A 72,089-nucleotide genomic window follows, 5' to 3' on the forward strand; every position below is an offset into this window, starting at 1 on the left:
TCTTCTAAGACTCCAAAGCCTCGTCCTAACCCAGCCCCTGAGCCCTGGACCGAGACCTTAAGCCCTGCAAGCCACCCGAAGCATGCACCCCTTATTGTCACTTCTCGGGTAGGAGTCCTTGCACGCCTTGTGTGCAAGGACTCCTTCTTGCCTTTCTGTAATGCCCTAGATTGTATGTGGATAAAATGAAAAGATGAAGTGTTGCTTGAAGGAAGGGACCGCACTCGCGCCTAGAGAAGCACCGCACCCGCGGTGCATGGACAGAAAATTGGTCATGTTACAGTAGGATCACCGCACCCGCGGTCCAAGATGGAGTGCACCCGCGGTTGATGGACAGAGAGTTGAGAATTAATTACAGAAATGACATCGCACCCGCGCTGCTAACGTAACCGCACCCGCGGTCTTATATGTACCGCACCCGCGGTCGTCGAATTTCAGAAAATGAAAGGCATGCCGTGGGCACAGCGCACCCGCGGTGAAGAGTGACCGCACCCGCGGTGCTGCATGCGAGAAATCCGCCTTTTTTTCTTAAGTTGACACATGGCATGGTATATATATATAATTCAAGCAGGAGTCATTCTCCCTTCACTTCAGCAGCCGAGAATAAGAACAAGAGAGAGTTCCTTCAAGCTTTCTTTGTGGGAAATTTTGAATTGTGAAAGAATTACATGTCCAAATTGTGAACCAAGTGGAGATTCTTGCTCCTTGCATCAAGGGCTTCAAAATGGTATATGTTTTATTAAGTTCAGCATGTTTTGAAGTTGAGCTGTTAAAGGAAATCAGATTTGGTTTCTATTTTCTGTTCTTATGATTGTTGTGAACATATAGTGGAAAAAGAGATAGAAGAAATAATACTATATGTGATTGTTATGAATTTCAAGCATGTATGGAATTGAGATGGTGCAGATTTCAGAATAGTACATGTGATTCAGGAAGATTTTGGATTATGGTTATTGATTACTGTTATAAGAGTTGATCGGTATATCGAGAATCCGCTGTTATGCCATCGAAATTGAATTGAAATGAAATATTGAATCCCATGTGTATTGAGGTATACTAGGGCTTGATAGAATGTACATTGATGAATGCCATTTCAAATTTGTATTGGCGACTTTGACATCGAGACTTCGATATCGACAGAGATTGTGCGACGAAAGGTATACTGCATGTTTTGTTTGGGGAAGACACGACTCAAATAAGATTCAATTTGAGTTTCCCAACAAAACCACATACTAGATTAGTTGCTTGTCTTTTGACATGATTATGATTTGTTTATGGATTGTATTCAAATCTTTTGATATGATTATGAATTTATAGATTTATATTCATGCATTTGGATAGGAGAGTCATTGGCAGATTTGCCAAACTTCTAGACGTTCGGTGTATCGACGCATAGGAGCAGACATCCTCCGATTGTAGACATTCGATACAGATATGACCGAAGTCTAGGAATAAGACGTACAGTTACCCCGATTGGGAGGGTAGGTGACAGACAGTGACGTCTTATTCACATCGAGATCCATAGAGTAGAGTCGATTCGAGTCAAGACATGATTTGATTTGAGTTGCATGTTTAGATAGATCGGTTTCATAGACTATGGAGCCATTGTTATTGCTTTCATGCATGATTTATGATTTCATATCAGCATGTATACATGTTTTATACTGGGATTTGTTCTCACCGGAGTTTCCGGCTGTTGTTATGTCTGTATGTGTACATAACACAGGTGGGGCAGGATCAGGGTCGCGACTGAGATGAAAGATCAAGATAGCGTGGTGACTACGGGCGCAGAAGATCACTAGTGATGTTGTACTAGATTTGTACTACTCGTAGTTTATGGATTGTATTAAACCCTAGTGATGTGTTGGTATTACAACATGACATGTATATTATATGTGTTGTAATTAAATAAAGAAAGATATTATGTTTAGAGTTTATATTTGAATTAATGTTAAAATGTGAAAATTTGACTCATATTTTGAATAAAGATCCAACTAATCCAAAAAAGAATTGAGTTAGAGCCCGGGTCCCCACAACAGGTGGTATCAAGCAGTAGGTTCTGTAGATTGAGATAGAATAGAATGAGCGGGGGTAGATCGAGTCTTCTTCCTTGCTTTTGATGTGCTAGCATGATTTATTGCTTCCCTATTATATGTTGTATTGTATCTGAGTTGATTTACAGCATATAATTGTCAAGACTGAATCAGAACCGATTCTGGATCAGAGGTATATGATCAGAGGAGGGCTGCGACAGATTGTATCCTAATCTGTTTGATAATCAAATATGCCGCCTAGAAGAATACCACAACCAGCTGCAGGTCAAGTGCCGGAACAAGGTAGTACGTCAAGTACTCAGATGGACGTTACTGCGACACCGATGGAGACTTTGTTGAAGAGATTTCAATCATTCCATCCACCTACCTTGAAGGGCACAGAAAATGCAGTAGGATTGTGAAAGCTGGTTGGATGATATAGAGATGTTATTTGAATCACTTGCCTATACAGATGAACGTAGAGTGAAGCTGGTTGGGCATCAATTGCAAGAAGTGGCCAAGAGTTGGTGGCTAACAGCGAAACGAGCCTTAGAACATCGATGTATTGATATTACTTGGAAAGTATTTAAAGATGAATTTTATCAACGTTTCTTTCCAGTGTCGTATCGAAAAGACAAAGGGGCCGAGTTCGCCAACTTGAGACATGGCCAGTGGAACATAGAGGAGTATGTTGCCAAATTCTCGTGCTTACTTCGATTTGCACCTCACGTAGCAGGGAATGATGAGGCAGTTGCCGATCAGTTCATAAATGGCTTGAATTCGGACATCTTTACCCTAGTGAACACGGGGCGACCCAACACTTTTTCTGAGGCGCTGAATCGAGCGAAGGGAGCAGAGGCTGGCTTGATTAGACAGCGAGGAGCTTCCTATAGTGTTCAGGGTCAGAGACCGCCACAGCCTGCCGCACAGTTTCCACCACCTCCTCCTCGATTTGATAGTGGAAGCAGTAGTAGTGGCAAGAAGGATTTTCTGAAGGCAAAGGGCAGACAGTTTAAGAAGTCAGGGAGCAGTTCGTCGAGCTCCAGTGGGTCAAGACAAAGAGGTCCTGGCCAGAGTACAGAGTATACTGGTGTTTATTGCAGTTCTTGTGGTGGTAGGCATGCCACTGAGCAGTGTTAGGGAGTGATGGGCAGATGCAACCTATGTAGGCAATAGGGACACTTTGCCAGAGTCTGTCCTCCAGAGAGGTGCACAGAGATTTCAGGGTGTAGGGTCATCAGCATCAGTGACTCAGCCTGAGAGGCAAGCTTCGTCTGTCCATTCTTTCCAGCCCACGCCTACACAATCTCAGCCTAGAGCCAGAGGTGGCCAGACAGTGAGCCAACCTCCCAGACAACAAGCTCAGGTGTTTGCATTGACGGAAGAGCAAGCCCAAGATGCACCAGATGATGTGATTGCAGGTAACTGTTTTCTTTGCGGTTATCTTGCATATGTATTGATAGATACAAGTGCATCACATAGATTTATATCAGAACGTTTTGGATTGACACATGCATTGCCTGTAGAGTCATTGTCTACTGTAGTGTCTATTTCTTCTCCGTTGGGAAGTGGTCTGATATCTGTGACTTCAGTTAGACATTGTGTACTACAGTTTGAAGGGCAGGAGATCGATTTAGAATGTGTTGTACTTGGTTTATCTGATTTTGATTGTATTGTCGGGATTGACATGTTGACTAAGTACAGAGCCACCGTAGACTGTTTTCACAAGATTGTCAGATTCAGACCTGAAATGACAGAGGAGTGGAAATTCTATGGTAAGGGTTCCAGATCTCGGATTCCCTTAGTATCTGCTCTGACTATGAGTAGATTGTTGCAGAAAGGAGCAGAAGGGTTCCTTTTTTATTCAGTAGATTTACTGAAATCGAGCCCGGCATTGGCAGATTTGCCAGTAGTACGAGAGTTTGTAGATGTATTTTCTAACGAGATTCCAGGGTTACCTCCAGCCCGAAAGGTAGATTTTAGTATTGATCTTATTCCAGGTACCGCTCCTATATCTCGAGCTCCGTATAGTATGGCGCCTATAGAGTTGAAGGAATTGAAAGCACAACTAGAAGATCTTCTAGCCAAGGGATATATATGACCCAGTGTATCTCCTTGGGGTGCACCAGTGCTATTTGTACGAAAGAAAGACGGTTCTATGAGATTGTGTATAGATAACAGGCAACTGAACAAGGCAACGATAAAGAACAAATATCCTTTGCCTCGTATCGACGACTTATTTGATCAGTTGCAGGGATCATCTATTTATTCCAAGATCGATCTGAGATCTGGATATCACCAGCTGCGAGTACGAGCTATTGATAAACCAAAGACAGCATTCCGAACCAGGTATGGACATTACGAATTTATTGTCATGCCTTTTGGTTTAACGAATGCTCCAGCGGTGTTCATGGGACTAATGAACTGTGTCTTTCAGAGGTATTTAGATGAATTTGTGATTGTTTTTATTGATGATATTTTGGTGTTTTCAAAGAATTTGGATGGGCATGCCAATCATTTGAGAATTGTGTTGCAAACACTAAGAAATGAAAGATTATATGCGAAACTGTCAAAGTGTGAGTTTTGGCTGAGGACAGGTTGTCTTCTTGGGTCATATCATATCTGGAGACGGTATTTCTGTAGATCCGAGTAAAGTGGAAGTTGTGATCAGTTGGCCGAGACCGACTTCTGTGCCAGAGATACGCAGTTTCATGGGTCTAGCAGGGTACTATAGACGATTCATTAAAGATTTCTCCAGTATTGCGAAGCCGATTACCCAGTTGACACAGAAGAATGCACCATTTGTGTGGTCTGCGGATTGTGAATCTAGTTTCCTAGAGTTGAAGAAGAGGCTGACCAGTGCACCTGTCTTGATGATTCCTTCGGGTACTGGTGATTTCGTGGTATATTGTGATGCATCTCACAGAGGGCTGGGATGTGTTCTTATGCAGCGTGGTCATGTGATCGCATATGCCTCTAGACAGCTGAAGCCACACGAGATTCGATATCCCATTCATGATCTTGAATTGGCGGCTATTGTTTTTGCCTTGAAGATCTTGCGTCACTATCTTTATGGTGAGAAATTTGAGATTTATTCTGACCATAAAAGCCTGAAGTATTTGTTTTCTCAGTCAGAGTTGAACATGAGGCAGCGTAGATGACTTGATCTACTGAAAGATTTTGATTGCGAGATCAAGTACTATCCAGGGAAGTCAAATGCAGCAGCAGATGCCTTGAGTTGAAAGGTTTGTGCTCTATCCTTATCGACCATAGGTGTGACTAATATGATTGAAGACTGTTGTTTGTCTGGATTAGCATTTGATACAAGTAGTAGACCATTGCTACTTGCTTCGATTCAAGTTGAACCAGATTTGATTTTGCGAATCAAAGAAACGCAGAGAACTGATCAGAATATTCAGAAGTCGATTCAGATGGTTAGATCAGGACATCAGTCAGAATACCAGGTACATGATTTTGTCCTGTATGTGAATAACCGTATTGTAGTGCCAGATGTTTCAGAGTTGAAACAACAGATATTGTCTGCAGCACACTGTAGTCGGTTCAGCATTCACCCCGGTGGCAGAAAGATGTACAACGACTTGAAGACACAGTTCTGGTGGAAACAGATGAAGTCAGACATTGCCGAATTTGTGTCTAAGTGTTTAAATTGCCAACAGGTGAAGGCTGGGAGAAAGAAGCCCGGAGGTTTACTTCAGAGTTTGTCTATTCCTGAATGGAAATGGGATCACATTTCCATGGATTTCGTGACGAAGTTACCTCGATCATCCCGAGGCTGTGACGCGATTTGGGTCATTATTGACATATTAACCAAATCAGCGTGTTTTATTCCATACAGAATGACATACAGACATGATCAGATGGCTGATATATATGTCAGAGAGGTAGTTAGATTACATGGTGTGCCGAAGTCTATCGTATCAGATCGTGATCCACGATTCACTTCTCACTTTTGGCACAGTCTGCAGCAGGCTTTAGGTACGACATTGCACCTAAGTACTGCTTATCATCCCCAGACAGATGGACAGTCAGAGCGGACTATCCAGACTTTAGAGGATATGTTGGGAGCTGTAGTGCTAGACTTTGGCACTAGTTGGCAAGATTCACTACCGTTGTGTGAATTCTCGTACAACAACAGCTATCAAACGAGCATAGAGATGGCCCCGTTTGAAGCATTGTATGGCAAGAAGTGCAGATCTCCTCTATATTGGGATGATATATCTGAAGTACCAGAACTTGGGCCTGATATGATTCGAGAGATGACTGAGAAGGTGAAGATAATCCAGAAGAGAATGAAAACAGCACAGTATAGGCAAGCCAAATATGCCAATATCAGACGTAGACCGCTTGTATTTGAAAAAGGGGACAGAGTATTCCTGGAGATTTCTCCCTTCAGAGGCATTGTCAGATTTGGCAAGCGTGGGAAATTGTCTCCAAGATACATCGGTCCATACGAGATTCTTGAGAAGATTGGCGATCGAGCATATCGACTGGTTCTTCCTCCTTCTTTATCCGAAATACATGACGTTTTTCATGTATCAATGTTACGTAGATACATGCCAGATTATTCTCATGTCATTCGGCCTGACGAAGCTGAGCTGGATCAGACGTTGAGTTACGTTGAACAACCAATACAAATTCTTGATCGGAAAGAGAAACAGCTCAGAACGAAGACTATTCCGCTAGTGAAAGTCCAGTGGAGTCGTCATGGCACTGAAGAAGCGACTTGGGAAACAGAAACAGATATGAGACAGAAATATCCCGAGTTATTCTCATGATGTGAGTATTTATTCAGCTATTGATTTTACTGATGTTTGTACATACTTTGATTAACTGATTTCACGTTCGAGGATGAACTAAAATCTAAGAGGGGGAGAAATGTAAAGCCCTAGATTGTATGTGGATAAAATGAAAAGATGAAGTGTTGCTTGAAGGAAGGGACCGCACCCGCGCCTAGAGAAGCACCGCACCCGCGGTGCATGGAGTGAAAATTGGTCATGTTACAGTAGGATCACCGCACCCGCGGTCCAAGAAGGAGTGCACCCGCAGGTTGATGGACAGAGAGTTGAGAATTAATTACAGAAATGACACAGCACCCGCGGTGCTAACATAACCGCACCCGTGGTAATGTCACCGCACCCGCGGTCTTATATGTACCGCACCCGCGGTCGTCGAATTTCAGAAAATGAAAAGCATGCCGTGGGCACAGCGCACCCACGGTGACGAGTGACCGCACCCGCGGTGCTGCATGCGAGAAATCCACCTTTGTTTCTTAAGTTGACACATGGCATGGTATATATATATAATTCAAGCAGGAGTCATTCTCCCTTCACTTCACCAACCGAGAATAAGAACAAGAGAGAGTTCCTTCAAGCTTTCTTTGTGGGAAATTTTGAATTGTGAAAGAATTACATGTCAAAATTGTGAACCAAGTGGAGATTCTTGCTCCTTGCATCAAGGGCTTCAAAAGGGTATATGTTTTATTAAGTTCAGCATGTTTTGAAGTTGAGCTGTTAAAGGAAATCAGATTTGGTTTCTATTTTCTGTTCTTATGATTGTTGTGAACATATAGTGGAAAAAGAGATAGAAGAAATAATACTATATGTGATTGTTATGAATTTCCAGCATGTATGGAATTGAGATGGTGCAGATTTCAGAATAGTACATGTGATTCATGAAGATTTTGGATTATGGTTATTGATTACTGTTATAAGAGTTGATCAGTATATCGAGAATCCGCTGTTATGCCATCGAAATTGCATTTAAATGAAATATTGAATCCCATGTGTATTGAGGTATACTAGGGCTTGATAGAATGTACATTGATGATGCCATTTCAGATTTGAATTGGCGACTTTGACTTTGAGACTTCGATATCGACAGAGATTGTGCGACGAAAGGTATAATGCATGTTTTGTTTGGGGAAGACACGACTCAAATAAGATTCAATTTGAGTTTCCCAACAAAACCACATACTAGATTAGTTGCTTGTCTTTTGACATGATTATGATTTGTTTATGGATTGTATTCAAATCTTTTGATATGATTATGCATTTATAGATTTATATTCATGCATTTGATATAGGAGAGTCATTGGCAGATTTGCCAAACTTCTAGACGTTCGGTGTATCGACGCATAGGAGCAGACATCCTCCGATTGTAGACATTCAATACAGATATGACCGAAGTCTAGGAATAAGACGTACAGTTACCCCGATTGGGAGGGTAGGTGGCAGACAGTGACGTCTTATTCACACTGGGATCCCTAGAGTAGAGTCGATTCGAGTCAAGACATGATTTGATTTGAGTTGCATGTTTAGATAGATCGGTTTCATAGACTAGGGAGCCATTGTTATTGCTTTCATGCATGATTTATGATTTCGTATCAGCATGTATACATGTTTTATACTGGGATTTGTTCTCACCGGAGTTTCCGGCTGTTGTTATGTCTGTATGTGTACATAACAACAGGTGGGGCAGGATCAGGGTCGCGACTGAGATGAAAGATCAAGATAGCGTGGTGACTACGGGCGCAGAAGATCACTAGTGATGTTGTACTAGATTTGTACTACTCGTAGTTTATGGTTTGTATTAAACCCTAGTGATGTGTTGGTAGTAAAACATGACATGTATATTATATGTGTTGTAATTAAATAAAGAAAGATATTATGTTTAGAGTTTACATTTGAATTAATGTTAAAAAGCGAAAATTTGACTCACATTTTGAATAAAGATCCAATTAATCCCAAAAAGAATTGAGTTAGAGCCTGGGTCCCCACACTTCTGATCTTGGGTCCTAGCTTGGCTAGGACTCTCCCTAGACCCTGAACAGTCCCTGGCCGAGCCCAGCCTTCCCTCATGGAAACCGATCCCATAACCCATGACAGCAACCTACAGACTTTAGTTTTCTTGTTTCTTTTGGTTTCTGCCGATCCTGAGTGCGTGTGTGGGGCTTCGATTTAATTGAAAACTTTGCTTAAACATATTATAGCATCATGGCAGCCCCTTAACATGCAAAGAACAAATTATTTGAATCAAAAGCAATCACACTTCATGCATAAATGCCATATTACGAAAATTCCTGAAAATATTTCATGTTTCTTTATGCATGCACTAATACAAATCATAATATGATATGATGGATGAGAAAATGAAGATTAGGCGTGCCTTTGCGTTATATACGCACGAAAAACCGAAGACGACGAAGAACGGAAGGAACCAAGGCTAGCTTCCATTAAACCTCGAAGAAAAAGCTGCTTCCCTAAGCCGTGCAAGTGTACCGTGAGTTTGCTGTGCCGAGGGAGTGTTTTTTGATTTGGTAGACTTGAGAGGCGTGAGTTTTTGTGCCAAGCCTAGGGTTTTTAGTGGGTTTTAAATACCTATTAATCAATTAGGTAGACATCAGGCCTATTAAGCCCCTAACTAAGCCCACTAGTGTTAATTAGGATTTAAATAAATCATAAAAATGGTTTTGATAAAAATAAGTTCGTGAATTAAATAGCCAGACTGCTTAAATGCTCATATTTTAGTTGAAAATCCAACGCCGATAAAAATTTCGTCCCGGTATATAAAATCATCTCAAAACACTTATTTTCAAAAATACTAAAAAGCATCGACCATATTTTAAATAATAACAAAATAATCATTAAAAAACATTTTGCATTTTTTCCAGCCCTCGGTCCCCGTTCCTCGATCGTCCCTTGAATATTCCTAAAAATACAATTTTATGTATGATGACAATAAAAATCTAATTTAGCATATAAACAAGTATGTCACATAATTAATTAGCCACTAAAATCGGTTAATTACTCAATTTTCATAATTTCCTAGATTCGCATGTAGTTGGATTACGTTGTCTTAATTTTGGACCTTACACGAAAATTCGTGTTTGAAAATTTGCGGAAAAATTTAAAATTTTCTTTTTAAAGTAATTAAAATGCATCATTCATAAAATAAACTGATAAATCAAATTAAATGTTCAAAATAGCAGCGGAAGAAATTATTGTTCGCAAAATAACAAGTTAAAGTAATCCAACAACTGATAAAAATGTTTGAGCATAAAAATGGTGAATGCTGTAAATGAGGTCCTCGGGTTCCACTACTGCCGACCCAAGCTAGCTCACTGGTCCCCGCCCTCGGTCCCGACCTCATCAGTACCTACAACAATCAAGTCTAGTAAGTCTAAAGTCTCAGCATGCATATATCGTAAATAACGAGTAAGTAATAAAATAAAATTGCATGGGGGTAAAAATATCATGTCATGAGGCATAACGTGAAAATAACTTATCATGAGCAATTATAATACGTGCACAACTGACTGAAAATCATAAGTGAAATGCTTGCTCAATAGAGCCCTGTAATGAAATAGCATGTAGTAATTTTCTGTTGAGATTATGTTCTACGCAAGTGGCCCCTTCGCTGAACTGAACTGAACTGACCGGTAAGTGACCACAGGGTGAAGTAATGATCGTCTGATCAGACTAATGCCACTGTATACTGGGTGGAACTGAACTGAACCGGCAAGTGACCATCGGGTGAAGTAATGATCCCATGATAGTGAAATGGCCACAAGCAATATCGCATAAATCTCAAAAATGAACATTTTATATTTTTATGCACGTAATATAATTAAATGGCATAATTAAATATCCTGTATTATTTTACCACATGGATTGGATCGTTCCCAGGCTCGCTGCGACCTAAATTTAACATAAAAAAAATATGCAAATGATTGTCTTGACCAAACTTTGTAATTGAATCCACAAACGAGACAATTACGCCCAACGACTTCGTATTTAATCATGACTCCGTGCCCGCCCGAACCAATGTAGAACCCGTAAGTCAGTAGACGTATAAGCCGTGCATAATTCTAGAATTTTAAATTTAATTGACTTCATTGCATGATTATTTTAAATGCATTTATTTGAAGTTAATTATTTTATTATTTCAGTTCAGTAGTTTGATTTTTAGCATTTCAGTTATTTCAGTGAGGCCGGACCGGAGTTGGAGTTTTGAGATAGAATTTAAGATTCGAGAAATATTTCCAGAAGTTAATTTAGCTAGCAACCAAGTTCATTTAAGTTAGAAAGGGAGGTTTGAGGATTTAATTTAATTATTTGAGGTGATTAAGAAATGAACTCATTTAAGTTATTAAATTAAGGGGTTAGCTCACTAAAATTATTTAAAGGATTAGTAAGGCTTTCAAGGATTATTAGTTGACTAGATAACCAACATTTCCCCTTTATTTTATTATGCATTTTTCGGCCACCCTTAGTTGCTAGAAGATTCATTTTCCAACTCATCAACTTTGACCAATTCTTTGCATGTAATTAGTAGGATAATTCTAGGATTTTTGGGAGCACAATTTAATTAATTAATGGACATATCCTAGACTAGAAAACAAGCTAATATTCGGCCACCTCATCCCCAAGTAGACTTGATATCAAACAACAATTCAAATTTCAAAGGAGAGTGGACTTAGTCTTGATTCATTCCTTATATCTTGCACCCTTTTCTCCTCACCTTCCTAACCATTTTTCCCCCTTTCTTTTCTTTCGAAATCTGAGTGAAATTTTAAGCTGAGAACCGTGGGAATCCAGTAGGAAAATAAGGGAGAGAAATCGAGAGCAAGAAAGGTAGAAAACAAGCGCTCCACCTCCTCCGTGCCGCGTCGTCGTCGTTTCGTTCGTTTTCTTTCGAAACGAAACCAGGCATGTCTAGATCTCTTTCAAACTTCAATCAAGTCATATTATTAATTATTTTTCAGTACATGATCAGATTTTATCATTTCAAAAACCGAAATTTTCAGCAAAACAAGAAAGAAAATTCTGCACAGATTTTTATCGACTTCCATGCTTCACGATTGGTATGTTTTGTTTCGATTTCATGGATGGATCGTTCCAGGGGCTCGAGGCTTCATATAGACATGTACTAGGACATGTTAGGGCCATGATAGATCGTGAGTTTCAGTTCCATACATGCTGGAACGAGCACATGACAGCAACCTCCCCATTAGTGCAGAATGTTGTTCGAAAAATTCAGTTTCTTGTCATGGAGGAAGGATCTGATCTTGGCTGCCCCAAGGGCCTATAGCCATGGTTGGATCAATTCCCTAGCATGTCTAAGACGTGACTAAGTTGCCCTTTTGGTGGCTTGGTCCATGGTTCATCGGTTTTTAATAAAAACGTCAAAACAGCCCCTATACCCCTTCGGCTTCTTCATTTGTTCAGCTTTTGGTTCGTTCTTTTGTTGCTTGGTATGGATCTTGGTTGGCTTATGGACCTTAGCCACGGTTCATATCATGCTCCTAGATGTCTAGATCATGCCATGGTCAATCAAATGGCCACTGGAATGACGCAAGACATCGATCATAGCATAAACATTACACACGCATTCAAGATGCTCTCGGTTGGACCCTTCGGTTGAGTTATGGTGTGATGCGGATTGTGGCTGGCCTAGGGCCCTTAGCCATGGTTCAAATCATTCCTTGGTTTGTTGGTAAGAGTCTCTGGTCGGTGGTTCACTCCCCTAATGGCCGATAGTCTCGAAACCAACGCAAGTCTTGTAGTTGCGCAGCTGCTGGAAATTACAGCAAGTTTCTGTGTCGGTTCAGAGGCTCGTTCGAGTTCTTGGTTGGCTTTTAGCCCATGGCCTTGGACTGGACAGTGCCTCATTGAGTTAGGAAGGTCATGTTTTTGACCGTTCGTCATTTGGATCATTTTTGAGGTCGTACGAGAATTTACGGTGCAATGTGCCAAATTGACTCTCGAAAGAGCGTTTCGTGTTTTGGCCTCCATTCCACCTAGATTTCGACCCTATCATTTTAGGAACATTATTTTATGATTTTTCAGCGTATTTTAATCATGACTATACGTTGGTTCAGTGTCGGTTCAGGTTGGCTCGGAGTCATGATTAAATGCGAAGTCATTAGGCGTCATAGTCGCATCTTTTGAAGGTAAATTGCATAGTTGGTCAAGTTTAAGCTATTGCATAATTTTCATGGCATAGTTAGGTTGCAGCGAGCCTGGGAACGATCCAATCCAATCCAGTTGGTAAAATTACGGGACATTTTCATTATGCCAGTTAATTATTTTACGTGCATTAAATAGAAAATGATTATTTTTGAGATTTATGCGATATGGCTTGTGGTTCATTCACTATGTGGGAGTGTTATTTTATACGGTCGCCAGTGACCGATCAGTTCAGTATGGTACCACCCGGTCGCCAGTGACCGGCCAGCTCAGTTCAGTTTCAGCCTCCCCGGTAGCCAGTTACCGATCAGTTCAGCTTAGTGCAGTGGCCACAGGCGTAAAACATAATCTCAACAGAAAATTTTACCAGATATTTCAGTACAGGCTCCAAGGAGCAAATATTTTTACAGTGATTTCCAGTTCAATTATGCACGTATTATAATTGCTCAGTACAGATTATTTTCAGTATGCCTCATGACAGGATATGTTAACTCATGCATATTTTAATTCAGATTTTTACTCGTTACCTGTGATATATGCATGCTGAGTCTTTAGGCTCACTAGACTTGATTGTTGTAGGTACTGATGAGGCCAGGGCCGAGGGCGGGGACCAGTGAGCCAGCTTAGGTCGGCAGTAGTGGCACCCGAGGACCTCAGAGCAGCGGTTGTTATTTTTTTTCCGCAAACAATTTTATCAGTCGTTGGATATTTTTAAATCGTTGTTGTTGGCAAAAATTTAATTTTCTTCCGCTGCAATATTTTGAAATATTGAACTTGATTCACCAGTGATTTTATGAATGAAGTCATTTAAGTTCTTTTAAAAAGAAAATTTTTAATTTTCCGCAAATTTTCAAGAAAGGAGTTTTAGGCCCTTCACAGTTGGTATCAGAGCGGTGGTTCTGTATAGGGTTTCACTACTACTGACCGCGAGAAGCTCACGAAGCCACGCCTTTGGTCTGTAAGTTTTTCAGTTCAGCATTTTGTTCAGCATTTTAGTTAAAGCATGAATTAGTTTGTCAGCATGCTTCCAGATTTTCAGTATTTCAGAGTTCATTTAAAATAAATTATGGAATTATGCATGTTAGTTACGTATGGGTTATGTTGGAACAGTATGCCCCCTAGACGCATTTTAGAGCGCAACAGAGAGGAGGAGCCTCGCCGAGAAGACAGGGAGGAGCGTAGACCAGAGGGAGACCTACCACCTCCTCCACCGCCCCTACCGGACATGAGTGCCCAGATGTTAGCTAGGATGGCACAGTTCTTCGCACAGTTTGCGGGGGGCAATGCCGCAGCCGTAGCCGCAGCCGCAGCCAGGCCGACAGGGCCCGAGGCTGTGTATGAGCGAATCATGAAGATGCGCCCGAAGGAATTCTCTGGGGCATCTGACCCCATGGTTGCCGAGGGATGGATCAAATCCCTCGAGGTTATCTTCGATTTTATGGAGCTGGGGGAGGCAGACCGAGTCCGATGTGCCACCTACCTGTTCACTGGAGACGCCCGCTTATGGTGGGAAGGAGCTTCGGTAGCCCTGACATTGGCTACACTTTCTTGGACCCGCTTTACGGAGGTTTTCTACTCCAAGTATTTTGCTGAGGAGGTTCGCACCAGGCTGACCACCGAGTTCATGAGTCTGAGACAGGGGGATATGTCGGTTACGGAGTTTATCCGTAAGTTCGAGAGGGGCTGTCACTTTGTGCCCCTGATAGCGAATGATGCCAGAGCCAAGCTGATGCACTTCCTGGTGGGCTTACGGCCGATCTTGCGCCGGGATGTTAGGGTATCTGACCCTGCTACTTATGAGGTTGCCGTCTCCAAGGCCTTAGCCGCAGAGCAGGATCTGCGGGATATCGAGAGGGATCGCCAGGGCAAGCGCCCAGTCCAGGCACCGCACCGCCCTCCTCCTCATCAGCATCAGCAGCAGAATAAGAGGCCTTTTCATGGACCGCCCAGGAACCGAGGCCAGCAGCAGCAGCGGGGACGCCCAGCCCCGAGGACTCAGGAACACCCAGTCTGTCCCAGGTGCTCACGTCGCCATCCTGGAGCATGTATGGCTGGCTCAGGAAAGTGTTTTAAGTGTGGCAGTCCAGACCACATATTGCTGCAGTGCCCTCAGAGGAATCTGCCTACCCAAGGCAGAGTTTTTGCTCTCCATGCCGCGGAAACCAACCTGGAGACTATGTTGTTGACAGGGAGAATTTTTATATCTGGTTCCGCTACCAAGGCCTTGATAGATTCAGGGGCCACTCACTCGTTTATTTCGGAGGTCTTTGCTAACTTCCTCAAGATCAAGACCATTGGGCTAGATACAGCCTTTTCAGTAGTATTGCCGTCAGGCGAGGAGATGGCAGCTACCAATGTTATCCGAGATATAGACCTTGAGTTGCACGGTAATCTTGTTTATGCGGATCTGATTGTGCTACCGATGCCGGAATTTGACATCATCCTAGGGATGGACTGGCTATTGAGGAACAGAGTGTTGATAGACTTCCAGCGGAGATCTGTTCTTGTCCGACCGCCTGGAATGGAGCAGTTCTTATTTGAGCCGGACAGGTACTTTCCTTTACCGCGCATTATTCCTTATGTTCAGGCTAGGAAGCTCATGCATAGAGGGTGTCGGGCATTTCTAGCAACCTTTTTATCTGTCCCCGAGGAACCCAGCCAGTCAGCCTCAGATGTTCCGGTTGTCAGAGATTTCTTAGACGTTTTTCCCGAAGACGTCTCTGGTATGCCACCAGAGAGAGAGGTGGAGTTTTCCATTGAGCTTATGCCAGGTACGGCTCCGATATCCAAAGCGCCGTACCGACTAGCACCGACAGAGATGGCAGAGCTTAAGAAGCAGATCTAGGAACTTCTCGACAAGGAGTTCATTCGCCCGAGCTTTTCTCCATGGGGCGCGCCAGTCTTATTCGTGAAAAAGAAGGATGGCACGATGAGGCTTTGCATTGACTACCGGGAGTTGAACAGGGTTACAGTGAAGAATAAATACCCACTGCCGAGGATTGAGGATCTGTTTGACCAGTTGCAGGGAGCTTCGATTTTCTCCAAGATAGATCTGCGTTCTGGTTATCACCAGTTGAGGGTGAGAGGTGCTGATGTTTCGAAGACAGCTTTCAGGACTCGTTATGGTCACTACGAGTTCCTTGTGATGCCGTTCGGTCTGACGAATGCGCCAGCGATCTTCATGGATCTCATGAATCGCGTATTTCAGCCGTACCTCGACCAGTTTGTGATAGTGTTCATAGATGACATTCTCGTCTACTCCAAGAATCGGGAGGAGCACAGCAGGCATCTGACCACAGTGTTGCAGACATTGCAGAAGCACAAATTATTCGCAAAGTTCAGTAAGTGCGAATTCTGGTTAGAGAAGGTGGCGTTCTTGGGCCACATTGTTTCTAGCAGTGGTATTGAGGTAGACCCCGCAAAAGTTGTAGCAGTCAGAGATTGGGTTGTGCCTCAGAATGCATCCGAGATCCGCAGTTTCCTTGGGCTAGCAGGATATTACAGAAAATTCATCCAAGGATTTTCCTCTATCGCCGTTCCACTCACAGCACTGACAAAGAAAAATGTGAAGTTTGTGAGGAGCGAGGAGTGTCAGAAGAGCTTCGATACTTTGAAGCAAGCTCTTATTTCAGCACCAGTATTGGCCATGCCATCAGGGCCCGGCGAGTTTGTCCTTTATACCGATGCTTCGAAGCTTGGTTTAGGTGCAGTTTTGATGCAGCATGGGAGAGTGATAGCGTATGCTTCTCGACAGCTGAAAATCCACGAGAAGAATTACCCTACCCATGATCTGGAGTTAGCGGCCGTAGTTTTTGCTTTGAAGATTTGGAGGCACTATCTGTATGGAGAGAAGTGCCAGATCTTTACCGACCATAAGAGCCTCAAGTATTTCTTTACGCAGAAGGAGCTGAACATGCGTCAGAGGCGTTGGTTGGAGCTAGTGAAAGACTACGATTGTGACATTAGCTACCACCCGGGTAAAGCTAATGTAGTTGCGGATGCTTTGAGCAGGAAAGTCGCAGTGATGGCTCATTTGACGATGCAGAAACCTCTTCAGATTGAGATGCAGAGGTTTGATCTTGAGACTTATCCTCGAGGTAGAGTTCCTCGTTTATCTACCTTGACTATCCAGTCCTCTCTTATTGACCGTATTCGCAGCGGTCAGGCAGCAGATGAGCAGTTGGCACAGTGGAAGAAGAGAGATGAAGCCAAGGGCAGTGTTTTGTATTCAGTCAGCGACGGTATTGTGAGATACCGAGATAGGATATGGGTTCCTAGCAGTGATTCTATCCGAGCAGACATCTTATCAGAGGCCCATACGTCCCCGTACTCCATTCACCCTGGGAGTACGAAGATGTACAAAGATCTGCAGCTATTGTATTGGTGGCCAGGAATGAAGAAGGACATCAGGCGTTTTGTATCCGAGTGCCTGACTTGCCAGTTAGTGAAGGCCGAGCATCAGAGACCAGCAGGTTTGCTCAAGCCTCTTCCTATTCCCGAGTGGAAGTGGGAGAACATTACCATGGACTTTGTGACCGGATTGCCGATGTCAGCCAGAGGATCGAATGCTATCTGGGTGATTGTAGATCGTCTTACCAAATCAGCGCACTTCTTGCCTATTAAGACGACTTTGACCATGGTTCAGTATGCAGAGCTGTATATCCGAGAGATAGTCCGACTCCATGGTATTCCAGTTTCTATCGTATCCGACAGAGATCCCAGATTCACTTCCTCGTTTTGGAAGAGTTTGCATTCGACTATGGGTACGAAGTTGCTGTTTAGCACAGCTTTCCATCCGCAGACAGATGGACAGTCGGAGCGAGTTATTCAGATCTTAGAGGATCTTCTCCGTGCTTGCGTCATTGATTTCTCTGGGAGTTGGGAGTCGAACTTACCATTGGTAGAGTTCACCTATAACAACAGTTTCCAGTCGTCTATAGGTATGGCTCCGTATGAGGCGCTGTATGGCCGCAAGTGTAGATCTCCTGTTCATTGGGATGAAGTAGGAGAGAGAGCAGAGTTGGGTCCAGAGATTGTTCAGCAGGCAGCAGATGTAGTAGTCAAGATCCGTGATAGAATGAGGACTGCTCAGAGTCGACAGAAGAGTTATGCCGATCAGCGGAGGAGAGAGTTAGAGTTTGCAGTGGGCGATCATGTCTTCGTGAAAGTGGCACCTATGAAGGGTGTCATGAGATTTGGCAAGAAAGGGAAGCTCAGTCCGAGATTCATTGGACCGTTTGAGATCCTTGACAGAGTTGGGACGCTTGCTTATCGTGTGGCTCTTCCGCCAAATCTGGCCGGAGTACACAATGTCTTTCACGCCTCCATGCTGAGGAAGTATATGGCAAATCCTTCGCATGTGCTGAATTTCAAGCCGTTGCAGCTTACTCCGAACTTATCTTATGAGGAGAGACCCGTGCAGATCCTAGACAGACAGGAGAAGAAACTTCGGAACAAGTTGGTTAAGCGAGTCAAAGTCAAATGGCTCAACCATTCAGAGGAGGAAGCTACGTGGGAGTCTGAGCCGGAGATGAGAAGTCGATACCCTGAGTTATTCGGTGAGTTCTAATTTCGAGGACGAAATTTATTTAAGGGGGGAAGGATTGTAGAACCCGTAAGTCAGTAGACGTATAAGCCGTGCATAATTCTAGAATTTTAAATTTAATTGACTTCATTGCGTGATTATTTTAAATGCATTTATTTGAAGTTAATTATTTTATTATTTCAGTTATTTCAGTGAGGCCGGACCGGAGTTGGAGTTTTGAGATAGAATTTAAGATTCGAGAAATATTTCCAGAAGTTAATTTAGCTAGCAACCAAGTTCATTTAAGTTAGAAAGGGAGGTTTGAGGATTTAATTTAATTATTTGAGGTGATTAAGAAATGAACTCATTTAAGTTATTAAATTAAGGGGTTAGCTCACTAAAATTATTTAAAGGATTAGTAAGGCTTTCAAAGATTATTAGTTGACTAGATAACCAACATTTTCCCTTTATTTTATTATGCATTTTTCGGCCACCCTTAGTTGCTAGAAGATTCATTTTCCAACTCATCAACTTTGACCAATTCTTTGCATGTAATTAGTAGGATAATTCTAGGATTTTTGGGAGCACAATTTAATTAATTAATGGACATATCCTAGACTAGAAAACAAGCTAATATTCGGCCACCTCATCCCCAAGTAGACTTGATATCAAACAACAATTCAAATTTCAAAGGAGAGTGGACTTAGTCTTGATTCATTCCTTATATCTTGCACCCTTTCTCCTCACCTTCCTAACCATTTTTCCCCCTCTATTTTCTTTCGAAATCTGAGTGAAATTTTAAGCTGAGAACCGTGGGAATCCAGTAGGAAAATAAGGGAGAGAAATCGAGAGCAAGAAAGGTAGACAAGAAGCGCTCCACCTCCTCCGTGCCGCGTCGTCGTCGTTTCGTTCGTTTTCTTTCGAAACGAAACCAGGCATGTCTAGATCTCTTTCAAACCTCAATCAAGTCATATTATTAATTATTTTTCAGTACATGATCAGATTTTATCATTTCAAAAACCGAAATTTTCAGCAAAACAAGAAAGAAAATTCTGCACAGATTTTTATCGACTTCCATGCTTCACGATTGGTATGTTTTGTTTCGATTTCAGGGATGGATCGTTCCAGGGGCTCGAGGCTTCATATAGACATGTACTAGGACATGTTAGGGCCATGATAGATCGTGAGTTTCAGTTCCATACATGCTGGAACGAGCACATGATAGCAACCTCCCCATTAGTGCAGAATGTTGTTCGAAAAATTCAGTTTCTTGTCATGGAGGAAGGATCTGATCTTGGCTGCCCCAAGGGCCTATAGCCATGGTTGGATCACTTCCCTAGCATGTCTAAGACGTGAATAAGTTGCCCTTTTGGTGGCTTGGTCCATGGTTCATCGGTTTTTAATAAAAACGTCAAAACAGCCCCTATACCCCTTCGGCTTCTTCATTTGTTCAGCTTTTGGTTCGTTCTTTTGTTGCTTGGTATGGATCTTGGTTGGCTTATGGCCCTTAGCCACGGTTCATATCATGCTCCTAGATGTCTAGATCGTGCCATGGTCAATCAAATGGCCACTGGAATGACGCAAGACATCGATCATAGCATAAACACTACACACGCATTCAAGATGCTCTCGGTTGGACCCTTCGGTTGAGTTATGGTGTGATGCGGATTGTGGCTGGCCTAGGGCCCTTAGCCATGGTTCAAATCATTCCTTGGTTTGTTGGTAAGAGTCTCTGGTCGGTGGTTCACTCCCCTAATGGCCGATAGTCTCGAAACCAATGCAAGTCTTGTAGTTGCGCAGCTGCTGGAAATTACAGCAAGTTTCTGTGTCGGTTCAGAGGCTCGTTCGAGTTCTTGGTTGGCTTTTAGCCCATGGCCTTGGACTGGACAGTGCCTCATTGAGTTAGGAAGGTCATGTTTTTGACCGTTCGTCATTTGGATCATTTTTGAGGTCGTACGAGAATTTACGGTGCAATGTGCCAAATTGACTCTCGAAAGAGCGTTTCGTGTTTTGGCCTCCATTCCACCTAGATTTCGACCCTATCATTTTAGGAACATTATTTTATGATTTTTCAGCGTATTTTAATCATGACTATACGTCGGTTCAGTGTCGGCTCAGGTTGGCTCGGAGTCATGATTAAATGCGAAGTCATTAGGCGTCATAGTCGCATCTTTTGAACGTAAATTGCATAGTTGGTCAAGTTTAAGCTATTGCATAATTTTCATGGCATAGTTAGGTTGCAGCGAGCCTGGGAACGATCCAATCCAATCCAGTTGGTAAAATTACGGGACATTTTCATTATGCCAGTTAATTATTTTACGTGCATTAAATAGAAAATGATTATTTTTGAGATTTATGCGAAATGGCTTGTGGTTCATTCACTATGTGGGAGTGTTATTTTATACGGTCGCCAGTGACCGATCAATTCAGTATGGTACCACCCGGTCGCCAGTGACCGGCCAGCTCAGTTCAGTTTCAGCCTCCCCGGTAGCCAGTTACCGATCAGTTCAGCTTAGTGCAGTGGCCACAGGCGTAAAACATAATCTCAACAAAAAATTTTACCAGATATTTCAGTACAGGCTCCAAGGAGCAAATATTTTTACAGTGATTTCCAGTTCAATTATGCACGTATTATAATTGCTCAGTACAGATTATTTTCAGTATGCCTCAGGACAGGATATGTTAACTCATGCATATTTTAATTCAGATTTTTACTCGTTACCTGTGATATATGCATGCTGAGTCTTTAGGCTCACTAGACTTGATTGTTGTAGGTACTGATGAGGCCAGGGCCGAGGGCGGGGACCAGTGAGCCAGCTTAGGTCGGCAGTAGTGGCACCCGAGGACCTCAGAGCAGCGGTTGTTATTTTTTTTCCGCAAACAATTTTATCAGTCGTTGGATATTTTTAAATCGTTGTTGTTGGCAAAACTTTAATTTTCTTTCGCTGCAATATTTTGAAATATTGAACTTGATTCACCAGTGATTTTATGAATGAGGCCATTTAAGTTCTTTTAAAAAGAAAATTTTTAATTTTCCGCAAATTTTCAAGAAAGGAGTTTTAGGCCCTTCACAACCAACACCGAACCCTGATTTAGTCATGATTAAAATACACTTAAAATGAAGAAATAATGCTCTTAAAATGGTAAGAGCCGAAATTTTGGTGAATGGAGGCCAAAACATGAAATGCTCTTTCGAGAGTCAATATGGCACATCGCACCGTAATTTCTCGTACGACCTCTAAACTTAACCGAATCACAAACGGCCAAAAACATGATTTTTCTAACTTGAAGAGGCACTGTCCAGTCCAAGGCCATAGGCTAAAAGCCAACCAAGAACTCGAACGAGCCTCTCAACCAAAGCAGTAAGTTGCTGTCCAGAAATTCCAGCAACCGCACCTGTACTTACATCGCCTCGTTGGCAAGACTATTGGTCATTGGGGCTTGAACCACCGACCAGAGCCTCTTCCCAACATCCTAAGGTGTGGCTTGAACCATGGCTAAGGGCCCTAGGCCAAACAAAATCCAATCCAACACCCAGGACAACACCAAGCTTCAACCGAGAACTCAAAATTCTGTACGGTGATGTTTCTGAAATTTTGTTTTGTTGCTATCATGCATCATACCAGTGGCCATATGGTTGACCATGGATTGATCTAGACATCATGGGGTATGGTGTGAACCAGGGCTATGGGACAGAGGCCAACCAAGGTCCACTCCAAACCACCAAAAACCGAGGGACACATGCAGAAATGAAATGGGGATCGAAGGGGCTGTTCTTGTTTTGATTTGAAAACCGATTCCACCATGGACCATGCCTCAAAAGGGCAACTTGGTCACGTCTTAGACATGATAGGGGGGTTTTCTAACAATGGCTATAGGCCCTTAGGGCAGCCAAGATCAGAAACTCTCCCCTTGACAGCAAGGTGACAAAATCGAACCACAAGTGACACTAGGAGGGAGTTGCTGTCATATCCGATTTCCAGTATGCATGGGATTGAAATATTGGACCAATATGATCCTATTATGTCCTAGTACATGTATAGATGCAGCCTTGGGAGGCTTGACACGAGCCAACCACCTGAAACCATCAAACAATACCCAAAACCGTAAAGCAATGAAGTGACCGTAAAATTCTGCACATGATTTTCGAAAAATGCTTCTTATGTATTTCGGTTTTTGCTTCAAAAAAATCATGAGTATGATGTTTTAAAATATTAATATGGCTTGATTGAAGAGTAAATAAAAAAATATACATGCCTTGGTTCGTTTTGAAAGAAAACAAACGAAACGACGACGCGGCGCGCAGGAGACGGAGTGATTTTCTTGTTCTTGCTTCTACTCAATTTCTCTCTTGTTTTTTTTTTCTAAGGCTTTCTCATGATTTTTTTCTCTCAATTCTCTCTGAATTTTGGTGTTGAGGAGGGGGAATAATGGTTAGGAGAGTTGGAGGGGAGTTGCAATATAAAAGGGATTCAAAATGGCATGACCAAGTCTTGCTCCCTTTTGAATTTGAAATGGTTTGATATCAAATATTCTTGGAGGGATAATGGAGGTGCAAAGGACCGATTCTTCATGTCAACCAAGGCTAGGATAATGATGGATTAATAATTAAATGGTGATTAAAAAAAATGAAGGGTTATCATACTAAGAAATAACAAGGAATTAGTCAAAGGTGGTGATTTGTCAAAGATATGTTATATCAACTAGGGGGTGGCCGAAAATTGAGTAAAATAAAAGGGGAAAATATTGCTTAGTTAGTGTATTTTAAATATTTAGAGTCTTATCTACCCATTAAATAATTTTGTGAATTAACACATTAATTATGGAACCTAAATGAACTTATTTCCTACTTACCTCAAGTTGCTTAAATAATTCCTTAAACATTCTTTTACATTAAATTAACTTACTAGTTAGCTAAAATAAACTCTGGGAATGTTTTCTTAATATTAAATTTTATCTCAAAACTCCAACTCCAGTCCGGCCTCACTTAATTAACTGAAAATGCAACAATTAAACTACTGCGTAAAATAATTAAATTTAAAGGAAAGAATTTAAATACTCATGCAATAAAATTATTTTAATTTAAAATACTAGAATTATGCATGGCTTATACGTAGTCTAATTTACAGGTTCTACAACTCTCCCCCCTTAAAAGAAATTTCGTCCTCGAAATTAAAACTTACTAAATAGCTCGGGGTAACGACTCCTCATCTCTGGCTCAGACTCCCATGTAGCTTCATCCTCTGAATGGTTGAGCCATTTGACTTTCACTCGCTTCACCAGCTTGTTCCGAAGCTTCTTCTCCTGCCTGTCTAAGATCTGCACTGGTCTCTCCTCATAAGACAGGTTCGGAGTAAGCTGCAACGGCTCAAAGTTCAAGATATGCGAAGGATTCGCCATATACTTTCTCAGCATAGAGACGTGGAACACATTGTGTACTCCGGCCAGATTCGGCGGAAGAGCCACACGATAAGCTAGAGTGCCAACTCTGTCGAGGATCTAAAATGGTCCAATGAATCTCGGACTGAGCTTTCCTTTCTTCCCAAATCGCATGACACCCTTCATAGGTGTTACCTTCACGAAAACATGGTCGCCAACGGCAAACTCTGGATCTCTCCTCCTCTGATCTGCATAACTCTTCTGTCGACTCTGAGCAGTCCTCATCCTATCACGGATCTTGACTACTACATCGGCAACTTGCTGAATAATCTCTGGACCCAACTCTGCTCTCTCTCCTACTTCATCCCAATGAACAGGAGATCTACACTTACGGCCATACAGTGCTTCATACGGTGCCATACCTATAGTCGACTGGAAACTGTTGTTATAGGTGAACTCTACTAATGGCAAGTTTGACTCCCAACTCCCTGAGAAGTCAATAACACAAGCACGGAGAAGATCCTCCAAGATCTGATTAACTCGCTCTGAGTACCCATCTGTCTGAGGGTGGAAAGCTGTGCTAAACAACAACTTCGTACCCATAGTCGAATGCAAACTCTTCCCAAATGAGGAAGTGAATCTGGGGTCTCTGTCAGATAAGATAGAAACTGGAATACCATGAAGTCGGACTATCTCCCGGATATACAACTCTACATACTGAATCATGGTGAAAGTCGTCTAAATAGGCAATAAGTGCGCTGATTTGGTAAGACGATCTACAATCACCCAGATAGCATTTGACCCTCTGACTGACTTCGGCAATCCGGTCACAAAGTCCATGGTAACATTCTCCCACTTCCACTCGGGAATAGGAAGAGGCTTGAGCAAACCTTCTCATGAGTTTTTAGCTGTCGAGAAGCATATGCTATCACCTTCCCATGCTGCATAAACACTGTGCCTAAACCGAGCTTCGATGCATCGGTATACAACACAAAATCTCCGGGCCGTGACGGCATGGCCAAAACTGGTGCTGAGACAAGAGCTTGCTTCAAAGTATCGAAGCTCTTGTGACATTCATCGCTCCACACAAATTTCACATTCTTCTTGGTCAATGATGTGAGTGGAACAGCAATAGAGGAGAATCCCTTAATGAACTTCCGATAATATCCTGCTAGCCCAAGAAAACTGCGGATCTCTGATGCATTCTGCGGCACAACCCAATCTCTGACTACTGCAACTTTCGCTGGGTCTATCTCAATATCGCTGCTGGAAACAATATGGCCTAAGAATGCCATCTTCTCTAACCAGAATCCGCACTTACTGAACTTTGCGAATAACTTAAGCTTCTGCAAGGTCTGCAACACTGTGGTCAGATGTCTGCTGTGATCCTCTTGATTCTTGGAGTAGACGAGAATGTCGTTTATGAATACTATCACAAATTGATCAAGATACGGCTGAAATACGCGATTCATGAGATCCATGAAGATCGCTGGCGCATTCGTCAGACCGAACGGCATCACAAGGAACTTATAGTGGCCATAACGAGTCCTAAAAGTAGTCTTGGAAACATCGGCATCTTTCACCCTCAACTGGTGATAACCGGAACGCAGATCTATCTTGGAGAATATCGAAGCTCCGTGCAACTGGTCAAACAAATCCTCAATCCTCGGAAGTGGGTATTTGTTCTTCACTGTAACCCTGTTCAACTCCCGGTAGTCAATGCAAAGCCTCATACAGCCATCCTTCTTCTTCACAAATAAGACTGGCGCGCCCCATGGTGAAAAACTCGGGCGAAATGAACTCCTTGTCTAGAAGTTCCTGAATCTGCTTCTTAAGCTCTGCCATCTCTGTCGGTGCTAGTCTGTACGGTGCTTTGGATATCGGAGCCGTACCTGGCATAAGCTCAATAGAAAACTCCACCTCTCTCTCGGGTGGCATACCAGAGACGTCCTCAGGAAAAACGTCTAAGAAGTCTCTAACAATCGAAACATCTGCGGCTGACTGACTGGGTGCCTCGGAGACAGATATAAAAGTTGCTTAAAACGCCCGACACCCTCTACGCATGAGCTTCCTAGCCTTGACATAAGGAATAATGCGCGGTAAGGGAAAGTACCTGTCCGGCTCGAATAAGAATTGCGTCATTCCAGGCGGTCGGACTAGAACAGATCTCCACTGGAAGTCAATCAAAACTCTGTTCCGCAATAGTCAGTCCATCCCTAGGATGATGTCAAACTCCGGCATCGGCAACACGATTAGATCCACATAAACAAGGTTGCCATGGAGCTCAAGATCTATGTCTCGGACCACATTGGTAGCTGCCATCTCCTCACCAGAAGGCAATACTACTGAATAGGCTACATCTAGCCCAACGGTCTTGACCTTGAGGAAATTAGCAAAGACCTCCGAAATAAATGAGTGAGTGGCCCCTGAATCTATCAAGGCCTTCGTAGCGGAATCAGATATAAAAATTCTCCCTGAAAGATCGGAACTCTAAGTTGAACCCAATAATCACAAGAACTAACTTATAGACATGCAAAGGTCAAAATTTTTCTAACTTAAATTCCCAAAATAATACTGAGTAGAGCATGCAATCCTACTGCAATTCTATGTTAAAAAATCTTAACCCAAAACACTAAATCCCAAATGTAAACTTAAAGCTTAAAGGTACCTGTCATAAGCATGGTCTCTGGGTTCGTCTCCGTGCATGGAGAGCAAAAACTCTGCTTTGGGTAGGCAGATTCCTCTGAGGGCACTGCAGAAGTATACCACACTTATAACACTTCCCTGAACCATACATATATGCTCCAGGATGGCGGCGTGAGCACTTGGGGAAAACTGGGTGATCAAAGGTCCTTGGGACTGCACGTCCCTGATGCTGCAGCCTCTGTCCTCTGTTCTTGGGTGGGCCATGGAAAGGCCTCTTGTTCTGATGCTGCTGCTGAGGAGGAGGAGGGTGGTGTGGTACTGGGACTGGTCGCATACCCTGGCGGTCCCTCTCAATATCGATCTGATCTTGCTCTGCAGCAAGAGCTCTGGAAACCGCGACTTCAAAAGTAGTAGGGCCTGCCACTCTAACATCGCGGCGCAAGATCGGCTGCAGACCATCCATAAAATGTCTCAGTTTGGCTCCAGCATCACTGGCGATCGGGGGCACAAAGTGGCAATCCCTCTCAAACTTACGGACGAACTCCGTAGCAGTCAGATCACCTTGCCTCAGGGTCATGAACTCCCTGGTCAACCTGGAACGCACCTCATCAGTAAAATATTTGGAGTAGAATACCTCCGTGAAGCGCGTCCAACTCAGTGTAGCCAAGTTCAAAGCTACTGATGCTCCTTCCCACCATAAGCGGGTATCTCCTCCGAATAAATAGGTGGCACAACGAACTCGGTCCGCATCTCCAAGCTCCATGAACTCGAAGATAACCTCGAGGGACTTGATCCAACCCTCGGCAATCATGGGGTCCGTCGTCCCTTAAAACTCCTTAGGACGCATCTTCATGAATCTCTCATAAGTAGCCTCGGGCCCTGTCGGCCTGGCTGCCATAGCATGGTTCCCCGCTAACTGTGCGAAGAACTGAGTCATCCCAGCTAGCATCTGGGCATTCAAGTCAGGTGGAGGTGGAGGTGGTAAGTCCCTCTCCTGCCTCTGGTTCATGCCATCCTCCTGGCGAGGCTCATCCTCTCTAGTGCGCTCAAGAATGCGTCTAGGGGGCATACTGTTTAATACATAACCCATACGTAACTAACATGCATAATTCGATAATTTATTTAAATTTATATACTGAACAATAAAAATCTGGACGTAAAATATTTCATGAAAACATGCTGTCCGAATATTTCATGCTTTAACTAAAATGCGTAAATGTAAAACTTACAGACCGAAGACGTGACTTCCATGAGCTTCTCGTGGTCAGTAGTAGTACAACCATTTACAGAACCATTGCTCTGATACGAGGTATAATGGCCCGAAAATTCGTGTTTGAAAATTTGCGGAAAAATTTAAAATTTTCTTTTTAAAGTAATTAAAATGCCTTATTCATAAAATAAACTGATAAATCAAGTTAAATGTTCAAAATAGCAGCGGAAGAAATTATTGTTCGCAAAATAACAAGTTAAAGTAATCCAACAACTGATAAAAATGTTTGAGCATAAAAATGGTGAATGCTGTAAATGAGGTCCTAGGGTTCCACTACTGCCGACCCAAGCTATCTCACTGGTCCCCGCCCTCGGTCCCGACCACATCAATACCTACAACAATCAAGTCTAGTGAGTCTAAAGACTCAGCATGCATATATACCGTAAATAATGAGTAAGTAATACAATGAAATTCCATGAGAGTAAAAATATCATGTCATGAGGCATAACGTGAAAATAACTTATCATGAGCAATTATAATACGTGCATAACTGACTAAATATCATAAGTGAAATGCTTGCTCAATAGAGCCCTGTAATGAAATAGCATGTAATAATTTCTGTTGAGATTATGTCGTAGGCCCCTGCACTGAACTGAACTGAACTGATCGGTAAGTGACCACCGGGTGAAGTAATGATCGTTTGATCAGACTAATGCCACAGTATACTGAGTGGAACTTAACTGAACAGGTAAGTGACCACCGGGTGAAGTAATGATCCCATGATAGTGAAATGGCCACAAGCAATATCGCATAAATCTCAAAAATGAACATTTTATATTTTTATGCACGTAATATAATTAAATGGCATAATTAAATATCTTGTATTATTTTACCACATAGATTGGATCGTTCCCAGGCTCGCTGCGACCTAAATTTAACATAAAAAAATATGCAAATGATTTTCTTGACCAAACTTTGTAATTGGATCCAAAAACGAGACAATTACGCCCAACGACTTCGTATTTAATCATAACTCCGTGCCAACCCGAACCAACACCAAACCATCATTTAGTCATGGTTAAAATACATTTAAAATGATGAAATAATGCTCCTAAAATGGTAAGAGCCGAAATTTTGGTGAATGGAGGCCAAAACATGAAATGCTCTTTCGAGAGTCAATATGGCACATCGCACCGTAATTTCTCGTACGACCTCTAAACTTAACCGAATCACAAACGGCCAAAAACATGATTTTCCTAACTTGAAGAGGCACTGTCCAGTCCAAGGCCATAGGCTAAAAGCCAACCAAGAACTCGAACGAGCCTCTCAACCAAAGCAGCAAGTTGCTGTCCAGAAATTCCAGCAACCGCACCTGTACTTACATCGCTTCGTTTGCAAGACTATTGGTCATTGGGGCTTGAACCACCGACCAGAGCCTCTTCCCAACATCCTAAGGTGTGGCTTGAACCATGTCTAAGGGCCCTAGATCAAACAAAATCCAATCCAACACCCAGGACAACACCAAGCTTCAACCGAGAACTTAAAATTTTGTACGGTGATGTTTCTGAAATTTTGTTTTGTTGCTATCATGCATCATACCAGTGGCCATATGGTTGACCATGGCTTGATCTAGACATCATGGGGTATGGTGTGAACCAGGGCTATGGGACAGAGCCCAACCAAGGTCCACTCCAAACCACCAAAAACCGAGGGACACATGCAGAAATGAAATGGGGATCGAAGGGGCTGTTCTTGTTTTGATTTGAAAACCGATTCCACCATGGACCAAGCCTCAAAAGGGCAACTTGGTCACGTCTTAGACATGATAGGGGGTTTTCTAACAATGGCTATAGGCCCTTAGGGCAGCCAAGATCAGAAACTCTCCCCTTGACAGCTAGGTGACAAAATCGAACCACAAGTGACACTAGGAGGGAGTTGCTGTCATATCCGATTTCCAGTATGCATGGGATTGAAATATTGGACCAATATGATCCTAACATGTCCTAGTACATGTATAGATGCAGCCTTGGGAGGCTGGACACGAGCCAACCACCTGAAGCCATCAAACAATACCCAAAACCGTAAAGCAATGAAGTGACCGTAAAATTCTGCACATGATTTTCGAAAAATGCTTCTTATGTATTTCGGTTTTTGCTTCAAAAAAATCATGAGTATGATGTTTTAAAATATTAATATGGCTTGATTGAAGAGTAAATAAAAACATATACATGCATTGGTTCGTTTTGAAAGAAAACCAAACGAAACGACGACGCGGCGCGCAGGAGACGGAGTGATTTTCTTGTTCTTGCTTCTACTCAATTTCTCTCTTGTTTTTTTTTTCTAAGGTTTTCTCACGATTTTTTTCTCTCAATTCTCTCTGAATTTTGGTGGTGAGGAGGGGGAATAATGGTTAGGAGAGTTGGAGGGGAGTTGCAATATAAAAGGGATTCAAATGGCATGACCAAGTCTTGCTCCCTTTTGAATTTGAAATGGTTTGATATCAAATATTCTTGGAGGGATAATGGAGGTGCAAAGGACCGATTCTTCATGTCAACCAAGGCTAGGATAATAATGGATTAATAATTAAATGGTGATTAAAAAAAATGAAGGGTTATCATACTAAGAAATAACAAGGAATTAGTCAAAGGTGGTGAATTGTCAAAGAAATGTTATATCAACTAGGGGGTGGCCGAAAATTGAGTAAAATGAAAGGAGAAAATATTGCTTAGTTAGTGTATTTTAAATCTTTAGAGTCTTATCTACCCATTAAATAATTTTGTGAATTAACACATTAATTATGGAACCTAAATGAACTTATTTCCTACTTACCTCAAGTTGCTTAAATAATTCCTTAAACATTCTTTTACCTTAAATTAACTTACTAGTTAGCCAAAATAAACTCTGGGAATGTTTTCTTAATATTAAATTTTATCTCAAAACTCCAACTCTAGTCCGACCTCACTTAATTAACTGAAAAGGCAACAATTAAACTACTGCGTAAAATAATTAAATTTAAAGGAAAGAATTTAAATACTCATGCAATAAAATCATTTTAATTTAAAATACTAGAATTATGCATGGCTTATACGTAGTCTAATTTACGGGTTCTACACATACCAATCGCAATGACAATGAAAGGCATCAATTAAACACAACGCGACGACGAGCACAAAGACAATTAATGACACAAGCTGAACGACAAACAAATCTAGCCCAACGTCGGTCAAACTACCAAAGACGTATAAATAGAAGTGCACATGCTACAAATTCTGATGAATCCAACGTATAATTGAAATATTTTACTACACATTTGAATGGTATGTTACATAAAATATGTATTGCTTCCTATTTATCAGTCATTATTTTAATTTTTGGTACTTTTAATTTCATATAACTCAATCACCTATTCTTATTTATATTATTATTTCAAAATTTTATTTATTTATTCTACTACAAACATATCCTCTTATATATTTTTCAGTTCCCCTCAACAACAATTTGGCTACGACTACCACATCACATGCAATAACAGAAACTTCTTCAAATCAAGATGGTATATTTCATTTACAATGTTTGATGTCAAACGATTTTAAACATTTATTTTAGATAATATATTATACGCTATGCAAGACAATATTTGATACTACATCCACATGTAATAAATAAAATTATAATATTTTATTAATTTAACATCATCATTTAAATATTTTCCATTTCTAATAATTTGAACAACAAAATAATTAATTGTTTAACATTCATTTTTAATATCAGGAATCACCGCAGCTACGGTTGGACAAGTGTGTCGTATACAGACATTATCTTATCAAACACTGACATTAAATTTTGAGCAAGGGAGTACTAGCACATGTAAACGTCTAACTGATTTAAATCAGCAAGGTAATCTGCTAAATTCAAATACTCCTTTTGATGTAACATGTACCATTTTTTTTCATGACTTTGCATTATGTCGTCTATGTATAATATAAGGCACCTGAAATAACATATAACTACATGATATACCAATATCGAAAATAACACTATTGTTAGGGCTCAAAAACACCATTTACATCGACATCGATATCGTAATCTAGGAAAAAAATTCATAATAGTCAACATAATGGTTGATGGCATTTGTACAAACCAACAATTTGTGTATATTGTCAACCATAACTTTTGCATAATGAAACACCTAATCTGTGCTGCAAAAATTGTCGCTCAAAATTAGATGCTATTTCATCTCCAATTGTATTGCTACAATTGTATGATGAAGACAATGAACAAGGTAGGTATTTCATGCAACATATAACGGCGTATAATCGCTTAAAATCAAATAATTGAATCAAAATATGTTGGATCAATATGTATTAATTTTCTACAATAATTGTTTCACTACATTTTCTATTTATATTCTGTTACAAACATCCTTTTTATTGCTTTTGCCATGAATTTCCCCTCTCAAGTTCTCAATATATTATTTAATGACTTTGATAAAATTCCATCAACCAGTTGATTGATTTTTAATTTTTAATATAATTTTCAAAATTTTATGCACACATATTTAATCAATTAAAAGTTTCATAAATTGATTTAAAAATAAACTAGGAAGCTTATTCATTCAATCTTCCAACAACTTTTCTTTTTTAATTTGTTAGTTTGAATATTAATTTGAACAATATTGCGGGAATTAACTTCGGTGAACAAAATGTCATTAATAACATACAACGATATCCATGTTCACGTCGATATCGTAACCTAACAAAAAATTTAGGTGAAATTGGGATAAATTATCGATGGCAATTGTCTGACCCAAGAATTTGTATGCATTGCCAAGCTCTATTGATTCATGGCGAAACATCACAATTATGCTGTAGAAATGGAAATACAAATTTGGATCATATCCCTTCTCCTATTGAATTGCAAGAGTTGTATGCTGCGGATAATGAGGAAGGCAGGCAATTTCGGCAGTTCATAAGGGCATACAATCATGTTTTCTCTTTTACATCAATGGGAGTCAACTTAGATGAGTCCTTAACAACCGGTACACATGGAATTTACACATTTCGTGCCCATGGATCAATATATCACTCGATTGGAAGTCTTTTACCAAATGAGAATTGTAGGCCAAGGTACATGAAGATGTGGATTGTAGACACAGATCATGATATAGACAACAGACTTCATGAAAATCCTGAACTAAGGCGAGAATTACTGCTTAAGATACAAAAAATTCTTGATCGACACAATCCATTTGTGCACGTGTTTCGGCAAATTGGCAAATGTCAAGACATACCTAACTGTAGGCTCATCATCAGGCAACAAAAACCTAATGAACATCAATATAGTTTATCAACAACATCTCAAGTAGCAGCTGTAATTGTTGACAACGAATTTCAAGAAACTTTGAGCGTTCGAGATAATACTATACAAGGTATCGGTGGAAATCTTATCAGCATTCAAGATGTAGTTGGCTATTACGATCCTCTGCAATATCCACTCCTTCTGCCATATGGTACATATGGTTGGGGACATAAATAGCCGAAATATCAATGGTACACGGTTAACATGCTTAAATTACTATGCATATATGCTACAGGTTAGTGAAAAAACATAGTACTTTATGCTTCATTTTTTAATTAAAAATAATTTAAAACTTACATATACACCTATACTCATATAATGTAAATTATATTCTTATTCAGATACGAGAAAATTCGCCATCTTTGCTACTTAGAGGAGGCCGTCTACTTCAACAATACGTAGTTGACAATTACGTAAATATTGAAACACAAAGACTACGATGGATACGTTCAAATCAACGTGATATACGTTCTGAACTTTACCAAGGATTGCAATATTGTTTACATGGAGGTTAAAACTAATGCAGGTATGATAACTTAATTATTATAATATTATTTTTCACAACATTTATTAAAACTCACAAATTATACATATCTACCAAATGCATTACAGGAAATGTTGGTACCAGAATCGTTTTGACATCATCTTTCGGTGGAAGCCCACGTAATATGTACCAACGGTATCAAGATGACATGACTTTGGTACAAACATATGGAAAACCAGATATAATGCTTACAATGACATGCAATCCGAATAGGAATGAGATAAAATATCAACTACTTCCTGGGCAATCATCTCAAGACCGTCAAGATTTGATTACAAGGATATTTAAATCAAAATTTGAAGAGCTTAAAAAAGACATTGTGGATAGGGGGCTTTTGGGTAAGGTCCGCTCTTATTCGTACGTCATTAAGTATCAAAAAAGAGGGCTTACCCATGTTCATATGTTGGTCATATTTGAAAATAATGACAAGTTGTGTACTCCCGATCACTTTGACTCAATTGTGCGTGCTGAAATACCTTCACAAATAGAAGAACCCAATCTAAACAAAGCAGTTGTCCACCATATGATGCATGGGCCATGTGGATCAATCAATCCAAATTGTCCATGCATGGTTGTGGGGACCCGGACGCTAATCAATTCTTAATCGTCATCGGGATCAATTTGCTAATCAAGTAACTGGAGTCATAAATTTTTTTTTTCTTTTTAATGCGGAATGTAGTGAGATCAAGCTAATATACAACTCAGTATAAAATAAAGTACAAGTCCTGTACAGTCTACAAACCAGTAAAAACTAAGGTTCAACATCTAATTATCCAGTGTCAAAACCCTATATACGTTAAAGTCCGAAGTCTCCACTCTATCACGATTTCTCCACATCTCCTGGACCCTGATCCTGTCCCACCTGTTGTCATGTACACATACAAACAAGACAAAAGCCGGATAATTCCGGTGAGAATATAATCCCAGTATAAATCAACGAAACATGCAATCATATGGTAAATATAAAAGCATGGATAGATAACAGCAATATATATCAAAAGCTGAAACATAATCAATATCAAACTGTCGACAATGCTCGTGACTCCACGACTAAGACTAGACTCAATCCTAGTCTAGGGATCCCGATTTCCAGATGTGGTATTCCTATATCGACCAACAGTAATAGAAAAGACTCCAGTTCTATCCACGTCGATATAATCAAACACCCAGTGTCCTGACATAACCGTCATGGACTGTGGTCCTATCACCAATACACTATCTTGTGACATCGTGCAATGTGCCCACGGCTATCCCGCCACTATCAGGTACTTTTGTCACAAGATTACTCGTCTAATGCATGCTCCTATAACTCCATAGAACAAGCATTTAATCACATCAATAATCAAAATAATAGAACATAATAATAAGTATGTGATTTAGGGAAACTCAAGTCGATCTCCCAATACCACATTGACTTATACCTTTCGTTTGTAGTCTCGGTTTGGAGCAATATCAATTCTGAACTCAAGATTGTCTCTGTAAATCTGAAACGACATATTGAGAATCATAATATCAATATTCCATTCTCAATTCAACACTGAATCTGATTAATCCGGATTTAATTCAAATCATCGACATAACAGTATAATCCCGATATCCCGGTCAATATGACATCACCAGATAATAATTCCCTCAACCAATAATCAATACTGATAAACTTTGATATCATATCTCAGTCAATTAACTTCAGAAAATCATAACAATTCCATAATCAGTCTGTTTCTTAATCTGACTTCGATTCTATGATGTCTACCATGTCAAGAACATCATATATGACGTGTATTCAATTCCAACAACATCATAATTTCAAAACATGTCAAAACGTAGTAAAACTTACGTCGAGTTGTAGCCTGCGTTGATATGAACACAGTACCTGAAGTTAGATTCAAAATCAGACGGAAGGATTTTGCATAATCTCAACTCTACGATTCCAAGAATAATTTGGTAAGGTTTCCTTCGATTTTCCTTTTTCTGAGGCTTAAGAAGTCGTGTGTATATATATATATATACACATTACATGCAACAAGGCAAATGGCTCGCTCTACGTGCAACACGTCTCGCGCATATGCGCGAGGCGATAAGCCCTGGCGCGTGTCTACACAGCATCTCGTGCATATGCGCGCCCTTACTCAGCGCATATGCGCGAGACCAATGTTCAAAAATGTCAACTCTCGGGTTATCTCACGCATATGAGCAGATACACGTCGCGCATATGCGCGAGGCTCTCTAGGACATGGCTTGCACAGCTCGCGCATATGCGCTGCACAACCACCGTGCATATGCGCGTGACTCTCTGCCCACTTCACGCGTGTGCGCATATTATGTCGCGCATGTGCGCGAGAGGTACTGTCCTCGCACATAATTCATTTCACGCCGACTCAAATAGTGTCCCGATTAATCCTTTTATAATCACCTTGAATTATAACTCAATACTCGTTAATTAACAGTGATTAATTCTCGGGCATTACATTTCTCCCCCCCTAAGATATGATTTCGTCCTCGAAATCACAGATAATCAAATCATATCATTAAGAAGGCATGTAATTAAAACCGAATAAACATTTACATCAGTGAAACAATGCTGGGAATTCTTGTCTCATATCTGATTCAGTTTCCCAAGTAGCTTCTTCAATGCCATGACGAGTCCATTGAACTTTCACAAGAGGAATAATCTTCGTTCTGAGTTGTTTTTCTTACGATCGATAATTTGAATTGGTTTCTCGACATAACTCAATGTCTCATCCAGCTCGGTCTCGTCTGGCTGAATAACATGAGAATCATCAGGGAGGTATTTCCGCAGCATAGATACATGAAAAAAATCATGTATTCCAGATAATGAAGGCGGTAAGGCAAGTCGATAGGCACGATCTCCTATCTTTTCGAGAATTTCATATGGACTAACGTACCGTGGAGACAATTTCCCTTTCTTTCCATATCTAACCACACCTCTAAAAGGAGAAATCATCAGGAATACTCGGTCTCCTACCTCAAATACCAACGGTCGTCGTCGAAGGTTGGCATATTTGGCTTGTCTGTCCTGTGCTGCCTTCATTTTCTTCTGAATCAGTTTCACTTTTTCAGTCATATCTCTGATCATATCAGGTCCAGTCTCAGGAACTTCAGAGATATCATCCCAATAAAGAGGAGATCGACACTTCTTTCGTACAAAGCTTCAAAAGGCGCCTTCTCAATACTCGTTTGATAGCTATTGTTGTACGAAAACTCACAGAGAGGCAATGCATCTTACCAATTAGTGCTAAAATCAAGCACTACAGCTCTCAGCATATCTTCCAATGTCTGAATTGTACGCTCTGACTGTCCGTCAGTCTGTGGATGATATGCAGTACTCAGATGTAACTTCGTACCGAGAGCTTGCTGCAGGCTCTGCCAGAAGTGCGAAGTAAACCGAGGATCACGGTCTGAAACAATCGACTTCGGCACTCCGTGCAATCTAATCACTTCCTTGACATAGATATCGGCCATCTGATCATATCGGTACGTCATCTTGTATGGAATGAAACATGTAGATTTGGTCAATCGATCGATCACAACCCAAATCGCATCACAACCTCGGGAGGATCGTGGCAACTGTGTCACAAAATCCATGGAAATGTGATCCCATTTGCATTCAGGAATCGACAAACTCTGTAATAATCCTCCTAGTTTCTTTCTTTCAGCCTTCACCTGTTGACAATTCAGACACTTGGCCACAAATTCAGTAACATCAGATTTCATTTGTTTCCACCAATACCGTGTCTTCAAATCATTATACATTTTCCTGCCACCAGGATGAATGCTAAAATGACTGTTGTGTGCTTCTGTCAGTATTCGCTGTCTTAATTCCGAAACATTCGGCACAACAAGACAATTATTCACATAAAAAATACCATTTTGAACCTGATATTCCGATCGATGTCCAGCTCTGACCATAGCAATTGACTTCTGTATATTCTGATCAACTTTCTGAGCTGCTTTAATTCTCAAAATTAGGTCTGGTTCAGCTTGAATAGTATATAATCTCATAGGTCTCCGATCTGTCTCAAATACTAATCCAGACAAACAGCAATCTTCTATCAAATTTGAAACACCTATTGTCGATAAGGACAAAGAACATACCTTACGACTCAGTGCATCAGCTGCTGCATTGGACTTTCCCGGATAGTACTTGATTTCACAATTGAAATCTTTCAGCAAATCAAGCCATCTTCTTTGACTCATATTCAATTCAAACAGTGAAAACAGATATTTCAAACTTTTATGATCAGAATAGATTTCAAACTTTTCACCGTAGAGAAAATGTCGCCATATCTTTAAAGCAAAGACAATGGCTGCCAATTCAAGATCATGAATTGGATAACGAGATTCTTGGGGTTTCAGCTGTCTCGAGGCATAAGCAATCACATGCCCCCGCTGCATCAAAACACAACCCAATCCGCAGGTGAGATGCATCACAATAAACAACAAAATCACCAGTACCTGACGGGATAGTCAATACTGGAGCACTGGTCAATCTCTTCTTCAATTCGAGAAAACTGGTCTCACATTCCTCAGACCAAACAAATGGAGCATTCTTCTGTGTCAACTGTGTAATTGGTTTGGCAATACTCGAAAAATCTTTAATGAACCGGCGATAATATCCTGCCAAACCCATAAAGCTGCGTATTTCTGGTATAGATGTCGGTCTCGGCCAAGAAATCACTGCTTCAACCTCACTGGGATCAACGGATATCCCGTCTCCGAATATAATATGCCCCAGAAATACCACTTGTTTCAACCAGAACTCGCATTTCGACAATTTAGCATACAATCTCTCCGCCCTCAAAATTCGCAACACAGTTCTTAAATGCTCAAGATGCTCCATCACATTCTTTGAATAGATCAAGATATCATCGATGAAAATAATCACAAAATCATCGCGATATTTCTGAAAGATACGGTTCATTAATCCCATGAATACCGCTGGTGCATTCGTCAAACCAAATGGCATGACAATAAATTCATAGTGTCCATACCTGGTTCTAAATGCAGTTTTCGAGATATCAGAATCCCTGACTCTCATTGATGGTATCCAGATCTCAGATCGATCTTAGAATACACCGAAGAACCCTGCAATTATTCAAATAAATCATCAATACGAGGCAATGGATATTTATTCTTTACCGTTGCTTTGTTCAGTTGACGGTAATCGATACAGAGTCTCATAGAATCGTCTTTCTTTCGAACAAACAATACTGGAGCACCCCAAGGCGAAACACTCGGTCTGATGTATCCCTTGGCCAGTAAATCTTCCAACTGTTCTTTCAACTCTTTCAACTCGATCGGTGCCATCTTGTACGGAGCCCTCGAAATCGGAACTGTTCCTGGCATTAACTCAATGCTGACGTCTATCTCTCGAATCGGAGGTAATCCAGGAATCTCATCTGGAAAGACATCAGCAAACTCACACACCACTGGCAAGTCCGCCAATGATGGGCTCGACTTCAGTAAATCAACTGAATATACCAGGAATCCATCCGCTCCTTTCTGCAATAATCGAGTCATATTTATCCCTGATATCAAAGGAATTCTAGCTCGAGAACCCTTACCGTAAAATTTTCACTCCTCAGCCATCTCAGGTCTTAATCTCACTATCTTGTGGAAACAATCAACTGTAGCTCGGTACTTGGTCAACATATCGATACCGATAATACAATCAAAATCAGATAAACCAAGCACAATATAGTCTAACTCAATCGTATGCCCATCGTACTGCAGTATACAAGATTTCACAGACTTCACCGATATTAAACCTGTCCCTAACGGAGAAGAGACAGACACTACCGCTGACAATGACTCAATAGGTAACGCATGACTCAATGCAAACCTTTCAAAAATAAAAGTATGCGATGCACCAGTATCAATCAATACGTATGCAGGATAACCAGAAATAAAACTAGTTACCTGCCACAACATCATCAGGTGCATCATGTGCCTGCTCCTCGGTCAAAGCAAAAACTCGGGCCTGCTGTCTAGGAGGCTGGCTCACTGTCAGGCTACCTCCTGGTCTCTGCTGTGACTGAGATGGTGCAGACTGGAACGAATGAACAGCAGCTGATCGTCTATCAGTCTGTGCCGCTGATCCAGATGATTCGGCACCCTGTGATCTCTGAGAATCTCTCTGGGGACAAACTCTAGCAAAATGTCCCTGCTGTCTACAAATACGACAACTGCCAAACACTCCTCGGTACTGCTCTGTGGCATGTTTCCCTCCAAGAGTGTTGCAGTAGTGTGAGGCCCGGGGCCGAAGAGGGCGGGGGGTGATCGCCGGTGCCATCAGTTGCACGGACAATGAGCGGCTCCTGGCAGGCTTCTAGGTGAAGGGAACATGAATGAACCGAACCCACACGGGAATGAGAGGGATTCCGAGACTGTTCAATGTAATGGACTGTACAGTTGAAGAGGGCTTAAAAGATTTGATTTGTACTACTCATATCACGAAGGTGCATCTTCTTTTCGGTAGCTCATCACATAAGAACTTCAAAGTTAAGCGTGCTTGACTTGGGGCAATTTTGGGATGGGTGACCTCCTGGGAAGTTTCCTAGGGTGCGTGTGAGTGAGGACATAAGCACGCTGGAAAGACTCGTCTTGATACAGTGAGGACAGTCGTCGAATCTGGGACGTTACAAGTGGTATCAGAGCCAGGTTCTCTCTTAGTACGGTGTGGTTCGGGGACGAACCAAGCGGAAGCTGGTGGGCATGTGAGGCCCGGGGCCGAAGAGGGCGGGGGGTGATCGCCGGTGCCATCAGTTGCACGGACAATGAGCGGCTCCTGGCAGGCTTCTAGGTGAAGGGAACATGAATGAACCGAACCCACACGGGAATGAGAGGGATTCCGAGACTGTTCAATGTAATGGACTGTACAGTTGAAGAGGGCTTAAAAGATTTGATTTGTACTACTCATATCACGAAGGTGCATCTTCTTTTCGGTAGCTCATCACATAAGAACTTCAAAGTTAAGCGTGCTTGACTTGGGGCAATTTTGGGATGGGTGACCTCCTGGGAAGTTTCCTAGGGTGCGTGTGAGTGAGGACATAAGCACGCTGGAAAGACTCGTCTTGATACAGTGAGGACAGTCGTCGAATCTGGGACGTTACAAGTAGACTCCTGTATAACTCTGGCCCTGACCGATCTGTTTCGAACCACTAGAACTGGATGAACTGCTTCCAGATCTCTTAAACTGCTTCCCTCTAGTTTTCAGGAAATCTTTCTTTCCACCACTTCTACTTCCACTCTCAAACCGGGGAGGTGGTTGCTGTGGTCTCGGTGCTAGAAGCACAAACGAAGCTCCCTTCTGTCTCATCAGACCAGCTTCGGCTCCCTTGGCTCTGTTCAAGGCATCACTAAAATTGTTCGGTCGCCCCGTATTCACCAATGTAAATATTTCAGGATTTAGGCCATTAATGAACTGATCCGCAACAGCTTCGTCGTTTTCAGCCACATGTGGAGCAAATCTCAACAAGGTAGCGAACTTGGCCACATACTCCTCGATGTTCAGCTGACCCTGTCTCAAATTTGCAAATTCTGCCCCCTTGTCCTTTCTGTAAGACACTGGAAAGAACCTCTGATAGAATTCAGTTCTAAACACATTCCAGGTAATAGTCGTACCTCGGTGTTCCAATGCCCGTTTTGTTGTGATCCACCAGTTTTTAGCAACATCGTGTAACCGGTGTCCTATCAATTTCACCCTCCGCTCATCAGTGTAATCCAAGGACTCAAACAGCATCTCAATTTCATCTAGCCAACTCTCACAATCCACTGAAGTCTTAGTACCTTTCAGAGTCGGTGGATGGAACGACTGAAATCTCTTCAGCAATGTTTCCATCAGGTGTTGCTGTGACATCCATTGGAGGATTCGAAGTGCTACCCTGTTCTGGTATTCTTCGAGAAGGCATATCTGATTATCAAAAGGGTTAGCAACCAAATACAACAAATCTGTTTCAGTCCTCCTCCGATCATCTTACTGCTGATCAAGAATCGGTTTTGATTCATTCTCAATAACACATGTTTCCAAATCAAGTCAGATAAACATGCATTATAAAGCAGTAGAATATAATAGATTGCTAGCATGTAAAAGAAAGGAAGAAAACTCAATCTACCCCGCTCACTAGCTCTTATCTCAATCTAGAGGATCTATCGCTCTGATACCACCTGTTGTGGGGATTCGGACGCTAATCAATTCTTAATCGTCATCAGGATCAATTTGCTAATCAAGTAACTGGGGTCATAAAATTTTTTTTTCTTTTTAATGCGGAATGTAGTGAGATCAAACTAATATACAACTCAGTATAAAATAAAGTAAAAGTCTTGTACAGTCCACTAACCAGTAAAAACTAAGGTTCAACATCTAATTATCCAGTGTCAAAACCCTATATACATCAAAGTCCGAAGTCTCCACTCTATCACGATTTCTCCTCATCTCCTGGACCCTAATCCTGTCCCACCTGTTGTCATGTACACATACAAACAAGACAACAGCCGGATAATTCCGGTGAGAATATAATCCCAGTATAAATCAACGAAACATGCAATCATATGGTAAACATAAAAGCATGGATAGATAACAGCAATATATATCAAAAGCTGAAACATAATCAATATCAAACTGTCGACAATGCTCGTGACTCCACGACTAAGACTAGACTCAATCCTAGTCTAGGGATCCCGATTTCCAGATGTGGTATTCCTATATCGGCCAACAGTAATAGAAAAGACTCCATTTCTATCCACGTCGATATAACCGAACACCCAGTGTCCTGACCTAACCGTCATGGACTGTGGTCCTATCACCAATACACTATCTTGTGACATCGTGCAATGTGCCCGCGGCTATCCCGCCACTATCAGGTACTTCTGTTACAAGATTACTCGTCTAATGCATGCTCCTATAACTCCATAGAACAAGCATTTAATCACATCAATAATCAAAATAATAGAACATAATAATAAGTATGTTATTTAGGAAAACTCAAGTCCAAACGACTCAAGTCGATCTCCCAATACCACATTGACTTGTACCTTTCGTTTGTAGTCTCGTTTTGGAGCAATATCAATTCTGAACTCAAGACTGTCTCTATAAATCTGAAACGACATATTGAGAATCATAATATCAATATTCCATTCTCAATTCAACACTGAATCTGATTAATCCGGATTTAATTCAAATCATCGACATAACAGTATAATCCCGATATCCCGGTCAATACAACATCACCAGATAATAATTCCCTCAACCAATAATCAATACTGATAAACTTTGATATCATATCTCAGTCAATTAACTTCAGAAAATCATAACAATTCCATAATCAGTCTGTTTTTCTTAATCAGACTTCGATTCTATGATGTCTACCATGTCAAGAACATCATATATGACGTGTATTCAATTCCAACAACATCATAATTTCAAAACATGTCAAAACATAGTAAAACTTACGTCCAGTTGTAGCCTGCATTGATATGAACACAGTACAGAAGTTAGATTCAAAATCAGACGGACGGATTTTGCACAATCTCAACTCTACGATTCCAAGAATAATTTGGTAAGGTTTCCTTCGATTTTCCTTTTTCTGAGGCTTAAGAAGTCGTTTGTAAATATATATATATATACACTACATGCAACAAGGCAAATGGCTCGCTCTACGTGCAACACGTCTCGCGCATATGCGCGACCCTCCTCCGCGCATATGCGCGAGGCGATAAGCCCTGGCGCGTGTCTACACGGCATTCTCGCGCATATGCGCGCCCTTACTCGGCGCATATGCGCGAGACCAATGTTCAAAAATGTCAACTCTCGGGTTATCTCGCGCATATGCGCGGATACACGTCGCGCATATGCGCGAGGCTCTCTGGACATGGCTTGCACAGCTCGCGCATATGCGCGCACACCCACCGCGCATATGCGCGAGACTCTCTGCCCACTTCGCGTGTGTGCGCATCTCATGTCGCGCATGTGCGCGAGAGGTACTGTCCTCGCACATAATTCATTTCACGCCGACTCAAATCGTGTCCCTGGTTAATCCTTTTATAATCACCTTGAATTATAACTCAATACTCGTTAATTAACAGTGATTAATTCTCGGGCATTACAATGGTAAATGGTAAATGTAAGAAGAACTTTCCAAAGCCATTTGTGAAATACACATCTATGGGAAATGATTCATATCCTTTGTATCGAAGACGTGAAGGTGTCCAAGTATCAATTACCAACAATGAAAATGTCTTCATTGATAATGGTTGGGTTGTCCCATACAATCAATGGCTTTTATTAAAATATGATTGTCATATTATTGTTGAAGTATGTGGAGGGATTAAATTTGTCAAGTACATATACAAGTACATCCATAAAGGTCCTGATCGGGTCGCACTAGAGTTATGAAATGGGCGAAATTGTGATGAAATCCAACAGTACGTGAATGGAAGGTGGATTTGTGCGTCTGAAGCATTTTGGCGAATTTTCTCATTTGAGTTCAGTAGGATATATCCTTCAGTCATTAGGTTACAACTACATACACCAAACCAACATTTGGTTTATTTTTACCCCCAACAACATGTAAGTGATCTACTAGCAGATGATGACAACTCGAAGACTATGCTTACAGAATTTTTCAAAATAAATTTTGATCCTGACTTGACTGGAAAGTATTTATATCGAGAATTTCCACAATATTACACATGGATAAAATCTGGAAAAAAATGGATTCGTCGAAGAAGCAACAATAAAGTGGTTGGTAGAGTATATGTTGTGTCGTCATCTTAAGGTGAGAGGTTTTATCTTCGTATCCTTTTAAACCATGTCAGGGGCCCAACATCATTTGAAGATCTGATGACTGTGAATGGGGTAACATATTCAACATTTAAGGAGTCTGCTCAAATGAGAGGACTTCTTCAACAGGATGATTATATAAAACAATGTCTGGAAGAAGCACTTTTTGTTAAAATGTCATCTTCATTTAGAAGGTTATTTGTATCCATACTGGTGTTCTGTCAACCAACAACAGTTCGAGAACTCTGGGATGAGTTCCATCCTTGCATGTGTGAAGATTATGGTCGAGAAATTTCATCAAATAACTTAATCATCAATAAGTTATTGCTTGAGATACGAAGGTTGTTGCATCAGTACAAAAAGAAACTTGAAGATTTTGATTTGCCATCAATAAGTGATGAGTTTTTAGAAGACACAACACTACCAAGAATAATTGAGGATGAGCTTTCTTATCAGATTTCTGATGATAATTTGAGATATATTGAACGTTTGAATGCTCAGCAGAGGATTGCGTTTAACACCATCATAGAAAGTATTATGCATAACCAATCAAAACTTTTCTTCATTGATGGTCCAGGAGATACTGGTAAGACTTTTTTATACCGCTCAATCTTGGGACATTTGAGAAAAATGGGTAAAATTATAATTGCGGTAGCAACATCTGGAATCTCTGCAACATTGTTGCAAGGTGGAAGAACTGCACATTAACGTTTTCTAATTCCACTTAGACCAACAACATCAACATTGTGCCAAATAAAAAAACAATCAGAACTTGCAGATCTAATCAGGCGTGCATCAACTATAGTATGGGATGAGACTCCAATGGCAAAGCGCTATGCTTTTGAATCCGTCAGTAAGAGTTTCCAAGATATTATGGAAAATCAAATAGCGTTTGGAGGGAAGACAATGGTTTTTGGTGGTGATTTTTGACAAGTGTTACCGGTTGTTAAACGAGGGTCCAAGGCAGAACAAATTGCTGCAAGTATTTCAAGGTCAACATTCTGGCATTGCGTAAAGATAATACACCTTCAGCAAAATATGAGATCTGCTCAAGATATTGACTTCTCGCAATTTCTATTGCGCATAGGTGATGGATTGCAGCATACTATGAATCGTGATTTCATAAAATTAACATATTCAATTATCATACCATGGGAAGGAGAACAATCAATTCAGATGTTGATTGATTCTGTTTTTCCTAATATGATAAATCATGTTAACGATGAAAAATATATGGTTGATAGAGCCATCATCACAACAAAAAATGTTGATGTCGACAATATTAATCAAATGCTCATTATCAAGTTTCTTGGAGAGGAAAAAGAGTATACCTCTTGGGATAGTGTAGAAAACGACAATCACAACCTCTTTCAAGAAGAATTTTTGAATTTCCTTTGTCCAAGTGGTTTGCCACCACATAAAATCATATTGAAAGTAAGAAGTCCTATAATGCTGTTGAGAAATGTTGCGCCCGAACTTGGTCTATGCAATGGAACAAGATTAATATGCCGCAGTCTTGGTAGAAACACTAGTAGAAAAATCGGATTTTACTTCGACAGGCGTTACTTCGGCAATAATAAACTACGAAGTAATACATTACCAATAACTTCAGTAATAACACAAGCGAAGTAAAATAATATATTTTACATCGGATGTTTAAAAACACAGGCTTCACTGTATTTTTTTATTATATTTTACTTTGGCATATCAATGTTGATGAAGTAAAAAATAAGAAAAATAAGTTCATACTGAAGTAAAAAGATGAACCGATAAGTTTAATTAATTTAATATCGATTATATCATATATCCTTCAGATGAGCTCATTTCGATCGATCCACATTTTCCTTCAAAATTAACCCTAATTTCAGTTTTCTTCGCTTGGAACCGCGCTGCGCTGTCGCCATTCCACGCACCGCCGCCGCCGTTCCACCACCGAGAGAGAAGAAGGCGGGACGAACAACACCACCACTACCACCACCGTTCCAAGAACCGAGAGGGAAGCTGCGACTGGAGATACACCACGTTCGCTTCGAACCTCCAACACCACCGCCGTTCCACTCACCGAGAGGAAAGCAAAACACCACCACCACCACCACCACCACCGTTCAAAGCACTAAGACGGAAGAAGAGACTGAGATACACAACCGCTGTCCCCTGCGCCTTTGTTTCTTCTCCATTTTGACTGGATCGTACGATATTGGTTTACCTGTGTTAGTCCGTCACCAGTTTCCCGAGGTATGGTATTGATTGGAACGATAATTGGTTAATTTCTTGTTGTCGCCTTGGTTGTTCGTCTCTGGGTTCCTAATTTTCGGCACATGTGAGAGTAATTCAAATCAAAATTAATTAGGAACAATGTTGCTTTATTTTCATCAATATGTAGTCTTCTTTCGTTTTTTTTGCGTTCAAGAAATTAAATTGAAAATGACATTATTAAATGTAATATTTTCAGGTTTAGATCAAATTTATTGTTATATATTTCTGGTATTTTGCTGTATTGAAATGGATAAATCTTGGATTCACTCGGATAGAAGGTCAAAACAGTACGAGGAGGGTGTGGAACTGTTTATCAGAGGTTGTTTAGAGAATCCCCATATTGACCCCAATTTAATTCATTGTCCTTGTTGCAAATGTAAAAATCTTAAAAAAAGACCAGCTAAGTCCATTCGAGAGCATCTTTATTTCCATGGTTTTAGTCAAAATTATGTGAATTGGATTTGGCACGGTGAGTCTGCTGAAAGTGACAAAGTAAATTGGAGCACCGACAAGGAGCCAATTGGTAACTATCACAGAGACTTTGAAACCACTATTATGTGTGAGGCAGCATATGATAACTATACAGAAAATCCAGAAGCTTTTATGGAATTTTTGGAGGAAGCAGAGAAACCTTTGTATAATGGATGTAAGCGTTACACAAAGTTGAGTGCAATTGTGAAACTATACAACACCAAAGCAAAGCATGGGATGAGTGACGCTCTATTTTCCGATCTACTAATGGATTTTGGGGATATGCTACCAGATAATCACAACATGCCAACCAAAATGTATGATGTAAAAAAGACATTGAGTTGTTTGGCGTTGAGTCATGAAAAGATTCATGCTTGTTCCAATGATTGCATTCTTTATAGAAAGCAATATAAAGACTGCGTAAACTGCCCTAAATGTGGCTTGTCACGGTGGAAGCTAACCAAGAAGAACGTTGAGAAGAAAGGTGTTCCTGCAAAGGTGTTGTGGTATTTCCCTCCCATACCAAGATTTATGCGCATGTTTAAATCTCTACATACCTCCAAAAATTTAACATGGCATGCAGAAACCACAGGAGTTCCCGGTCAAGTACTTCATCCAGCTGATTCACCATCTTGGAAGTTGGTGGATCATATGTGGCCCGACTTTGAAAGTGAACCAAGAAATCTTCGCCTGACACTTGCAGCTGATGGCATTAATCCTTATAGCAACCTTAGTAGTCGTTACGGTTGCTGGCCAATTATGTTGGTCACCTATAATCTGCCTCCAAACATGTGTATGAAGAGAAAATTCATCATGCTAACTATGCTCATTTCAGGGCTTAAACAGCCAGAAAACGATATAGATGTCTATCTTGATGTGTTAGTTGAAGATTTGCAACGATTGTGGCATGGAGTGAAAGGGGATCGATTACGGTGACCGGAAGCGCAACGGAAGTTAAAAATTTTGATTTTTCATGGAATATTTCGGCCACCTCATAATATTGTGTAGCAAATACAAGAAACACCAAATATCATACATAGGGTGTTGAGAAGTTTACCTATCAATCTCAAGGATTGATGTAATGGCTCCAATTTTGTTGTCAAACAACAAAGCTCTTCAAGGCAAGACAATCTACAAGCTTCCTCCTTTGAACACTCCTTGTTCAAAAATCAAGCCAACCACTTGCTAGGTAAATCCTCTCTTAATTTGCACTAGAAAATTAAGAGGATTTTTCAAGGAGAAGAATATTTCTTCCTCAACACTTGAAGTAGAAAAGAAGAAGAAAAACTTGGAGAGAAAAAACCAAGAAATTTCGGCCAAGCTAGTGTAGAATGAGGGAGGGAAGAGTTGTCTTGGTAGTGCAAAAAGTTGATCCAAAAAGTTGCATGCCATGCATTATTTTAATCAAAAGTATTCCCCAACTCTTCACCTCCCAAGCATGCAATGTGACTTGGGCTTGTAACTATTACAAGGCCCATGGACTATTTAAATTGTCTCAAACATATTTGAGCCCAATTAGACTTTACTTGATTTTACTCAAGCCCACTAGTTAAATAATTATTTCCAATTGGGCTCTACAAGGCCCAATGTTATTCAATTAATTCAACACTTGAATTAATTTAATTATTTGGACTCTACTAGGCCCACTAGTGTTTAATTAATTCAACACTTGAATTAATTTAATTTAGTCCATAATAATGTTTATGAAAAATCACAATTTTCAAATACATTATTTACTTGGCCTATTTTTAATTTAGGAACACATTCATAAATTAAAAATTACATTTCTCTCATAGAAGTCATACTTCTATTTTTCTCAACGCTTATAAACTCATTTATAAGCCGTTCAACACATTGAACTATTTTTTTACTTCTCAACGGGATCTAGAAAGCTAGTACTTGTGTGGCCCTCAATGGTTCATTGATACAACTAGCCGTGGGTTCACATCTCCATGTGATTCGGACTAAACATGTCCTTATATGAGCATACCCCAATTGCTCCATTCTTACTTATCAACTCCTTGAGAATAAGAACTTCAGAACTCAAGTCTGATAGTACCCAACCAATCATGTTAAACGCCTAGCAGCATCGCTTACATGATTCCCTAGGTATCAAATGATAGTGCCTGCAAGAACCATTCAATTATGGTTAGCGTACAGTACGGTCCCTTCAACTCATATATCCCGACCGATTCGACAACCATTGGTTTATCGAGAGTTGTCAATGAATCGATACTATGTGTCATGTCGTAGTTGCATCGATGGTGTAATCTATGAAACCCTTTTCATAATTACCACCATACTCTGATCAGAGATTTCAACCTACATACACATGAGAACACATAGGATATCCATACCCGAAGGTAAGTGGTGAATCCCCGACTACAATGCATCGACTCCTATATATTTTGACAGAAAACCCAACCTTGCCACCTGATGACCCCATGAGAGTCGGTAAACAAGTCAAAGTGTTATTCTAGCACATAGAGTCTCAATGTTGTCCCGGGTCATAAGGACTAATGGTGTACAACCATAAACTAGGACTTTTCCACTCGATAAGTGAGAACCACTTGGAAAGTCCTTTTATGGAGGGTTGTTCAGTGCACTCTACAAGGAGCACTTATCTGCATGTTCGGACATCACAATGTCCCCTACCAATGAAACATGGTACTCACATCGCAGATACTAGTCTCGAACTCGAGCGGCCTATATCCTTCATAGTGGCGGCTGAATCGACTAGGAACCGTTTAGAATATACAGTATTACAAATATGAGTTTCATGATACTCATCATATGAGCATCTCATATTCTTTCTACTATTTGTATATTCAAGGGCTTTATCTATGCAACTAGCATGGGTATACAGATAAAGAAATGTCAAAACGATAAATTCAAATATTATTAAAATAAAGACTGTTTATACATAGAGTTTCATTGTGAACACTCGGCCAACACATGGCTCGACGTGCACCTACTCTAACATGGAGTTGATGGTGTCTATAATGCTTATCGAAGACAATTTTTCACTTTCAAAGTAGTCTTATTATGGACCATCAGTGACTTTCCAGCCTATGGTAACCTTAGTGGATGTACTACACATGGTTATTATGCATGCCCAGTATGCAAAGAAGATACTTGTGCTAAGCAATTGGAAAATGGGAAGAAAATGTCATTTGTTGGTCATAGACGATTCCTACCACGGTTTCATCCATATCGAAGGCAAATGAAAGAGTTCGATGGTATGGAAGAACATGGAGAATCATCTACACCATTATCTGGGGTTGCTTTGTTTGACAAGCTTTCTGACATAAGGTGTGTTTTCGGAAAGAAGATTAGTGTGAAAGGTAAAATGAGAAAGAATGCAGAGGACAATAATTTGGAAGATAGTAAAGAAGAAAAAGATTTTGGATCAACAGATTTCAGAAAATGTTGGAAGAAGAAATCAATTTTTTTCAATCTTCCTTATTGGAAACACCTGCATGTTAGGCATTGTCTCGATGTGATGCACATAGAGAAAAATGTCTTCGAATCTCTCATTAATACTTTGATGAATGTTAAAGGAAAAAGCAAGGACAATGTGACAGCTAGGTTGGACATTGTTCAAATGGGAGTTAGGCCTGAACTGGCACCTAAATTTGGTGAAAAAAGAACATATCTTCCTCCTGCTGCATGCTCATTCACAAAAAAATAAAAGTTACAAGTTTGTCAGTCGATAATGGATATAAAAGTCCGAGAAGGTTTCTCATCGAACCTGAAAAATCTTGTGTCCTTGTCTGAGTTGAAATTAATTGGCTTGAAATCTCATGATTGTCATGTTCTAATGCAGCATTTCCTGCCAATACTCATACGTGATGCGTTACCAAAACATGTTAGATATGCCATCATAAGATTATGCTTCTTCTTCAAAGATATTTGTTGCAAGGTGATACAGTATTACAGTATTATGCTTCTTCTTTAAAGATATTATGCGGCTGAATCGACTAGGAACCGTTTAGAATATACAGTATTACAAATATGAGTTTCATGATAATCATCATATGAGCATCTCATATTCTTTCTGCTATTTTTATATTCAAGGGCTTTATCTATGCAACTAGCCTGGGTATACAGATAAAGAAGTTCCAAAACGATAAATTCAAATATTATTAAAATAAAGATTGTTTATACATAGAGTTTCATTGTGAACACTCGGCCAACACTTGGCTCGACGTACACCTACTCTAACAATCTCCCACTTGCACTAGAGCCAACTACCCATATGCTTCAAACCCATCGATTCGCTATGCTTCTCGAACAATGGTCCAGGTAAAGGCTTAGTTAGTGAATCAGCAACATTATCTGCAAAGCCGACTTTGTCAATCGTGACATCTCCTCTCTCCACGATCTCCCTGAGGATGTGGTACTTTCTCAATACGTGTTTGGACTTCTGATGAGACCTCGGCTCCTTTGCTTGAGCAATGGCTCCCGTGTTGTCACAAAACACCGGGTCAGGAGAAACTCCATTAGGAATGACGCCCAACTCTTGGACGAAATTTCTTATCCAAAATGCCTCCTTTGCTGCAGCTGATGCAGCAATATATTCTGCCTCAGTGGTAAAATCCGCAGTACTGTCTTGCTTGGAACTCTTCCAAGAGACAGCAGCACCATTGAGCATGAATATGAATCCAGAGGTTGAATTCGAGTCATCGATATCGCTTTGGAAGCTAGAGTCGGTATAGCCTTCCAATTTCAGTTCTCCACCCCCATAGACCAAGAACAATTTATTGGTCCTTCTCAAATACTTGAGGATGTCTTTCACAGCTTTCCAGTGTGGAAGACCAGGGTTGGATTTATATCTACTCTCTACACTTAGTGCAAAAGCCACGTCAGGACGTGTAGATATCATCCCATACATGATGCTACCAATCGCAGATGCATAAGGAATGATGGTCATCGCCGCTATCCTCTGCATCAGTCTTGGGAGACATAGACTTGGATAGGGACACGCCATGACAAAAGATGCTTCACCCAAGTCCTGCATCGAGAACTTACTCGCTAACCATATCTTAGTTGATTGCAACATTTCTACATCATTCCCAATGAGTAGAATGTCTTCAACATAAAGCACAAGGAATGTCACAGCACTTCCACTGACCTTCTTATATACATAGGGTTCCTCAGGATTCTTAGCAAAACCAAACTCTTTGATTGTACTATCGAATCTGAGGTTCCAACTCCTAGATGCCTGCTTTAGACCATAAATAGATCTTTGAAGTTTGCATACCATATGCTCACTTTCGATAGATGTAAACCCTTCGGGTTGAGACATGTAAATCTCTTCCTTAATATCCCCATTAAGAAAGGCTGTCTTAACATCCATCTGCCATATCTCATAGTCATACCATGCAGCTATGGCTAGCAAAATCCTTATGGACTTGAACATTGCAACTGGAGAAAAGGTTTCATCAAAGTCAACTCCTTGTCTTTGAGTATATCCTTTTGCCACCAATCGCGCCTTGAAGGTCAATACCTTCCCATCCGCCCCAAGTTTCCTCTTGTAAATCCATTTACACCCTATGGGAACAATTCCCTCAGGTGGATCCACGAGATTCCACACTTGGTTCGAATGCATGGAATTCATCTCAGATTCCATCGCTTCAAGCCACTTGGATGAATCGGCATCAGATAATGCTTCCTTGAAGGTCCTTGGATCACATCCATGGTTAGGCTCATCATGGCCCTCTTCAAGAAGCAGACCATACCTCATAGGTGGTCTCGAGACTCTCTCGGATCTTCTAGGAGCTTGTATCTCCTCTCTTGGCTCTTCGGGTGTGGGTTCTACAATTGTGGGTGTCTCTCGAGCCTCTTCGAGTTCTATCATCTTGCCTTTTCTATCTAATAGAAATTCCTTTTCTAAAAAGGTTGCATTCCTAGAAACAAACACCTTTGTTTCTTGGGAATGATAGAAGTAGTATCGAACCGAATTCTTTGGATATCCCACAAAGTAACACAAAATGGATCGACTATCCAATTTATCTCCCACTACCTGCTTCACATAAGCAGGGCACCCCCATATTCTAAGATAAGAATATTTGGGTGGCTTACCCATCCATATCTCATGTGGTGTCTTGTCAACTGCCTTTGAATGGACATTGTTCAACAACAGTGCTGATGTCTCAAGCGCATATCCCCAAAAGGATTGCGGCAACTCCGTGAACCCCATCATAGACCAAACCATGTCCATCAAAGTCCGGTTACGATGCTCTGAAACACCATTCAATTGTGGTGTAGCGGGCGGAGTCCACTGTGAGAGAATCCCATTCTCCTTAAGATACTCTTGGAACTCGGCACTCAAGTACTCACCACCTCGATCCGATCAAAGTGTCTTGATGCTTCGTCCCAATTGCTTCTCTACTTCACTTCTGAATTCTTTGAACCTTTCAAAGGCTTCAGACTTGTATTTCATCAAATACACATACCCATACCTCAAAAAGTCATCGGTAAAGGTGATGAAGTAGGCATGTCCATGCTTAGTGGTAATGCTAAGCGGACCGCACACATCGGTATGGATCAAATCCAATAACCCTTTGGCTAGCTCCACATGGCCCTTAAAGGGAATTTTGGTCATCTTTCCTTTCAGACATGATTCACAAGTCGTGAGAGCATTAATATCACACATATCAAACATGCCAACTCCCACTAGCTTGTTCATCCTTCTTAGGGAAATATGTCCTAATCGAGCATGCCATAATTGTGCCATATTAAGAGTATCTTGTTTGCGCTTGTTTGTTGTTGTTATAGCTTGGACATTGTTAAGTGGAATATCTTTCAATTTTAAGGTGTAGAGATCGTTTTCAAGTTCTCCAGTACCAATTAAAAATTCATTCTTGTAAATATTGCAAACACCTTTGTTAAATAAACAAGAAAATCCATTTTTATCTAACATAGAAATGGAAATAATGTTTTTCACCAAGTCTGGTACAAACAAAACATCTCTTAACAACAACTTAAAATCATTGTTCAAAATTAAAGAAACATCTCCAACAGTTTTGGCAGCAACTCTTGCCCCATTGCCCATCCTCAAGAAGGTCTCACCTTCCCTGAGCCTCCTACTTCTTCCCATCACCTTCAAATCATTACAGAGATGTGAGCCACAGCCGGTATCCAATACCCAAGAAGTAGAGTTAATTGAAATGTTTACTTCGATATAGAACATACCGTTTCTAGAACTCTTCTGGGCAAGATATTCCCTGCAGTTCCGCCTCCAATGTCCAGGCTTCTTGCAGTGATGACAGATATCAACAGTCTTGTCAGCCTGTACTGGTGTGGCTGCCACTACGGGACCCGGAGTCTGCCTTTTCAAGGGCACGCTCTTCTTGGGACGTTGGAAAGAACGCTTCTTTCCCTTCCCAGGTGGACCGGTCTTCGTACCAGATGAAGAGCCCACAAAAAGAACCGGCTTCTCTTTCTTGATGGTGGACTCAAAGATCACAAGCATGTTCACCAACTCCTCAAGGGTCGGCTCCATCTTGTTCATATTGAAGTTCACCACAAAAGGATCAAATGAGCTAGGCAGCGATAAGAGCAACACGTCGGTGGTCAACTCCGAAGGCAAGAACAGATCCATGCCAACGAGCTTGTCCACGAGCCCAATCATCTTCAGGCCATGCTCATGGACTGAGGCCCCATCTCGCATGCGCATAGTGATCAACTCCTTGACGGTAGCATGCCTAAGAGGCCGAGTCTGCTCACCAAAGAGCTCCTTGAGGTGCAAATGAATGTCAGCAGCATTCTTTGCATCCTCAAAATGCCTCTGCAGCTCATCGTTCATAGAAGCCTGCATATAACACCTAGCCTTCAAGTCATGGTCACACCAATCCTTGTAGGTCTGCAATTCCTCAGGAGTGCAGCTAGTCGGAGCCTCGGCAGGGGGCGACTCAGTCAGTGTATATGCAATCTTTTCCGAGTTTAGGACGATTTTCAGATTTCTTAGCCAAGTGAGATAGTTAGGTCCGGTTAACACATGTTTTTCGAGTATAGTGGATAGCGGGTTGCGAATCGAAGACATTGTCAAAGTTTTGTACTGAAAAGTAAAACAGATAAATGTTAATGACTATTTTAAAATATTTTATAAGATATAAAGTTTAGACTTTAACTTTATAAATTTTTGCTCCCACTGTTTTTACATTTTCACTACCCTCTAGTGAAAACGGGAAACTCCTTTCCTCAGTAGGTACGTAAGGTCCAATTAGCGAATTATGATCCCGAATAAAATCAGCCAATCATAATTCCTAAAAGGTAGTTTCCAATTGCATCACAATGCAACCCTTACGTAAACTTTTGTCTCACGTTTGATTAGGACCCAATAATATGACGTCGTTCATCTTTACATGTCAAGCCTTACCCATCGATGTAGAACCTTAATGGACGGTCGCCATGAGTTCCCTCAATAATATGAGCCGAAATCATGGGAGTTCCACGTAGTTCACATCACCATGTCAATGGATGTCACAGCTTTCCGACACCCAGAGCTCCCCCAATAATATGAGCCGAACCCCGAGTACGAGTAGCGTTCATCATGCACCCATTGTCGATGGAAGACAAGGAAATTATAAACAAATTTATAATTCCCCTTTTCGGGCTTGATATTAATTTTGAATCTTATTCAAAATGAGGGTTTTTAATTTTGAAAGGTCTCATCATTAATTTTATTTAAAAGCTCGCCATGTTTGATCGTATGTTTGCCGGATTCATGCAACTTTGTTATTATCATAATAATAACGCACATACTCATTATTTATAACATATCATGCATATATTATAAACAGTAAACAAACAAGGATGATCAATCATCCAAATACTAATGGCCCGTGTGAGCTAAACACGGGCCTAGGTCCAATCCTAGGGAAATGCAAGGGATGCAAATGCAACTATTACATTAGCTTCCAATATTTACATGTCTTCGATCTTCATAATCATCATGGCCACCATCTTCTAATCTTGATCTTCCACTATACTAATATTTACAAATAAATATCCATGGCAAATAGGGATACATCTCATGGGGTGGGAACGGGCCATAAACCAAGCCCACTTTAAATTTGATAATTATTACAATCATTCAACACAAAATATCCTAGCATACACCTAGCAAATTGGGCTTGGGCTTTTGATCATCCTTCATGCATAATATCACATATCATATACTATCAATTAATTATCACAATAATTAATTGATCCAATATTATATATCTTGATCCAATAAGTAACCGCCACGATTATAAACTAAATTAACAAAGTATACAAACACCTTTGTCTACTTTCAATTAATATATTTATAACCGAATTTCTTGTAAATCACCATTTACTATAAATATTTAAAGTCCAACTTAAAATATTTATTTCATGAGAAAATATTTGCAACTTTTGTAATTCTAAACTTAAGGGTCCAAAAACTTATTTTTCACCAAAAACATTTTGGCCCATTTAAAATTCACAAATATGTTAGTCATACAATGGCCCAACAACTCAAGGCCCATGACACTATGATATTCCAAAACACTTTTGAAAACCCTAGTCGTCATCGCCGTCGCCGGTTCCGTCGCCGGATTCTGGCAACAAAAAAATTTTTTTTTAAAAGGAACCGTCGGGTAGCCCCTCGGGCTGCCATTGCTGCCCGAAATGGGCAGCCCCTTGGGCAGCCCGGGCTGCCCGAAACAGGCAGCAACAAGCTGCCCGAAACAGGAAAAATTTTCGGCCTCTTTTGTTGCAAAATTTTGGTCTCATGCAGTTAGAAATCAATCTCAATATAACATCTTGTAATTGCTACACAAAATCGTAATCTTAGCTCTGATACCACTTGAAATGGGATCGGTTACGGTGACCGGAAGCGCAACGGAAGTTAAAAATTTTGATTTTTCATGGAATATTTTGGCCACCTCATAATATTGTGTAGCAAATACAACAAACACCAAATATCATACATAGGGTGTTGAGAAGTTTACCTATCAATCTCAAGGATTGATGTAATGGCTCCAACTTTGTTGTCAAACAACAAAGCTCTTCAAGGCAAGACAATCTACAAGCTTCCTCCTTTGAACACTCCTTGTTCAAAAATCAAGCCCACCACTTGCTAGGTAAATCCTCTCTTAATTTGCAATAGAAAATTAAGAGGATTTTTCAAGGAGAAGAATATTTCTTCCTCAACACTTGAAGAAGAAAAGAAGAAGAAAAACTTGGAGAGAAAAAACCAAGAAACTTTCGGCCAAGCTAGTGTAGAATGAGGGAGGGAAGAGTTGTCTTGGTAGTGCAAAAAGTTGATCCAAAAAGTTGCATGCCATGCATTATTTTAATCAAAAGTATTCCCCAACTCTTCACCTCCCAAGCATGCAATGTGACTTGGGCTTGTAACTATTACAAGTCCCATGGACTATTTAAATTGTCTCAAACATATTTGAGCCCAATTAGACTTTACTTGATTTTACTCAAACCTACTAGTTAAATAATTATTTCCAATTGAGCTCTACAAGACCCAATGTTATTTAATTAATTCAACACTTGAATTAATTTAATTATTTGGACTCTACTAGGCCCACTAGTGTTTAATTAATTCAACACTTGAATTAATTTAATTTAGTCCATAATAATGTTTATGAAAATCACAATTTTCAAATAAATTATTTACTTGACCTATTTTTAATTTAGGAACACATTCATAAATTAAAAATTACATTTCTCTCATAGAAGTCATACTTCTATTTTTCTCAACGCTTATAAACTCATTTATAAGCCGTTCAACACATTGAACTATTTTTTTACTTCTCAACGGGATCTAGAAAGCTAGTACTTGTGTGGCCCTCAATGGTTCATTGATACAACTAGCCGTTGGTTCACATCTCGATGTGATTCGGACTAAACATGTCCTTATATTAGCATACCCAATTGCTCCATTCTTACTTATCAACTCCTTGATAACAAGAACGTCAGAACTCAAGTCTGATAGTACCCAACCAATCATGTTAAACGCCTAGCAGCATCGCTTACATGATTCCCTAGGTATCAAATGATAGTGCCTGCAAGAACCATTCAATTATGGTTAGCGTACAGTACGGTCCCTTCAACTCATATATCCCGACCGATTCGACAACCATTGGTTTATCGAGAGTTGTCAATGAATCGATACTATGTGTCATGTCGTAGTTGCATCGATGGTGTAATCTATGAAACCCTTTTCATAATTACCACCATACTCTGATCAGAGATTTCAACCTACATACACATGAGAACACATAGGATATCCATACCCGAAGGTAAGCGGTGAATCCCAAACTACAATGCATCGACTCCTATATGTTTTGATAGAACACCCAACATTGCCACCTGATGACCCCATGAGAGTTGGTATACAAGTCAAAGTGTAATTCTAGCACATAGAGTCTCAATGTTGTCCCGGGTCATAAGGACTAATGGTGTACAACCATAAACTAGGACATTTCCACTCGATAACCACTTGGAAAGTCCTTTTATGGAGGGTTGTTCAGTGCACTATACAAGGAGCACTTATCTGCATGTTCGGACATCACAATGTCCCCTACCAATGAAACATGGTACTCACATGGCAGATACTAGTCTCGAACTCGAGCGGCCTATATCCTTCATAGTGGCGGCTGAATCGAATAGGAACCGTTTAGAATATACAGTATTACAAATATGAGTTTCATGATACTCATCATATGAGCATCTCATATTCTTTCTACTATTTGTATATTCAAGGGCTTTATCTATGCAACTAGCATGAGTATACAGATAAAGAAGTGTCAAAACGATAAATTCAAATATTATTAAAATAAAGACTGTTTATACATAGAGTTTCATTGTGAACACTCGGCCAACACTTGGCTCGACGTGCACCTACTCTAACATGGAGTTGATGGTGTCTATGATGCTTATCGAAGACAATTTTTCACTCTTAAAGTAGTCTTATTATGCACCATCAATGACTTTTCAGCCTATGGTAACCTTAGTGGATGTACTACACATGGTTATTATGCATGCCCAGTATGCAAAGAAGATACTTGATGAAAGAGTTCGATGTAATGGAAGAACATGGAGAATCATCTACACCATTATCTGGGGTTGCTTTGTTTGACAAGCTTTCTGACATAAGGTGTGTTTTCGGAAAGAAGATTAGTGTGAAAGGTAAAATGAGAAAGAATGCAAAGGACAATAATTGGGAAGATAGTAAAGAAGAAAAATATTTTGGATCAACAGATTTCAGAAAATGTTGGAAGAAGAAATCAATTTTTTTCAATCTTCCTTATTGGAAACACCTGCATGTTAGGCATTGTCTCGATGTGATGCACATAGAGAAAAATGTCTTCGAATCTCTCATTAATATTTTGATGAATGTTAAAGAAAAAACCAAGGACAATGTGGCAGCTAGGTTGGACATTGTTCAAATGGGAGTTAGGCCTGAATTGGCACCTAAATTTGGTGAAAAAAGAACATATCTTCCTCCTGCTGCATGCGCTCATTCACAAAAAATAAAAGTTACAAGTTTGTCAGTCGATAATGGATATAAAAGTCCGAGAAGGTTTCTCATCGAACCTGAAAAATCTTGTGTCCTTGTCTGAGTTGAAATTGATTGGCTTGAAATCTCATGATTGTCATGTTCTAATGCAGCATTTCCTGCCAATACTCATACGTGATGCGTTACCAAAACATGTTAGATATGCCATCATAAGATTATGCTTCTTCTTCAAAGATATTTGTTGCAAGGTGATAGATGTAGCCAAGTTGGATAAGCTGCAATCTGACTTGGTTGTTACACTCTGCTTATTTGAGCAGTATTTCTCCACTTCTTTCTTCGATGTCATGCCTCACTTAATAGTTCATCTTGTTCGAGAAGTTCGATTATGTGGACCAGTGTACTTCCGGTGGATGTACCCGTTCGAAAGATCCAAGAAGGTGCTTAATAGTTATGTAGGCAGTAGAAAACATCCTGAAGGTTGCATTGTTCAGAGATATTCAGCCGAAGAAGCAATTGAGTTTTGTTCGGAATACCTAAATGACCTTGATCCTATTGGGGTCCCTCAATCAAATCGCGATCCCAAATCAAACATTCCTGGCTTGTTAGCATGCAAAACACCAATTATAGTGCAACAAGTTGACCTTCAACAAGCACATTTGACTGTGCTGGAAAATACAGAAGAAGTATCTCCCAGCATTATGTAAGTGTATTGCATTAATCTATAATTCTGCACCCATGTGATTGTCAATATTTAATATACAACACAAATTGCTATATAAATATTTCCACTGTGAACATAAATATTTCCTGAAGTCAATGTTTCCGAAAAAAGAGAAAGATGAAAGGTGGTACAAGATTCTCACAATAAGAAGTTCATTGACTGGTTTCGTGCAAAGGTTAGGTGGATAAATCTGCTTTATGCATTTTGCGGTGAACAATTTGTAGCTAGTATTTTAATCACCCTATTCTAATTGTATAAATGTTAGGTGGATGCTGAAATAGATAGCTGCAATGGTGGAACGACATCAACATTGACATGGCTGGCTCATGGTCCACGTGGGCAAGTCATTAAGTATAGTAGTTACGTGATAAATGGCAATTTATACCAAACAAAGGCACGGGATGATGAGAGAGTTTGCCAAAACAGTGGGGTTTCTCTAGTAGCTAGCACAATGCTTGTCTGTAGTGCCAAAGATAAGAATCCCTTGATGACTGATGTGACTTTCTATGGAGTGATTGAAGAAATATGAGAGTTGGACTATCATCAATTTCAAGTTCCTCTTTTCAAGTGTGCGTGGGTTGCAAATGACAAAGGAGTAATCAACAATGATGAATGTGGATTCACCTTGGTCAATATGAACAAAATAGGGCATAAGAATGGCTCATTTGTCCTTGCAAGTCAAGTCAATCAAGTCTTTTATATTGATGACCCATTACAAAAAGGGTGGTCAATTATACTCCCTGTGCCAAATCGATGTTACGAGGGAGATGATGATGGTTGGACTAGTATTCCTGATTCTCGACCAATTGATGACGTTGATACTCATTGTATTCCGGCTCATGAAAGTTACTTTAGATCAAAAATTGAGGGTGGCTGGGAAACGAACAAGAAAAAATGATGTTTTTCACTTTTATGTCATATTTTTTGTTATGCTATAAACATAACCTCATTGCTATTATTTAAGTCATGTTTATTATTTATGTCATGTTTCTACAAGTCATGTTTATTATTTATGTTATTATTGTTTCTGTTATTATTTATGTCATGTTTATACATGTCTTATTAGAATTATTGTTTATGTTATTTTAATGGTTAATGTTATTGTGTAGGTTTTAACATTGGTTTCATTCATGTAAATATGTAGAAAAAAGCTCAATGTGTGGGGACCCGGGCTCTAACTCAATTTTTTTTGGGATTAATTCGATCTTTACTAGAAAATATGGGTCATAAAAAAAATTTCTTTTAAACATTATAAACTAATGTATATAAATCATACACCATACACAATGTTGTCATATTATTGAATTCCAAATAACATTCACATGTTCAACTACAAGTATTGTGAAGGGCCTAAAACTCCTTTCTTGAAAATTTGCGGAAAAATTAAAATTTTTTTTTTAAAAAACTTAAATGGCCTCATTCATAAAATCACTGGTGAATCAAGTTCAATATTTCAAAATATTGCAGCGGAAGAAAATTAAAGTTTTGCCAACAAGAACGGTTTAAAAATATCCAACGACTGATAAAATTGTTTGCGGAAAAAAATAACAACTGCTGCTCTGAGGTCCTCGGGTGCCACTACTGCCGACCTAAGCTGGCTCACTGGTCCCCGCCCTCGGCCCTGGCCTCAACAGTACCTACAACAATCAAGTCTAGTGAGCCTAAAGATTCAGCATGCATATATCGCAGGTAACGAGTAAAAATCTGAATTTAAAATATGCATCAGTTAACATATCCTGTTCTGAGGCATACTGAAAATAATCTGTACTGAGCAATTATAATACGTGCATAACTGAACTGGAAATCACTGTAAAAATATTTGCTCCTTGGAGCCTGTACTGAAATATCTGGTAAAATTTTCTGTTGAGATTATGTTTTACGCCTGTGGCCACTGCACTAAACTGAACTGATCGGTAACTGGCTACCGGGGAGGCTGAAACTGAACTGAGCTGGCCGGTCACTGGCGACCGGGTGGTACCATACTGAACTGATCGGTCACTGGCGACCGTATAAAATAACATTCCCACATAGTGAATGAACCACAAGCCATATCGCATAAATCTCAAAAATAATCATTTTCTATTTAATGCACGTAAAATAATTAACTGGCGTAATGAAAATTCCTGTAATTTTACCAACTGGATTGGATTGGATCGTTCCCAGGCTCGCTGCAACCTAACTGTGCCATGAAAAATATGCAATAGCTTAAACTTGACCAACTACGCAATTTACGTTCAAAAGATGCGACTATGACGCCTAATGACATCGCATTTAATCATGACTCCGAGCCAACTTGAACCGACACTAAACCGACGTATAGTCATGATTAAAATACGCTGAAAAATCATAAAATAATGCTCCTAAAATGATAGGGTCGAAATCTAGGTGGAATGGAGGCCAAAACACGAAACGCTCTTTCGAGAGTCAATTTGGCACATTGCACCGTAAATTCTCGTACGACCTCAAAAATGATCCAAATGACAAACGGTCAAAAACATGACCTTCCCAACTCAATGAGGCACTGTCCAGTCCAAGGCCATGGGCTAAAAGCCAACCAAGAACTCGAACGAGCCTCTGAACCGACACAGCAACTTGCTGTAATTTCCAGCAGCTGCGCAACTACAAGACTTGCGTTGGTTTCGAGACTATCGGCCATTAGGGGAGTGAACCACCGACCAGAGACTCTTACCAAAATCCCAAGGAATGATTTGAACCATGGCTAAGGGCCCTAGGCCAGCCACAATCCGCATCACACCATAACTCAACCGAAGGGTCCAACCGAGAGCAACGTGCATGCGTGTGTAGTGTTTATGCTATGATCGATGTCTCGTGTCATTCCCATGGCCATTTGATTGACCATGGCATGATCTAGACATCTAGGAGCATGATATGAACCGTGGCTAAGGGCCATAGGCCAACCAAGATCCATACCAAGCAACCAAACCGAAACCACAAGCTGTCCAACCGAAGTAGCCGAAGGGGTATAGGGGCTGTTGTGATGTTTTTATTAAAAACCGAGGGGCCATGGACCAAGCCACCAAAAGGGCAACTTAGTCACGTCTTAGAATTGCTAGGGAAGTGATCCAACCATGGCTATAGGCCTTTGGGGCAGCCATGATCAGATCCTTCCTCCATGACAAGAAACTGAATTTTCGAACAACATTTCTGCACCTATGGGGACTTGCTGTCATTCTGAATTTCCAGCAAGCATGGGGATGGTTTGAATGGACCAACATGGTCCTAATGCATCCTACTACATGTATATAAGCCGCCTTGGGAGCCTGGAGTCGATCCAATACCTGAAACTCACAAACCAAACAAAACCGTGAAGCTTGCCAAGGAATTCGAAAATTCTGCATGTGTGGTTTCAAAATGTTTTTACATGGATCTCGATTTTTACTTGAATAAACATGATCATGTACTGAAAAATAAATGATAATATGACTTGATTGAGGTTTGAAAGAAATCTAGACATGCCTGGTTTCGTTTCGAAAGAAAACGAAAAGAAGAGACGAGACGGCGCGGAGGAGACGGAGTGGCTTGCTTCTCTACCTTTCTTGCTCTCGATTTCTCTCCCTTTCTCCCTAGCTATTATTCACGTTTTTTCTACTGAAAAAGGGGTCTTATTTTCGGTGGAGGTGGAGGGGGAGTGATGGTTATGAAGGTGAGGAGAAGGGTGCACAATAATAGGATCATATCAAGACCAAGTCTTCCCAAATTTGAATTTTGAATTATGGTTTGATATCAAATGAGTTGGTGGATGTTTCTAGAGGTAGTGGCCGATATTTATCTTGTTCTAGACTAGGATATGTCCATTTATTTAATTAAATTGTGCTCCCAAAAATCCTAGAATTATCCTACTAATTACATGCAAAGAATTGGTCAAAGTTGATGAGTTGGAAAATGAATCTTCTAGCACTAAGGGTGGCCGAAAAATGCATGATAAAATAAAGGAAATGTTGATTATCTAGTCAACTAATAATCCTTGAAAGCCTTACTAATCCTTTAAATAATTTTAGTGAGCTAACCCCTTAATTAAATAACTTAAATGAGTTCATTTCTTAATCACCTCAAATAATTAAATTAAATCCTCAAACCTCCCTTTCTAACTTAAATGAACTTGGTTGCTAGCTAAATTAACTTCTGGAAATATTTCTCGAATCTTAAATTCTACCTCAAAACTCCGACTCCGGTCCGGCCTCACTGAAATAACTGAAATGCTAAAAATCAAACTACTGAACTGAAATAATAAAATAATTAACTTCAAACAAATGCATTTAAAATAATCATGCAATGAAGTCAATTAAATTTAAAAATCTAGAATTATGCATGGCTTATACGTCTACTGACTTACGGGTTCTACAATCCTTCCCCCTTTAAATAAATTTCGTCCTCGAAATTAGAACTCACCGAATAACTCAGGGTATCGACTTCTCATCTCCGGCTCAGACTCCCACGTAGCTTCCTCCTCTGAATGGTTGAGCCATTTGACTTTGACTCGCTTAACCAACTTGTTCCGAAGTTTCTTCTCCTGGTCTGTCTAGGATCTGCACGGGTCTCTCCTCATAAGATAAGTTCGGAGTAAGCTGCAACGGCTCGAAATTCAGCACATGCGAAGGATTTGCCATATACTTCCTCAGCATGGAGACGTGAAAGACATTGTGTACTCCGGCCAGATTTGGCGGAAGAGCCACACGATACGCTAGCGTCCCAACTCTGTCGAGGATCTCAAACGGTCCAATGAATCTCGGACTGAGCTTCCCTTTCTTGCCAAATCTCATGACACCCTTCATAGGTGCCACTTTCACGAAGACATGATCGCCCACTGCAAACTCTAAGTCTCTCCTCCGCTGATCGGCATAACTCTTCTGTCGGCTCTGAGCAGTCCTCATCCTATCACGGATCTTGACTACTACATCTGCTGCCTGCTGAACAATCTCTGGACCCAACTCTGCTCTCTCTCCTACTTCATCCCAATGAACAGGAGATCTACACTTGCGGCCATACAGCGCTTCATACGGAGCCATACCTATAGACGACTGGAAACTGTTGTTATAGGTGAACTCTACCAATGGTAAGTTCGACTCCCAACTCCCAGAGAAATCAATGACGCAAGCGCGAAGAAGATCCTCCAAAATCTGAATAACTCGCTCTGACTGCCCATCCGTCTGCGGATGGAAAGCTGTGCTAAACAGCAACTTCGTACCCAAAGTCGAATGCAAGCTCTTCCAAAACGAGGAAGTGAATCTGGGATCTCTGTCGGATACGATAGAAACTGGAATACCATGGAGTCGGACTATCTCTCGGATATACAGCTCTGCATACTGAACCATGGTGAAAGTCGTCTTAATAGGCAAGAAGTGCGCTGATTTGGTAAGACGATCTACAATCACCCAGATGGCATTCGATCCTCTGGCTGACCTCGGCAATCCGGTCACAAAGTCCATGGTAACATTCTCCCACTTCCACTCGGGAATAGGGAGAGGCTTGAGCAAACCTGCTGGTCTCTGATGCTCGGCCTTCACTAACTGGCAAGTCAGACACTCGGACACAAATCGCCTGATGTCCTTCTTCATCCCTGGCCACCAATACAATAGCTGCAGATCTTTGTACATCTTCGTACTCCCAGGGTGAATAGGAGTACGGGGACGTATGGGCCTCTGATAAGATATCTGCTAGGATAGAATCACTGCTAGGAACCCATATCCTATCTCGGTATCTCACAATACCGTCGCTGACTGAATACAAAACACTGACATTGGCTTCATCTCTCTTCTTTCACTGTGCCAACTGCTCATCTGCGGCCTGACCACTGCGAATACGGTCCAAAAGGGAAGACTGAATGGTCAAGGTAGATATACGAGGAACTCTACCTCGAGGGTAAGTCTCAAGATCAAACCTCTGCATCTCGATCTGAAGAGGTTTCTGAATCGTCAAATGAGCCATCACTGCGACTTTCCTGCTCAAAGCATCCGCAACTACATTAGCTTTACCCTGGTGGTAGCTAATGTAACAATCGTAGTCTTTCACAAGCTCCAACCAACGCCTCTGACGCATGTTCAGCTCCTTCTGCATAAAGAAATACTTGAGGCTCTTATGGTCGGTAAAGATCTGACACTTCTCTCCATACAGATAGTGCCTCCAAATCTTCAAAGCAAAAACTACGGCCGCTAACTCCAGATCGTGGGTAGGGTAATTCTTCTCATGGATTTTCAGCTGTCGAGAAGCATACGCTATCACTCTCCCATGCTGCATCAAAACTGCACCTAAACCAAGCTTCGAAGCATCGGTATACATGGACAAACTCGCCGGGCCCTGATGGCATGGCCAAAACTGGTGCTGAAATAAGAGCTTGCTTCAAAGTATCGAAGCTCTTCTGACACTCCTTGCTCCACACAAACTTCACATTTTTCTTTGTCAGTGCTGTGAGTGGAACGGCGATAGAGGAGAATCCCTGGATGAATTTCCTGTAATATCCTGCTAGCCCAAGAAAACTGCGGATCTCTGATGCATTCTGAGGCACAACCCAATCTCTGACTGCTGCAACTTTCGCCGGGTCTACCTCAATGCCACTGCTAGAAACAATGTGGCCCAAGAACGCCACCTTCTCTAACCAGAATTCGCACTTACTGAACTTTGCGAATAGTTTATGCTTCTGCAATGTCTGCAACACTATTGTCAGATGCCTGCTGTGCTCCTCCCGATTCTTGGAGTAGACGAGAATGTCATCTATGAACACTATCACAAACTGGTCGAGGTACGGCTGAAATACGCGATTCATGAGATCCATGAAGATCGCTGGCGCATTCGTCAGACCGAACGGCATCACCAGGAACTCGTAGTGACCATAACGAGTCCTGAAAGCTGTCTTCGAAACATCAGCACCTCTCACCCTCAACTGGTGATAACCGGAACGCAGATCTATCTTGGAGAAAATCGAAGCTCCCTGCAACTGGTCAAACAGATCCTCAATCCTCGGCAGTGGGTATTTATTCTTCACTGTAACCCTGTTCAATTCCCGGTAGTCAATGCAAAGCCTCATCGTGCCATCCTTCTTTTTCACGAATAAGACTGGCGCGCCCCATGGAGAAAAGCTCGGGCGAATGAACTCCTTGTCGAAAAGTTCCTGGATCTTCTTCTTAAGCTCTGCCATCTCTGTCGGTGCTAGTCGGTACGGCGCTTTGGATATCGGAGCCGTACCTGGCATAAGCTCAATGGAAAACTCCACCTCTCTCTCGGGTGGCATACCAGAGACGTCTTCGGGAAAAACGTATAAGAAATCTCTGACAATCGGAACATCTGAGGCTGACGGGCTGGGTTCCTCGGGGACAGATAAAAAAGTCGCTAGAAATGCCCGACACCCTCTATGCATGAGTTTCCTAGCTTGAACATAAGGAATAATGCGCGGTAAAGGAAAGTACCTGTCCGGCTCAAATACGAACTGCTCCATTCCAGGCAGGTCGGACAAGAACGGATCTCCGCTGGAAGTCTATCAACACTCTGTTCCTCAATAGCCAGTCCATCCCTAGGATGATGTCAAATTCCGGCATCGGTAGCACAATCAGATCCGCATAAACAAGATTACCGTGCAGCTCAAGGTCTATATCTCGGATAACATTGGTGGCTGCCATCTCCTCGCCTGACGGCAACACTACTGAAAAGGCTGTATCTAGCCCAATGGTCTGGATCTTGAGAAAGTTTGCAAAGACCTCCGAAATAAATGAGTGAGTGGCCCCTGAATCTATCAAGGCCTTGGTAGCGGAACCAGATATAAAAATTCTCCCTGAAAGAGCGGAGCTCTAAGTTGAATCCCACTACAAGATCTAAACTTATAGACATGCAAAGGTCAAGGTTCCTCTAGCTTAATTTCCCCGAAATAAATCTGAGTAGAGCATGCAATCCTATAACAGTTCTAAGTTCAAAATCTAAATCCCGATTCCCAAAACACGGAAATTCAAATAATAGCTTAAAGTTTAAAGGTACCTGTCAACAACATCGTCTCCAGGGTTGTATTCCGCGGCATGGAGAGCAAAAACTCTGCCTTGGGTAGGCAGATTCCTCTGAGGACACTGCAGCAACATGTGGTCTGGACTGCCACACTTAAAACACTTTCCTGAGCCAGCCATACATGCTCCAGGATGGCGACGTGAGCACCTGGGACAGACTGGGTGCTCCTGAGTCCTCGGGGCTGGGCGTCCCCGCTGCTGCTGCTGCTGCTGCTGGCCTCGATTCCTGGGCGGTCCATGAAAAGGCCTCTTATTCTACTGCTGATGCTGATGAGGAGGAGGGCGGTGCGGTGCCTGGACTGGGCGCTTGCCCTGGCGATCCCTCTCGATATCCCGCAGATCCTGCTCTGCGGCTAAGGCCTTGGAGACGGCAACCTCATAAGTAGCAGGGTCAGATACCCTAACATCCCGGCGCAAGATCGGCCGTAAACCCACCAGGAAGTGCATCAGCTTGGCTCTGGCATCATTCGCTATCAGGGGCACAAAGTGACAGCCCCTCTCGAACTTACGGATAAACTCCGTAACCGACATATCCCCCTGTCTCAGACTCATGAACTCGGTGGTCAGCCTGGTGCGAACCTCCTCAGCAAAATACTTGGAGTAGAAAACCTCCGTAAAGCGGGTCCAAGAAAGTGTAGCCAATGTCAGGGCTACCGAAGCTCCTTCCCACCATAAGCGGGCGTCTCCAGTGAACAGGTAGGTGGCACATCGGACTCGGTCTGCGTCCCCCAGCTCCATAAAATCGAAGATAACCTCGAGGGATTTGATCCATCCCTCGGCAACCATGGGGTCAGATGCCCCAGAGAATTCCTTCGGGCGCATCTTCATGAATCGCTCATACACAGCCTCGGGCCCTGTCGGCCTGGCTGTGGCTGCGGCTACGGCTGCGGCATTGCCCCCCGCAAACTGTGCGAAGAACTGTGCCATCCCAGCTAACATCTGGGCACTCATGTCCAGTGGGGGCGGTGGAGGAGGTGGTAGGTCTCCCTCCGGTCTACGCTCCTCCCTGTCTTCTCGGCGAGGCTCCTCCTCTCTGTTGCGCTCTAAAATGCGTCTAGGGGGCATACTGTTCCAACATAACCCATACGTAACTAACATGCATAATTCCATAATTTATTTTAAATGAACTCTGAAATACTGAAAATCTGGAAGCATGCTGACAAAATAATTCATGCTTTAACTGAAATGCTGAACAAAATGCTGAACTGAAAAACTTACAGACCGAAGACGTGGATTCGTGAGCTTCTCGCGGTCAGTAGTAGTGAAACCCTATACAGAACCACCGCTCTGATACCAACTGTGAAGGGCCTAAAACTCCTTTCTTGAAAATTTGCGGAAAAATTAAAATTTTTCTTTTTAAAAGAACTTAAATGGCCTCATTCATAAAATCACTGGTGAATCAAGTTCAATATTTCAAAATATTGCAGCGGAAGAAAATTAAAGTTTTGCCAACAACAACGATTTAAAAATATCCAACGACTGATAAAATTGTTTGCGGAAAAAAATAACAACTGCTGCTCTGAGGTCCTCGGGTGCCACTACTGCCGACCTAAGCTGGCTCACTGGTCCCCGCCCTCGGCCCTGGCCTCAACAGTACCTACAACAATCAAGTCTAGTGAGCCTAAAGACTCAGCATGCATATATCGCAGGTAACGAGTAAAAATCTGAATTTAAAATATGCATGAGTTAACATATCCTGTTCTGAGGCATACTGAAAATAATCTGTACTGAGCAATTATAATACATGCATAACTGAACTGGAAATCACTGTAAAAATATTTGCTCCTTGGAGCCTGTACTGAAATATCTGGTAAAATTTTCTGTTGAGATTATGTTTTACGCCTGTGGCCACTGCACTAAGCTGAACTGATCGGTAACTGGCTACCGGGGAGGCTGAAACTGAACTGAGCTGGCCGGTCACTGGCGACCGGGTGGTACCATACTGAACTGATCGGTCACTGGCGACCGGGTGGTACCATACTGAACTGATCGGTCACTGGCGACCGTATAAAATAACACTCCCACATAGTGAATGAACCACAAGCCATATCGCATAAATCTCAAAAATAATCATTTTCTATTTAATGCACGTAAAATAATTAACTGGCGTAATGAAAATTCCTGTAATTTTACCAACTGGATTGGATTGGATCGTTTCCAGGCTCGCTGCAACCTAACTGTGCCATGAAAAATATGCAATAGCTTAAACTTGACCAACTACGCAATTTACGTTCAAAAGATGCGACTATGACGCCTAATGACTTCGCATTTAATCATGACTCCGAGCCAACTTGAACCGACACTGAACCGACGTATAGTCATGATTAAAATACGCTGAAAAATCATAAAATAATGTTCCTAAAATGATAGGGTCGAAATCTAGGTGGAATGGAGGCCAAAACACGAAACGCTCTTTCGAGAGTCAATTTGGCACATTGCACCGTAAATTCTCGTACGACCTCAAAAATGATCCAAATGACAAACGGTCAAAAACATGACCTTCCTAACTCAATGAGGCACTGTCCAGTCCAAGGCCATGGGCTAAAAGCCAACCAAGAACTCGAACGAGCCTCTGAACCGACACAGCAACTTGCTGTAATTTCCAGCAGCTGCGCAACTACAAGACTTGCGTTGGTTTCGAGACTATCGGCCATTAGGGGAGTGAACCACCGACCAGAGACTCTTACCAAAATCCCAAGGAATGATTTGAACCATGGCTAAGGGCCCTAGGCCAGCCACAATCCGCATCACACCATAACTCAACCGAAGGGTCCAACCGAGAGCAACGTGCATGCGTGTGTAGTGTTTATGCTATGATCGATGTCTCGTGTCGTTCCAATGGCCATTTGATTGACCATGGCACGATCTAGACATCTAGGAGCATGATATGAACCGTGGCTAAGGGCCATAGGCCAACCAAGATCCATACCAAGCAACCAAACCGAAACCACAAGCTGTCCAACCGAAGTAGCCGAAGGGGTATAGGGGCTGTTGTGATGTTTTTATTAGAAACCGAGGGGCCATGGACCAAGCCACCAAAAGGGCAACTTAGTCACGTCTTAGACTTGCTAGGGAAGTGATCCAACCATGGCTATAGGCCTTTGGGGCAGCCAAGATCAGATCCTTCCTCCATGACAAGAAACTGAATTTTCGAACAACATTTCTGCACCTATGGGGACTTGCTGTCATTCTGAATTTCCAGCAAGCATGGGGATGGTTTGAATGGACCAACACCTGGAGTCGATCCAATACCTGAAACTCACAAACCAAACGAAACCGTGAAGCTTGCCAAGGAATTCGAAAATTCTGCATGTGTGGTTTCAAAATGTTTTGACATGGATCTCGATTTTTACTTGAATAAACATGATCATGTACTGAAAAATAAATGATAATATGACTTGATTGAGGTTTGAAAGAAATCTAGACATGCCTGGTTTCGTTTCGAAAGAAAACGAAAAGAAGAGACGAGATGGCGCGGAGGAGACGGAGTGGCTTGCTTCTCTACCTTTCTTGCTCTCGATTTCTCTCCCTTTCTCCCTATTCACGTTTTTTCTACTGAAAAAGGGGTCTTATTTTTGGTGGAGGTGGAGGGGGAGTGATGGTTATGAAGGTGAGGAGAAGGGTGCACAATAATAGGATCATAT

The 72,089-nt window shown here is 41.1% G+C and overlaps 1 protein-coding gene and 1 long non-coding RNA gene across 2 annotated transcripts; both read left to right on the top strand.

Moving 5' to 3' along the window:
- The first annotated feature begins 30,888 nt into the window (after window positions 1–30,888).
- LOC142532986 (uncharacterized) lies at window positions 30,889–34,244 on the top strand. Its single transcript, XR_012816648.1, has 5 exons — window positions 30,889–31,097; window positions 31,262–31,333; window positions 31,552–31,677; window positions 33,480–33,648; window positions 33,751–34,244. It is a non-coding gene; the product is annotated as an uncharacterized LOC142532986 (long non-coding RNA).
- A 13,098-nt stretch (window positions 34,245–47,342) lies between these two features.
- Window positions 47,343–50,901, top strand: LOC142532317 (uncharacterized). Its single transcript, XM_075638638.1, has 2 exons — window positions 47,343–48,142; window positions 50,268–50,901. Exons 1-2 carry the CDS (start codon window positions 47,343–47,345, stop codon window positions 50,899–50,901), a joined length of 1,434 nt encoding a protein of 477 aa, XP_075494753.1.
- The last annotated feature ends 21,188 nt before the right edge of the window (window positions 50,902–72,089 follow it).

Source organism: Primulina tabacum, chromosome 18 (genome assembly GCF_025594145.1).
Source record: "Primulina tabacum isolate GXHZ01 chromosome 18, ASM2559414v2, whole genome shotgun sequence".
NCBI lineage: Eukaryota > Viridiplantae > Streptophyta > Magnoliopsida > Lamiales > Gesneriaceae > Primulina > Primulina tabacum.

Coding starts and splice junctions, on each gene's coding strand:
- LOC142532317 (XM_075638638.1), top strand. CDS start 47,343: ATGGAATTTTTGGAGGAAGCAGAGAAACCTTTGTATAATGGATGTAAG. Junction 48,143..50,267: donor GTGAAAGGGGATCGATTACG/GTGACCGGAAGC, acceptor ATGGACCATCAG/TGACTTTCCAGCCTATGGTA.